General features: G+C 52.2%; 4 protein-coding genes across 7 annotated transcripts in view; 2 read left to right on the forward strand and 2 right to left on the reverse strand.

The window, feature by feature from the left end:
* Positions 1-215: 215 nt before the first annotated feature.
* LOC123028650 (thyroid adenoma-associated protein homolog) lies at positions 216-31,667 on the forward strand. Its single transcript, XM_044440736.1, has 31 exons — positions 216-359; positions 1,388-1,565; positions 2,280-2,369; positions 2,837-2,864; positions 3,139-3,287; positions 4,597-4,719; positions 5,181-5,352; positions 5,996-6,138; positions 6,591-6,675; positions 6,977-7,113; positions 7,730-7,927; positions 8,403-9,108; positions 11,294-11,446; positions 11,759-11,868; positions 12,522-12,682; positions 14,852-15,018; positions 15,686-15,871; positions 16,855-17,003; positions 18,327-18,470; positions 18,848-18,952; positions 19,197-19,397; positions 20,162-20,312; positions 21,373-21,625; positions 22,945-23,181; positions 23,725-23,950; positions 24,642-24,848; positions 25,685-25,926; positions 27,574-27,750; positions 28,675-28,953; positions 29,648-29,853; positions 30,823-31,667. The coding sequence occupies exons 1-31, from the start codon at positions 232-234 to the stop codon at positions 31,080-31,082; spliced, it is 5,751 nt and encodes a 1,916-aa protein (XP_044296671.1). The 5' UTR covers positions 216-231; the 3' UTR covers positions 31,083-31,667.
* Positions 31,668-33,451: 1,784 nt separating this feature from the next.
* LOC123028693 lies at positions 33,452-44,458 on the forward strand. Of its 4 annotated transcripts, none has more exons than XR_006415748.1 (4): positions 33,452-33,820; positions 36,101-37,038; positions 38,806-39,926; positions 44,401-44,458. XR_006415748.1 is itself a non-coding variant. In XM_044440869.1 (3 exons), exons 2-3 carry the CDS (start codon positions 36,108-36,110, stop codon positions 39,024-39,026), a joined length of 1,152 nt encoding a protein of 383 aa, XP_044296804.1. In that variant the 5' UTR covers positions 33,452-33,820; positions 36,101-36,107; the 3' UTR covers positions 39,027-41,673. The 4 variants fall into 4 exon arrangements, 1 of the variants encoding a protein (XP_044296804.1); XR_006415747.1 differs by lacking the exon at positions 44,401-44,458 and adding an exon at positions 41,254-41,673; XR_006415746.1 differs by lacking the exon at positions 44,401-44,458 and adding an exon at positions 41,258-41,673.
* A 108-nt stretch (positions 44,459-44,566) lies between these two features.
* On the reverse strand, positions 44,567-54,717 carry LOC123028721 (somatomedin-B and thrombospondin type-1 domain-containing protein-like). The gene is made up of 5 exons (XM_044440934.1): positions 54,456-54,717; positions 50,356-50,541; positions 48,831-48,921; positions 45,982-46,140; positions 44,567-44,868 (listed from the first exon to the last, which is right to left on the reverse strand). Exons 1-5 carry the CDS (start codon positions 54,715-54,717, stop codon positions 44,763-44,765), a joined length of 804 nt encoding a protein of 267 aa, XP_044296869.1. The 3' UTR covers positions 44,567-44,762.
* Positions 54,718-57,663: 2,946 nt separating this feature from the next.
* The window catches only part of SLC25A1 (solute carrier family 25 member 1), a 34,480-nt gene continuing 23,301 nt past the window's right edge, over positions 57,664-68,842 (reverse strand). The window contains exons 3-9 of the mRNA XM_044440718.1: positions 66,731-66,830; positions 66,345-66,483; positions 65,733-65,817; positions 64,383-64,487; positions 61,995-62,110; positions 61,107-61,180; positions 57,664-60,303 (exon numbers count right to left, since the gene is read on the reverse strand). Of these exons, the coding sequence (XP_044296653.1) occupies positions 60,189-60,303; positions 61,107-61,180; positions 61,995-62,110; positions 64,383-64,487; positions 65,733-65,817; positions 66,345-66,483; positions 66,731-66,830 (734 nt within the window). The 3' untranslated portion in view covers positions 57,664-60,188. The remainder of the gene's footprint in view (positions 60,304-61,106; positions 61,181-61,994; positions 62,111-64,382; positions 64,488-65,732; positions 65,818-66,344; positions 66,484-66,730; positions 66,831-68,842) is intronic.

The raw sequence follows: 68,842 nt of genomic DNA on the forward strand, positions 1-68,842 counted from the left end.
GCGGGCGGCCTTTCAGCACCGGCTCGATCCCCCGCCGGACTTCCCGTATCGACATGCATTCCCGCAAGCCGCAGCAATGCATCCCTCGGGGCGTGCACTAGATGGCGCTGGCGTTCCTCCGCGCCCGAGTCTAGCTGTGGCCGGGACGGTTTGCGCCGATGCTCGCACTCTATGGCGGCGCGCTTGCAGTCCGCCCGGGGCTGCTGCCGGGAGCCCCCGATCTGGCCGGGGATGCGCGGGGCAGAAGCAGAACTCGAGCGATGCCTGTCCTTCTACAAGGCCCTGGGGCAGGCAGCGGGGCTGGGAGAAACCTGCCGGAGTTTACTGCCCTTCCTGGAAAAACTCAAGCAGTTTGCAGGGTAAGCTCTGGCCGAGCCACGTGCCTTTTGCAAGGGGGGGAGGCGGAAAAGTACCGCTGCCCCGGGGCAAGGCTTGGGGGATGCCCCCTACCCTGTGCCCTGCCAGAGCAGGATGTTGCCATTTGGCCTGGGCCTGCCTGTGCTGATTATCTGTAACAGGCAGAAATTCTACGGGTGCAGATTCTCCCGTCACGGCTTTTCAGTGCGGGATGGAAAGTTTCACCAGCCGAACTTCTGCAGTGTGCAGCCTGCTCAATCCTGTTCATTTTAACGTTGTTGCTGTTCTTGGTGGTGGTTGTTGTTGTGCAGCAGGCCTTCTCCAGTGAGAAGAAATAAAGTTTCTTTCTCATTGCAACTCCTTCATGCATCTGTATGCAGGGCTGTCAGTGCTCTCCACAAATTAGTATGATTAACATCCTTATCATTATGAAGGGATGATGATGAGGAGGAGGAGGAGGAGATGAATCAATTCTCCCCAGAAAGAAGTTGGCTGGCTTTACAATGTGAGCAAGGCACAATTCTCAGAAGCAATTTCGCTAGATTCAGTGGGACTCACAGGCAGCCAGCTGTAGAATGATTTTTAAATTTTTTTTTTGTATTTTTTTGTGAGCCACCCCGAGGCTTTGTTGCGATGGGGGCGGCATAGAAATGTATAGATAGATAGAATGATCCTCTGTTGAACTCCATAGGATTTCCGATTTCCTGCTAAGCAGATGTGCCTGGGATCTGGCTAACTGTCAGTTAACTAGGATCTAATTGTTTTGCTGTGCTGCAAAGTATCCAAAGGCAGCAGAGATGTGATCACACTTGTGTTTGTCTCGGACTGTGAAGGGAAGAAAAAGATCCTGCGTTTTGCTCGCTTAGAATAACAAACATGGTTGATTTCAGCATGAATTTCTTCCTCGTTGTGACAGGCAGAGCAGTTGATGTGCTGGACAAATGCTTACTAGCAATAGAACTTTAATACAGTTTGGGGTGAACTCGGGAAACATAATCTGATGACCATGCGGGGCTCCCATCTTTGCCAGAGGTTCCGTGAAGAGATGCAGAGACAAAAACCTGGAGGAGGCTTTTCAGCTCTTGGCAGGAATGAGCAAAGGATTCTGGGAGCTGGAGCCAGAGAACACCCTTCCTCTGGTGCACTGCGTGCTTACCTGCCAAATGGAGACCCTCAGCAGCTCCGGCTCTTTCTCTCGACTCGAAAAGGTGGGCCTCCCTGCGAAGAGAGAATTTGCTGCCAGAGGTGTGGTGATGGCCACTGACTTGGCTTGGGAGGAATTCGTGGAGGAGAAGCTAGGCAAATCAGGGGCATCGTGAGGGCAGTTGGCCATGTGCCTGGCTTGTGGGTTGGCTGCTGAAGGAAAGAAGAGGCCAGGTCAGGTGTGTCTTCAGTCCGATCCAGCAGGGCTCTTCAGATCTGTTTACGAAGTCACTCCTGTCGTTTAGAGAGAGTTTGCATGTCGCTCTCAGACAATGGTCCCAACTCGGCTTCTTTTGACAATCTGGTCCACAAAGTGACCAGAAGTCTGTTTGGGTTGGATCTTGGCAAACCAAACAGGTGACAAGGGAGGGAGAGAGGGAGAGACAGACAGACAGTAGATCTAAGACAAGGATGGGCGGAAAGCACGTCTCTACATCTTCAACTCCCAGCATTTCTGGCCATTAACTGGCTGCCGGGGGGTCCTGAAAGCTGAACACCAGAATAAACTTGTATCTATCCCGGAATTTCCTATCCGTGCTGGTCAGCATAGCCACTGGTGAGGGACGACAGGAATTACAAGCCAGAAGGCCTCCTGCTCACCATCTCCAAATCTAAGGGAAAGAACCAGTGTACAAGAAACTAAAACGCTCGGGAGGGATTGGATGGCAAGCATTGTTTTCAAACCACGTTCCTTATGGTTGATTCTCACCTGTCCTTAGATTGTTGTAAGACTGTCAGAAGGGAACAGAACAATGGTCTCAGAGCAGGTGGACAAGCTAATGGGCCGTCTCACCCCCGAGGACAAAAAGGTGAGAGAGCTTTGGTCGATTGCAGCAGTGGAAATATTTTCCAGTGGAACGGTGTCCTTTCTCAGAGGTACAGGCCTACGGCATTGAAGACTGGATGGTAGTGGAATCTTCTCCAAGCCAGTGGACTATGGTTCTGATCATTGCCAGCCAGCGTGGCCACTGGGAATTGTAATCCGGCCCATCTAGAGGGTACCAAGTTTGTATTTGTGTATGAGAGAGAGAGAGAGTCATAGCACAAGCTGCTTGGGGAGATGCTAAGGTTTGTAGGAGGACAAGAACTATTTCAGAGTGAAAAAGTAGGGAAGTAAGAAGACCCCAAATAGCCCAACAGGGACTAGCATGCCAAGTGTTCCCAGGGCGGGGCAGAAACCTGGAGGGAATGGAGTCTCCCAGGAAAGGGTGTGGCTGGCTTTGGGTATAACTTTTGAGCTTGGTCCTCTCCAACTCGCTTCTCCGTCTCCTTTCAGCCAATGTCTGCCGGCGCTCTCCAGACAGGTCAGTCCCAGAGCGATCCCTCCCTTTCCTACTTCAAGCCCTTCCTGCTTGTGTCCACGGCCCCAGTTTGTACCAATGGAGAGCAGCCGCCCAGGAGCTCTGTCCTCAGAGCTCGGCCTTCTCCACCAGCAGGCAGCAATCCAGCGACGACCCTGAGAGGTGGTACAGCCCACCCAGGAGCGCACTCCACCACGTCGGCCCGCAAACATTCCACGGGGTTCTTCCTGGCTGTCAAATCGCAGCGGCAACAGCCCTTTGTCCTCTTGCTCCCCAGCCTGCATTTTCATTGAGAAGAGCGTGCTGGGACGATGCTACTGGAGATCCCACCTGCCCCACCTGCTGCGGTGCGTCGCCACCACGTTCGACTTCATACTGCAGGATCAGACACCCCGGAACGAGCAGTGGCTTTACATCACGGTTAAGGTAAGAAAGGCGGCTTCCTCCGCAGGCAGCTTCCACTGCAGGGCTTTTGCGGGGGCGGCTGTTACACAAGCACCGTCAGTGGCCCTCCCGGTCTTCCAGGTGGACCTTCTCTCCCACCGTTCCTGCTCCTCCCCTTGTTTGCTGCACCAGCAGAGAGCCAGGGACCGAACAGAACGTGGCACCCCCAGCCTTGCCTGGGCCAAGGGAAAAGCCCGGGTCGCGCTGATTGCAGCAGGGGCATGAAGGGGCGGGCTCAGGGGGCTTTTCTCAATGAGGCCCTGCTGGGGGGTGGCCCCCAGGCAGGGGCCCCATCATGCCTCCCTTCTTCGCCTGCTCTACACTTTCGAAGGCAAATCTATAGATGTTTAACCTGGGAGTAAATCGTACTGAACTCAATGGAACATCTTTCTGCGTAGAAATGCACAGGAGAGGGCCTTCTTGGGGGCCACTCCCGAGCTCTGGAACTCCCTTCCGAGGAAGGCCCGCTTAGCTCCTTCTCTGTCTTTCTACCAACAGGCAGAGCCATTTCTATTCTGTCCATCGTTTGCCCTCTAAGAAAGCACAGTGCTAAACAGGTTTTAAACTGGAAAGTGCTCTTACATCTTTACCAATACGCTTCATCTGACAAGTTTTTAATGAGTTGTTAATCACAGCTTTCTCTAGATTTGCTTCTAATCTTAGCAGCCTTGAGCACCATTCTTACCAGAAAGGGAAAATAGCATTTCATAGGTAAAAACAGCACCATTCTGGCGAACCCAATGGGGCTTGCTGGCAAGTTTAGAGTGCATGAACCTGCAGCCCAAACCTGCAGGTTTGCTAAGAGGCAGGGAAAACTTGAGGCTCCCAAACAAAGCCCAGAGAGGAACGGGATTTTCCAGAGTTCCCGCTCCAATGCTGGAAAACAGCATGGATCTTCGAGTGGGATTCCCTCCCCCACCCCCTGCCGCCGCTTCCGCCACTTTCCCCTATAAGCTGCTGTGGAACAAAATCACACCAGCTGCTTCTGAGATCAGAGCACACCTCTAGAGGCTTTACTTAAATCCAAATTATTTGCAGCAGATTAATTGAGCAAAGGTAGATCAGGGTAGATGCTAATCAGACAAAGGGAATGGAATAACAACCCCATGGATCTCAGCATGGGAATCTTATCATGTTTCTTGCAAGTTTAATACATTCTTAGATGCACGGTTATCTGGGGAAAACAGCCCTTTTTAACAAAGGGACGGGCTGCACAGAGCCAGGGACCACACTATTGAGCAGGAGACACTGGGCCGTGCGATATGCTAACCCCTCTCTGCTGTTTGTCCAGACGTGCCTGCAGCTTTTCAAGGGGATGCCCGAGGGGGTTTCCCCGCTCGTGTGGGATGAAACGGAGCACAAGGAGGTCCTGCAGAAGATCCTGAGATCGCTGGTGCAAGCCATGACTGCAAAGGTGACCTTTTAGCTACTCTGCGACGACCTGTCCGACCTGCTTACCTTAAAAAGAAGAACCGACCCCCTCTTCCACCAAGCACTTTAAATGAGTTGGATAAAGCAGGGGGCATCTCTCCAGGGTTTCCAAAATCTCTCCGGGATTTCTGAGCAGGACCACACTAAGCAGCCAGGTGGTGGGTAGAAGGCACTGAAGCAACTGCAGTTCTGTCCAGTAGCCCTTTATGCTGCAAAGTTTTGTTGCAGCTCCTACTTGTCATGGTTTCCCTGTTTTTGGCAGGCAGTGGCAGGGTCTGGGTACAACGCTGTGCAAGTCCGACTTAGAGGAGACCCACTGAAATGAACGCAAGGAGCTGCAGCTAATTTGGATTGCCTGCATTTCAGTGGGTCTGCGCTAAGGACGGTTTAGGTGTGATGTCACCCGGTGTTCGGAATGCTTACCTTTCCTCTGTCGATCTCAAGGCAGCTGGCAAGGACACCCGTCTGCTGGCTGGGACCGCCGTGAGCATGCTGGTGAACACGGGGCGTGAGCCTCGCGAAGGAGCCATGGCAGCTCTGGGTCTCTTCCGCTCGCTGGGTCTGCGTGGATGTTCCCTTGCAGAGAGGAAAGGCGCTACTCCAGGCAGCCCTAAAGGTTTGTACACAGCTATTTATGTCCCCGATCCCACCAGCTCGTCTTGGCGTGGCTACCAGTGAAGCGTTGCATGCATTAATGCACTGCTTTTCACCCGCTCCCGGCTCCAAAAAGGCACCTGGAGTGGCTTCAGGAAAGCAAGCAATCCGCCCCTGCCCATAAGCACGCCTCGAGCTAAAAGCAGTTCCCCACCCCGTCTGAGACCCTAAAGACATGGTGGCTGTGGCCAGAAGAGAGAGGGCTCGGGAGTGAATTTCATGGCGGGCCGGGTCCTCGCTGATCGAAGGCAGGGCAGAGCCGATAGGAACAGCTCTCATCAGGCCAGCCAGACGATATTCTGGCCTTCGAATCTGGCCCATCCAGCCTGGGATTTTGCTTCTTTTGGAGTCCAGAAGGTGTTGCAGGGCAAGGGGGGGGGCTGCTATTCCGGCGTGGGCCACCTCCCTTTGCAAGGAGCTCCCTTCCACCTCGACGCGGAGACTGGACCGTCTGTCCCTGCAGGGCACTGGCATGAATGCGCCTCACTGCTGCTTAACTGGAAGTCCCCACCCCCCCATTCGATAGACCCCAAACATAAAGCGATGGCGGTCAGGATGCAAGCAAATCTGTGCCGACTGACAGCAGGTTGACTTTTCATGCCCAGGTGAAGGCCGATTTGGGGTGCTCAGCGTGCCCCCCGCTGCCTGGAGCCCAGATGGACTGGGCCGGCTGGTGCTGACCCGCGGCTTATTGGCCTGCTGCAAGAAGCAGATCCTGAGCTGCCAGCTGGCTGGAGCCCCTCCCCAGGTAAGTCGCAGAAAGCCAAAAACCATCCCGTTCCAGGGGGAACTGAGCACAAAGAACCATTTCTCCTGGGAAGAGAAGTTCGCAGCCGTTTCTCACAGGTGAGGCGTCCCAGTGCCAGGGCTTTGTCGCAGAACTTTTCCCCCTTCGGTTTCTTTTTTGCAAAACCGTCAAATGTGCCAGCCCGCTATTTGCACCTGCCCCGATGCAGACGTGTACTGAGTTGCAGGAAGGAGGCTGAAGCAGCACTGGGCCAAAATCTGTCCTCGAATGCATGGACCAATGGGCTGCTTTCCTCAGTTTTCCAGTACCGTTCTGAGGCTGGCCTCGTCTTTGGCTTTCTTTTTTGAGAGGTGTGCTTGGAGAAAAATGTGCCTGTGAAACCTTCAAACTCTGTTGCTTCCCATCCCCACTGCCATTCCCTGCTCCCTGACCTAGTCCTGTTCACTCTGTAGGCTTGTCTGTTGCTTGATGTCCTCCTCCCAGCTGTCTTAGACCTGCTGGAAGAGCCGGTGGAGTGTCATTACTACTGCTTCCAAGGTAGGGGAAGCTGCGCTTTTGTGTGGTGGTGCAGAGTTGGCCTTGAGGGAAGCCGCTGGGCACTCAGGAGAAAATACAAGCATCTTGGAGAGCACTTTCAGGACCTTCTGGGCTGGGCAGTGTGGTCGGAAGGCACATGGGCCTGTTGAAGCTCAGCAAGTCTAGGGATGGCCTGAGCTTGGAGGGGAGACCACCTGGGAACTTAAGGTAGCCCCCTTGAGTTCCACAATAGAAGAGAAATGGGTTAGTGATATAATAAATCAATACGAACTCTTAGATTCACCTGTGCCCGCCTTTGCAGCTTTCTCGCTGTGGCTCCAACGTGTCCGAGATGGTCTGGATGAGATCTGGAAAGCGAAGCAGAGCCGTGTGCTAGCGGACAACTCTAGTCTGCTTCAAAGACTGACCCAGTTCCTCTGGAACAGTGCAGAGAGCCCGGTAAGATTGTATTTAGACAGCTGCAATAGGCTGACGTAACAGAATAAACACGATTACAACATTACAAAAACTTTTGTGCAGTTTTCTGGGGCTGGAAAAGAAAAAGTGGCCAACCCGTGAAGGCCTTTCCAAATGACAGTGGCTTACATAATTGCTTGTGAGTTAATCAGTCCATGCAAACTGGGCCAGAGAGTGGAAGGAGATGGCGCTCCTGTGGCAGGGAGTTCCACTGTTTAAGGGCAGCCACCAGAACACTCTCTTGTGTGCCCTTGTTTCAGCCACAGTTGTGTTCCAGATACAGGCCTCCACTTCTGGTCTTGGGGAGCGAGGGAAGATGAGACAGGTGGCAAAAAGCTTAGGGACAAAACCCTGAATTTTGGACACGTGTCTAGCTGCTGTTTTGGGCTGCAGTGATGTTTTGCTTTGTTGCGGTGGGTGTTTTTGATTTCTGCTCTGCGGGAGGAGCAGCGTCCTAGTTCTGGATTGGAACGCTAGCATGGGGAGAGAGGGGTGAGGTCCGGATTGGGGCCCCATGCCTACTCCTGAGGAAAAGTGGGAATGGTGAGAAATCGGGTAAGCAGACACACACTTGAAGCAAGGTCTGTTTTGCCCTTAGGTGGAGGGGGTCTCAGACTTCATCCACCAGTCCCTCCGGCTCCTCTTGGAGATCTACACTCTAGAATGTGATCACTTTGATGACACAGAGAGATCCCTTTATGGATGGTTCCTGCAGAAAATCATGTTTACGCCTTGGCAACTTCGAGCCCGATATTTTGTGCTCATTGCCGTTCTGCCCTACCTGGATCCTGGAAAAGTAAGTGGGGGAGGGGCTGCAGAGGGATTTAAGCCCACAGTGCTTTGGCAAATGGCTGGGAACAAAATCAGTGCCAACACTGGCCGTCCATGTGGTTTCTAAGCAGGCTGGGCGATCTCGGTTTCCTCCGCAGTGGAACCCTGGGAATTGCAGTTTTGCTAAGGTGCTGGAAGATGGATCCTAGCCCCCTCTCTTGTACAGTGGTTTTTTAATTATTATGTCTTTATTTAGCGTTCCACTGTATTGCAGCCACACACCCGGAGTGACTAAGGACAACAAGAAATCACCTGCACAAAATGAAAATCCAATATAATAAATGAAAGGTGAAAGTTATGGAGAGGGATCCTAGCCCTAAGTGCTTAACACATTCACCCCCATTTTCCCTCCACCCCAAATAAGTTGTGCAAAGACCCTTGCATCCCATTTCTTCCAGTCTCCTTGGCCTCCTGTTCTTTATCTGCTTATGTTTTCTAAGGTTCTGGAGACTTACAGAGATCTTCCACAGCACCTCTTGAACTGTCTCTCAACCAACCACCTGTGTCCAGCAGCCTCGGAGTTGTACAAAACCATCCTGCAGTTACAGCGCAAAGTGTGGACTGGGGACCAAAGAGAAGTTGCAGAGGAGGAGTTGGCTCGGAAGTGGGGCCATTGCTGGCTGCCGACTGTCTCCAGCGCCTTGACCTCTCCGGTCTCTTTCCTTCAGAGCAATGCCTCCAACTACATCCTGGGGTGGACGCTGAGGCTGTTCCCTGGTTCTTACGCTCTGCTGGCTGGAAGCTACAGTGGCAGGGATGCTTCGCAACTCCGGGCTTGGGTCACTTTGCTGAAAGTCCAGAAATCCCTCATGGGATCCTTGCCTGGAGATGGAGAAGCCCTTGAGCGACTTGGGTTTTGCCTCTCCTCCGAAGAAGAGAACGTCCGTCTGGCAGCTCTAGGCCTCCTGTGCTGCAGTCCCAGGACCAACCAGGCCTTGTCCACAATGGAGATCCAACTGCTGAAGGCATTCCTGCCACTGAACTTGAACTGCGACTCCTCTTCTTTCCGGCAGCTCCTCCAAGCTGCAGTCAAAAAGGCTTTGGTCAGGGCACGGGAAAGCTCTCTTGCACTGCTGCGGAGGCAAGCGCTGAATAGGGCCAGCTTGGCTGGGAAGGACCCAGAGGTGCCTCTGGAACAGGCCGTGGGTGAGTTGGCCCTTTTCCAAGGGACACCTGGACACCATCAGGACACCAGCTTGCACAGGAGGTGGATAGGAGAATTTGATGGCCTTCAGCTGTTTGAAGCGCCATCAATCCAACCTGCCTGACCAAATAGTGATTTGAGCTAGCTGTTGGTCTGTATAGCCGTTTTCCATGCAGCCCCGACATCAGAAAATGTGCACCATGGCATCTAACTTGTTGAGATAGTTCTCTAGCAGCTAAGACATCCCAAAATTTAGACAGACATCCATACCTGACAGTCAAAGCCTCCCACTTGAATAAAAATATATTCAGATTCAACAAGCCAGTCATAATAGTAAAGTCAGGCAATTTTAAAGAAAAATCCAAGAGGTGGGGGATGATGGAAGTAGAAGTCCAAACCATCCAAAAGGCTGCAAGTTGTCAACAACTGCCTCATACATTTTGAGGCTCGGTCAGTCGAAAATTCCTGGGTATTCCGAAGGCCATGTTTGCCAGGGGGAAGCTATGGAATGTTGTGTGAAGGCCAAAACAGAACAAAAGTCAATTCAATCCGTTTTCTCTGGAGGAGAGCAGAACTTCAAACTCTGCTGGAGAAGACCAAATATCTGTCTAGTCCTACCCTGTTTCTCACAGTAGCTAGTCAGAAACCTCCAGAAAATCCAGAAGCCTGTAGCGAGAATCCATTCCCTATTCCCTGCCTCTGACCCTTATTCTTTCCCCACAAACCTGAAGCTTTTCTTTAGCCAGCTATTTATTTTAATTATCATTCATTCATTCATTCAAATCATTTCCTGGCCATCTTTCAGGGCAGAAGCCCTCTCAAAACTGCAGACAGCCATCAAAACACACGAAACCAATGCAATATTAAATGCGATAAGGACATAATGTTACAAATCCAGTAAAAAAACATAAAACCAGCAACAAAACTGGCTGTAAAGCCAGCAGCTGACAACTACTGGTAGAAGCATCTCCCAGATAGTTGCCTGGTTCTTTCAAAGCCATCGGAGGTAACTCAACTCCCCCAACAGTCTTCCACTCACTGTGTTGTCCCGCAATGCCCATCAGCCACTGCCAGCATGTCCGCACTGGCTGGGATGGTGGCCATTGAAGGCAACAGGGCTGGAGGACATTGGCTCAGGGTTTCAGGGCCCAGGACCAGCCAGGATGGGGGTGGGGGGGGTGGGCGGCAGAGGCAGGAAAGAGGCACTGGAACCAGGTCAGCAGAACTTACAGCAAGGGTCAAGCACAGGGAGACAACCCGAGGCGCAGGTACCTTGAGGCAGGTGAAGCAAGCAGGATGCACAGCCCAGCAAGGCCCAGGTGAGACACAGGAGATGATCCAACAGCCAGTGAGACGTGTGCAGCAGAAATATCCGCAGCAATGTCAGGCGCTGGACCAAACCACTGCCGACAAGAAGAGCCATCTTGCTGAGGTGGGGCAGGAAACAGGTCAGGTGAGATGCGGGCACAGCAGCAGACAAGGAAACCTGCATTGCTGAGCTCAGTTCTGGAGAGAAGAGCCTGTTTGTGTCTAAGCTTCCCCCCCCCCACCCTGCCCCGCCCCAGGGCTCCCAGCTGGCACTCATCAGCAGGCTGGGGGCTCCACCAGGGCCTGGGACAGATCCTGCAAATACACCGGTGGTGGTGGTGTGGCTCTGGTTTTGGCCACCAGGGCAGTCCAGCTCCAGACAAAGGGAAAGCTGCCTTGGCTTCTGCTGGCTGGGAACGCTTGCTCAATATGTCCACGGCATACCAGAGCAGGGAATGCCATTTCCAGACCTGTCCCGGTTCTTCCACAGAAATAGTCTTGCAGGGTGTGGAGGTCACCGGCCAGCCCTTTCCGTGGTCCTGCCCAGCCCCACTGCCGCCGCCTGGGTGGATTCCAGTGGAAGAGCAGCAACTTGGCTCTGAAAGGGCAGTACAAGAATATAACACGACTTGTGTAATCAGGGTGCCTCATCTTTGACATTTAAGGAGCAGCCAGGGCTTGGGAGAGACGGGGAGTGTGGGGAGGGGGCATTAACGCTTCACCACCCTTTGCCCCCCCACACGCACCCACACACTCATCTCCAGGAGGGACGCTTCCCTTGGTGACGAGTCGCAGTTGCTGTCAAAGGGATTCAGCGCAAGCGCGACACCCGGGGAAGGAGCAGTGCGTGCGACCCGGGATCCTCTTTTCCTCACCTAGACTTCGTCGAGTGGCTCCTGCACGTTTGCATTTCCTCCTTGATGCCGGGGTCCAACTACCAGAGGAGGAAGAGCGGCCTCCTCCTCTTGGAGGCCATCCTGGAGACCTGCACCGAAACGTGGAGGCCGGAGAGAAAGAAAGGGCAGCCCCCTTGTAAGTCGCTTCGCACTCTTCCCCTGGCCCCGGGCCGAGATGGTCCAGCAAGACTGTCCTCTTGCGGTTGCCTAGCAACGGGGAAGGGTAGCTTTCCCTCGGTAGACTCCCTAGCTGTGACTCCAGGCATGGAGCATCCTGGGAAAGGGCAGGTCTGGCTGGAACCCCGAAGAGGAGCCTGACAACGAAGGAAACGACGGAGCACCCCACGCTTCAACGCAGGCTCTCCTCCCTGTCGTGTTCAGATGGGGCTCCCTCCTCGTTCCCTCCACCCCACCCCACCCCTCTCTCCTGTGCCACTTGTCTCTGCAGGCAGCATCACTGCACTACTGAGCTGGGCCCGAAGGAAAGGCTGCTGGGACTTCTTCTCGACAAGCAACACCCTGGCCCTGTTGAGTTGCTTGCAAGACGGCACAAACGAGGTACGCAGCCCAGCCCTGCTCCCCAGCTCCACTCAGGAGCTTCATCCATGCTTCTCTTCAGAATCCCGCAGGCAAGTTCTAGGCCCCCCAGAAGCAGAACCCAGCTTCCCCCAGCCTTCCTATGGGTGTTAGCACGGTCTGTGACATCAAGAACCATTCTAGCCCCAGTCAAAGGTCCATCTCATCTGGCATCTAGCCTTACACGTGTCCAAGTGGTGTTTCTTCTAAGTCAGCCTTCCCCAGCCTGGTAGCCTTCAGAGGCATCAGGATCACAGCTCCCAGGATTCCCATTCAGCAGGTCCATTGCCTGGGAATTCTGGGTGTTGCAGTCCAGACATGTCTGGAAGGCACAAGGTTGGGGCGGGCTGCTTTAAGGGACCGTTCTGATCCACGTTCCCACAAAATAACCAAGTGGCCAAGTGTTGTTTCTTCCGGCCCACAGACACAAAGCTCAGAGAGATCTCTTGCTCCTTTTTTCTCTTTTTGCCCCAAACCCCTATTTCTAAACAGGCTGCAAAGACTCCACTAGACAAAGTGTTTGATAAGGGGATAAGGGAATCCACTGACAGATCGCTTCATCTACTCTAGGTCTTCACCTGTGGAAAAATCTGCAAAAAAATTACATGAAAAAAATCTCTCCCTTTTTCCTGCAGATCCACGAGCTGGCGTCAGAGTTACTCATCCGCTACTTCCCTCCGACTTTCCCAGAATCCATTGCTGTGGCTCTATTTGTGCAGGCACAAGAAGCCATGAGGAGTCCCAGAGTCCAGGATGTCGAAGCAGGAGCAGTGCTAATGAAAACCATCCTCCAAAAGTAGAATCTTGCATCATTCTTCCATGAGCCTTTCTGGAACAAAACATTTGGAGATGTGCACAGCATTAATCTGCATTGGAAGATTCCATTACTTCCCAGTGCACACGCACCTCCAAGCTGCCGCCATACAGATGTGCTGGACTACATAGAAACATAGAAACAGAGCGAGTCAGAAGGGGTCTCCCGGTCCATCTAGTCTGACCCCCGGCTTCAGCCGGCTCTGCTCACAACATGCCCACCATGTGGACGTCCAGCCTATCCTTGAACACCCGCACCGATGGGGCCTCAACGACCTCTCGTGGAAGCCTATTCCACACCCTTGGGGTCCTGACTGTCAGGAAGTGCTTCCTGGCATCCAAATGGAACCTTGGCTTCCTGAGCTTTGCTCCATTGGAGCACATCCTGCCTTGCTCTGCAGGGGAGAACAGGTCTCTCCCCATCTCCATGTGACATCCCCTCACACACCTGTATGTCGCCAACAGATCCCCTGAGTCTCCTCTTCTCCAGGCTGGAGAGACCCAGTTCCCTCAGTCTCGCCTCATACGGCATCCCCTGCAAACCGGCCACCATCCTTGTGGCCCTGCACTGCACTGACTCCAACCTGGCTCTATCCCTCCTGTAATGAGGGGCCCAAAACTGAGCACAATACTCCCAATAATCACAGTCGGTGCTGCCTGGCTGATGGGAACTGCAATCCAACACATTTGGGCTGGGCTGCAAAAGGACGGTATCTGCATGCCCCTTATTGTCATTCGCTTATTTGTTTCTTTCTTTCAAATCCTGAATGTGCAATTTAAGTACAAACTGCAATGAAAGATACAAAGGGCAGACTAAAAATAACACACTAGATATTTCTATGGTTGGAGGCCACAAATGCAACAGGAATCCTTGCTAGCATTACTTGGAAACACAATCGGAGAAAAGAATTTATCATGCATCGTGTTCCAATGTAGCATTTTTCAATGTCGTGTTGCTGGCCATATTCAGCCCTCTTGGGGTACCAACCTGGCCCCATGGAATTCCCCCAATGGCTATGCCCCTTTCCTGCTGATGATAGTTTTGTTTTTGCCTGGCTTTTGTGCCACTTTGCTCTCATTCAAAAAGCTGGGAATGCCTTTCTGAACTCAGTTACTGGCCAGTTTACTTGAAGCAAAAATGAGAAGGTACTTGGGATGTTTTGTCCCATGCCTTTTGTCTATGGCACTGCCCACTGCTAGAGCACAGACCCCAAGAGCTTCTCCAGAACAGAATTTGGCTGTTCTACACCCATTTTGAAATGAAAAGAGAGCAGGTAAAACAAATGGGGGATTATTATTATTACATATATTATAATAATGTAATAATGTTACATTATGTACATTACATTACATATATTATTACATTATTATTACATAATAATTATTATTATTATTTGGTGCAGGGAAGACTTGTTTTATGTATTTATTAAATTTATATCCTGACTTTTTTCATTTTAAAAAACTCAAAGCGGCTTACATCATTCCCCTCCTGCGGCTCTACATCTTCTCCCCACAACAACCACCCTGTGAGGTAGGCTGGGCTGAGAGTCTGTGACTGGCCCAAGTCACCCTGTTGGCTCCACGGCTGAGTGAGGACTAGAACCCCAATCTCCTGAGTCCCGGTCCCGCGCTCTTATCCACTACACCACACTGGCTCATTAAGTGCAGATCCTTCCTAATCATGACAAATTGCTACAGTCCAGCCACACTCTCCCATGCATCACTCTGTTACCTAAAAACATCTGGGGGGCTGCTTCCCAGAGCTCCACCCCCCCTTGCCCAGAATGCCTTGTGCTCACCTGTGTTTCTTCTGCTCTGGGGGAAAGGGGACATCCATGCTTTGCAATGCCCCCACAGTTTGGCAGCCAGCATGGTGGGGTGGTTAACATTTGGACTGGGGAACCGGCAGATCCCGGTTCTGGTCCCCTCTTGGCCGGGAAGCCCACAGGGGGACTGTGGGCCAGTCACAGACTGCCAGCCCAGCCTCCCCTCACAGACGTGCTGTTGTAAGGCTCCAATGGAGGTGGGGAAGCCACCTTGAGCTCCTGCCAAGAAAGGAAAGGGAAAGGGGTCGGATGAAAATGCAGCGCCATTATAGCAGTACCAGTGATGATGAGAATAGGAATACTAAGCATTTGCTTGCCTCTTCTAGGTCAGACCTTTGTACCTTGGAACGGTTATTGCCAGAGGCAAAGGAAGAAACGGACACCCCGTGCCAGTATCTCTGCCTCCTCAGGCATCTCCTCAAGGAGCTGCACGTACAGTTTACCAGGGCGTCCCAGGACTTCCTGCAGGCCGCCCGCACCGCACCGATCCATGGTCAGTATTCAGGGGTCTTGATCTTTCCCCTCTGGAGAAAGAGGGAAGTGCAGGGGGTCCTAGCTGGTTGGTGATGGAAAGGTTAGATCTTTGAGGCTACATCTCTGGCTGGCTCGGACTGAGACCCTTGGACCGTGGCCTTCCAGATATTTGTTGGCTTACATCTCCCATCATCCACCCCCTTGACCATTCTGGCTGGGGCTACTGGGAGCTGAAGTTCATCAGCACCTGATGGGCCTCAGATCCCTCGGCATAAAAGCTCCAGCTGGAAGATAACAAATAGAACCCACTGAAACATTGTGCAAAGAGGAACGGTCATCGATGGCCGGCCAGCCAGCCACCCCCTTTTCCTAGGCACTCCATTCCATTCCCCTCCCCGTGAGGTTTTTGTTCAGGGTGGCAGCCAGCCAGCCAGCCAGGCACACATGCCCTTTTCCAGAGCACTCCATAACCTCCCACCACTTGAGCCACTGCACATGCTTAGTTCTCAGGGTTCCCCCCTCATGAGCATGAATGGTGCTCTCCTGACTCCAGAAGGATCTGCACTCTGAGACCAAGTTCCTTACGAACTGAGAAGATGCCCAGGGGTCCAGCCCATTGCAAGGAGGCATCTAGGAGACAGAGAGAGGCAGTTCCAAAATGGCTAAGGAGCCCACTGTCCCCGCAGGCGTCCTTGCTGCTCTGAGGCGATGCCTGCTCGACATCCCAGAGGTGGCAGCCTCCGCATCGAAGCCTCAGCAGCTGCCCCAGTGGCAGTTCCTCCTCAGCAGCCTGGTGGACACCACGAGAGGCATCAGCAGCTTGCTCCTGGGGAGGCTGCAGTCCAAGCAGTCGCCAGTCTTGGACCCTCAAGGTGAGGCCAGCCTGGGCTAAAAGGATGCGAGCCAACAGCCGTCCTGGTCATGGACCTTCTTGAATGGCCTTGGACAGCCACCATCTCTTCTTGCATGAGCATCTTCCAATTCTTTTTGGCTCTGCAGTGTATTTTTTAAAAGATTTAAACCACCCTCTCTCCAAAACCTGGTTTCTTCAGATCTACTGGGCTACAGCACCTGTCATCCTCAGAAGGCTGGGGATAATGGAAATGGGAGCCCAGCACATCTGGAGGGAACTTGGGTTGGGAAAGTCTGAGTGAAAAGCAGCCAGGAATACCTCCTGTTGTAGGATCCCGGCCAGAAAGGGTGGTTTTAAGCCAGAGTTGGGCAACCCATGGCTCTTCCAGATGTTTTGGCCTACGAGTCTCATCCGCCTTAGACTACCTCTGTCTACTTCTGTTTGAAGCCCTTCTCTAGTTACCTTCCTCTCTCTTTCTGTGACCATTTCAATTCCCTACTGGGTCAGGAAGTTCTCTGGGTGACCTTGGGCCCACCATGGTTATCTAGTCTACCTCGCAGGGTTGTTGAGATATAAAATGGAGGGAGAATGCTGGTACCATGCATTCCACCTTGAATTTTGAGAAGAAAAGGAACCTAAAACAGATAAATGCAATGTTCTGAGCTGCTTTGGGGTTTCATTCTTTGCCTTTTGGGGATGGGGTTTACCTGTTTACATCTAAATTGCATTATGCTCATATATTTTATGGTTTTGATCTGTTTTGTGAAGCACCCAGGAAGGTTTGGCTATTGGGTAGCACAGAAATGCCAGACATAAAATATGGGAGGCCCTCCTCGTGTCTACTCTGGCCACGATCCAATCCAGCCCTTCCACGCACTGGGGCTCCATTGAAAAGCTCTCTGTAAAGCAGCTCCTGCTTCACCCTGTGCCCTTTGGCTGTTCTTTCTCATCAAGCCTTTGTGTCTGCCGGGGCCCTCCACTCCCTCCTTCCTTCCACTGCAGCTGTTGCACCTTCATTTGCCGACATGGGGAAAGCGATAGGCTGCCTCATCCAGCTTGGAAAGGACCTGGCGCCCCCAGAAGACGACGATTCAGTCCTGCTGTCCGAGGAGCACGGCCTCATCCTAACCTGCTGCTGGGTTTCGGTGAAAGTGAGTGGGTTGCAACGGCACTTGCTTTCTAACAGAAAAGGAGATCGGATCGAGCATTTCTTCCCCTCCGAGAAGGGCTGTATTCTCCGCATCTCCATACATCTCTTAGCTGGGTGTCTGCCAGGGTCTCAGGACCCCTGTGGGCTGCTCCACTGTGGCTCATGGGTCCTGCCAATGCCCTGCAACATAGCCTGGGTTGCAGGCATGGATCAGTGCTCGAGCAGGGACTGGGCTAAGTCAGATGCCTTCAGGAAGAGTTCAGCACCACGGAAAGCTCCGCGTGGGGCTGAGGCCGCAGGCCAAGCTGTGGATTATTCCAAGGAGGGCTGGAGCCGGACTGAGACCCGGTGTGGGCTGTCTAACCCTCCACAGTGAATGGTGGTATATGCCATGCACCCTTCCAAATACGCAGCTCCTGTAGGAGTGAGTGGGGTGGGGAGGGGTCTCTGCCATGCAGACTGGGCCAACACAGGTATTTGAGGTTACCTGAGGATGAGGGTTTGGGGTGCTCCTCCGTGACAGAAGCCTCACCACTGTCTCTGCCCTGGACTCCCCCATTTATTACTGTGTTTTCTGGCAACTACTATTCTGGTCCAGGGATTTATCTATCTATCTATCTATCTATTTATTATGTATTTACAGGCTGCCTATAACTGCCAAGGCCTTCCTAGGTGGCTTATAATACATAAAACATATTAGCAATGTAAAACAGATTAAAACACAATGAATTAAAACATCTATGAAAGCAGTATAAAAAGGGCCACAGCAGGACGCGCTCCAACGGAGCAAAGCTCAGGGAGCCCAGGTTCCATTTGGATGCCAGGAAGCACTTCCGGACAGTCAGGACCCCGAGGGTGTGGAACGGGCTTCCCCAGGAGGTCGTTGAGGCCCCATCAGTGCAGGTGTTCAAGGACAGGCTGGACGTCCACATGGTGGGCATGTCGTGAGCGGAGCCGGCTGGAGCCAGGGGTCAGACTAGATGGACCGGGAGACCCCTTCTGACTTGCTCTGTTTCTATGTTTCTATTCAGGTTAAGTGTTTAAAAAATCCTTAAAAGGTATGTCCTTTGCCTGGCACCAAAAGAAATATAAAGACGGAGCCAGGCAAATTTCCCTAGGAGTTCCAAAGATGGGGAACAGCAGCAGGAAAGGCCGCTAGCGAGGAGAATTATAATAGGTTAACAAGGAAAGTGCCCTAAAGATTAATACATTGTGGGGGGTGTGATGGCACCGGTGGGGAATTAGATTAATCAGAAAGCTGTCCATTAACAAGGGCTTTGTTGTTGCTTTGATCTCTCCCATTCTTTTATTCCTACCTGCCAAGGAAATTGGGCTGCTCTTGGGTGGTCTGGTGGAGAAGTTTCTGCCTCTGTCACCACCAGCATCCTGCAGGCCTCTCCTGCCCCTCCAGCTGGTCAACACGGTGGCCAAAGTGTTCCAAGATATCTTGCTGAAATGCCGGCACTGGGTAAGACTGACCTTCTGCTGAAACAGCTCAATAACAATGGGCTTGAATCTCTAGAACAGCAAAAAGGGGGAAGAAAAAGCAGCTTGGAGTAGCCAAAAGGAAAAGGGCTTGTCTAGAGAGGATCTTGTATTGCATTACAGGTCCCGTTTGTATTGTTTTCCAGCAACAATTGCAAATTACAATAGATAAAATTGATTGTATTACTTCAAGAGGTACAGAAGCTGGTCCGTCTGTTGTTGGCCACTTCCTTTGTCCTTGGGTTATCCAGTTAATTCCCACTTGTCCAGACCCTCAACGTACCTGATATGGGAGAACTAGCACCTGGAAAGTTTCTCCTGAACAAAAGGAAGCCGGCTTTGATTTTCTTCCTCTTCTAGGGAGCTGTGGAAGGCTGCAGTGTCGGGTTCACCAGGTTCTGCACTGCTTTGCTGAGCCATCCTGACCCAGAGCTGCAAAACATACCAAGAACAATGTTAGATCAGGTACCAGCTTGCCTGTTCTTTCTTTCTTGTCTTCATATCCTACCTTTTTTCCTGCAAAGAACCCAAGACAGCTCACATAATCCTCCACCTCCTCTCTGTCTTTGTTCTCTTCACTGTGAAGAACCTGGGAGTAAGGGTACCCCAACTTTCACCTTGCTGATGCCGAACGTAACCACTGCATTTCACAAGGGACCCCGTGACTCACGTCTGTTTGGCAACTTTGGGTTCTTTCTCCTTTGCTCAGGGATTGGCTTTGTTAAGGGGCCCCAGGAGCAGCTCCATCACGCGCAGGGCAGCCGGCTTCCCGATGCTCTTCCTGTGCATTGTGGCCGGGGAAGACCCCGGCAAGCCACGGCCTCTTCTGGCAAGCTGCGTTCAGGAACTGCTGGCCTTGGCTGGCCAGCCTTTGCCCCAAGACTGGGACCAGACGGTGGACTTGCCCCAGGTAAGGAAGGAAGGAAGCAGGGCAGCTTGCCCAGATGCCACATAAGGGTCTTTGCATCCCCAAGGGGAAGGAATTCCCTCTCTCTTCTCCCATCCCCAATCCGACCCACAAAGCAGATGCCAGTCTGGGTGTTCATCAGGCATGTTAAAACAGCCATAAAACTCAGAACAGAAGCTCATTGTCCTTACCTCAATTGTTCCTGCTGAGGGAGCATTTCCTTTGGAGAAGCTGGAAAACACAGAAGTGGCAGCACTTCGTGGCAGAGCTGGTGCCGGGGGGGGGGGCAGGGGGGGCATTGTTTGGCATCTGCAAGGCCTTTGCCCTGCCAGGGAGTCGCTCCCACCCTGTCTGGCTCCAGGATCTTCAACACCTACAGCCTCCTGCTCACTCTGGCTTGATGTTCCCTTTGTTTCCAAAGGGCTGCTTGGATTCTCACAACTATTCCCACATATCACCTGCTTCTGTGACCTTGAGGATCTTTCCCCTCTTGACATGCACATGGTAGGCATGCCATGAGCAGAGCTGGTTGGAGCCAGGGGTCAGACTAGATGACCCAGGAGGTCCCTTCTGACTCGCTCGGTTTCTGAGTCAGAATCAAACCCTACCTCTTCTTTAGGTACTAGGCTTAACCCTTATACCCACTCCTCCCCACTATTTGGCCCGATTCGATCTGCTAACCCAGGCTGTTCTGACATCTGAAAGACAAGGTCTTCCAAGGTCTTCTCTGAGGGCCAAGATGTTCTCACTTTGTTTACCATTTGTAGGTGTCGGCCGTCCACGTGCTGCAGACCCTTGTCCGAGGCTCTGGCCTTGGGACAGCCCTGCACCAATACATCACCCCCATGGTTATGCTGTTTCTGGGGACGCTGAGCTCCCCTAGCTGGGCCATGAGAAATGCAGGCATCCAACTCTTCAGTAAGTACTCATCCTGGCCCTTTCCTTCCCGTGGCAACTTCACAGAAAGGAGGGCAGAGGCTAAAACTGTTTTATAACCCTTTTAATTCGCCAAATGTTTTAAGATCAGATTGTTTTAATTGGGGTTTTGCTGCTGGTTGGAAATTTTATTAGGATGCTAGGTTTGTTTTATATTGTCTTATTGTTAAACCGTCCCGAGACCACAGTAAGGGGCGGTCTGGAAAAGTTTTAAATAAAGAGAAGGCCGTACCCTGCTCAGCTGCACTTCCTCTGTATTTGCACAAGGCATCCGTGAAAAGCAGGCAGAACAAGCATGTAGACAATAGACAAGCCCGTGGCTTGGATAATGCTGTAATTCTCAGGCTGGTAGGGACAGATGTACTCCTTGATGGAGAGGACTACCATTCAGATTTTTTTTCGCCAAATTATAATGTGTGGCTTTTGTTGAAGGGAAGAGAGAAAACAAGCACCTCTCTAATAGACAGACTTGTAACCCAGTTAATGCTGTGGTTCTCAATCTGGAATCCGCTCAGCCAGGATAGACTTATCTCGGTCTTAAGGACTAGAAACATGTGTGTTAAGAAAGAGAGATTAAGCTATCCTGGTTTGTGGAGGACTGGTGTTCAGTGTGAGCTTCAGGTTTGTCCCTGTGGTGGATCTTCTCAGACATCATGACCTCCATACCTTGGGGGGGGCGCGGGGGAGGGCTCTCACCTGCCAACAATTGCTGGATCCCTGCGGTTACTGAAAAGAACAAAACTTGACACATAACAAGCTATAACTGAATTAAAAAATAGAAATTCAAACGAGGCTGCATTTGTAAACACATACCCTTGGAAGATCATTCTTGGCAATGACAGGACTCAGCAGTAAAGAAGCTGGTGCATTAATACACCGTTTCTCCTTCCAAAATCTGGTACCTGGGACACGGCTTCCCCGCTCCTCTGAGTGCAGCTCAGCATTCCCCCCAGGCACCCACTGCCATGTAAACAGACTTTTTTCAGTATTTTCTCCCAGTATTTTTTTGGTTTTGTTCCTTTTATTTTACATTCTCTCCCAGGCGCCTTGACAGTTCGTCTGCTCGGTCAGAAGCAGAACTGGGACGGCGGGCAGAGTCAGGACGGGGTGAGCTCCGAGGCCCTTTTTGGTCGCTACCCTCAGCTGAAAAGCATTCTGCTCGCAGAGCTGACCTCGGCGGTGGAGGCGTCCGTGTCTGGAGGGGCCACGAGAGGACAGCTCCGCCTCTGCCCCTCCCTCTATGCCATCCTAACCTTTTTGGCAAAGCTGTTGCCGGGCGCAGACACTCTGAACAGGTAGGGAAGCGCGGCCGAAAAAAACGGCAGCGGCTTTCGATGGCAGAAAGAAGCACCACAAACCAAACCACCCTGATTCTCCACATGGTGCTGTCTTCTTTTTCTCTCCAGCATTAAGATTTCTATTTGTATTCCGACTTTCTACCAAAGCACAAAATGCAACGTGGCTTTTACTTCAATTGGTATCTGTTACACATGCAGGCACACACTTTCCTTCCGATTGTTACCCTTTGTCTTCAGCTAAAGGCGGCTCGCAGAGCAGCTTCCAAAAATCACTAAGAAGCCAGCTCCTGCCTGCAGGTTGAGCATCCAAAAGGCACCACAAAAAAGGAAAATGGAACAAAAGCCGTTCCCAGGCCCCAAGTCTTAACTTCAAACTTATTTCTGGCTGGGAAAGGCAGAACGAGCTTTGCAGCTGTTCCTTCCCCGGCTGGTGTATGTATGAGCCCAGGATGCCTTCTTGGATGGTAGAGGCTGCAGCCACCCCCAGCTCTTGGCATGCTGGGAGATGGATGCAGCCAGGCGGTGTGGTCCTTTAGGGGTGCAGCTTTCCACCGTGCTTTGGTTCTCTGCCCGCCACCTCTAGTTCAGACATAGGAGCATTCTGCAGTAGAAAAGCCACTCTTTGGGGAGAAGGGCCACCTACATACGAGTCTGCCCTGAACATTGAAAACAGGGTCAGAGACCCTCATCTCAGGCCAGCCGCAAGAGCTGCTAGGGACAGGGCCTCCTCAGGGGTGGCCCCCATGCCTTCAGAAGGCTTCAAGGGGAAGTGTACAGCCCGCTGGCTTGGAAAATTAAAAGAGAACACATTGGGTGCTGCTGGATGTGCACGTGTGCATAGCCCTCATGTGAGGAAAGTACACCCCAAAAGGCAGGTTAAAAGAGTAGGAAAAAATAGCAGTAGTAGTTTAGTGCCGGGACACATCCCCTAGCAAAGGATATGGTTACCTGTGTGCTTTATACAGGACCTGTTTTGCACACAGAAGTTTTTTGGTTCAGTCCCTGGAACTTCCACTTTAAAGAAAGAATCAGGAGGGCACCAGATTGCAAAGACTGGGTTAAGGGGGGCAAAGGGTAGAAACGCAGTGGAATCGTGAAATGCAGTGAATTTGTTTCGCTACCCCAAAGCTGGGGTCTCCAGCATGGCTGCCCGGTGACTATGGACACCTCTCTTGGGGACAGCCAAAAGTCGGAGCTCGCAGAAGGCGAATTCCTCAGGTTTGCTGCAGGAGGAGAACAACAACATTGGCACATGCAAGTGTGATGCTACCACACAAACCTGGCCGGCCTCGCTCTCGCCTTTGCTTCTCCTGCAGCGACTCCGTCTGCTTCCTGGAGCCCCTGATCCAGCTCTCAGGAAACCCCATTTATGCTGTGCGGGTGATGGCGGCCAGGGCCCTGGTGCCCCTTGTTCCGGTGACCGAGTACGGGAAGGTCCTCTTGCAGCTGGCCGGGAGCTTACCACAGCCGGGGGATGCGCCGTCCCACAATGCTCTGCACGGCTGCCTGTTGCAAACCCAGTCTGTGCTGGCCCGGGCACTGGAGGCCAACTGGTAAGGGGCTTTCCAGGGCAGTGGGGTTCACACCCAGGTCAAGGTGAGAAGCAGGCACGGGGGACCCTTTCCTCCAAGTGCCACACAGCATCCTGGAGACATTGGGACAAAAATCCCACCGGTGACCATGCCTTTGGCTCCACCCCTCATGTAGCTTCATCCCAGGGATGGGCGGGGCCAAAGGCAAGGAGGGCGGGGCCAGAACGCCAGCAGATCAAAGCCTGAAGCTCTTGCTGCCAGTAACTAAGCCTTAAGGAAGGCATTTCAGCTCTTGGAAGGAGAGGGGGGAATGCTGGGAAGCCACCAAAGGATCGACCCCTGGGTGGGGGTGCAGCAAGCCAAGTGGGACCCCAGACGGGTGAGGCATGGTCTGCCTGTGCCCCGCTGGTCTGTTGGCACCTTCAAGACGGATGGCCTTTGACCTACGCTTTCCAGGCTGCAGCCCACCTCATCGGAGGCGTGCAATGCCGCCCAGAGTTCACTGGCCGATATACACAAGGTGTCGAGCGAGCGAAGCCATCCCTGTTCTCGTTTTCCTTTCAGCCTGCCTCCCGATGCGCTGCTCTCCATCACCCGCCACATAGAAGACCGTCTCTGGCTGATCTCCCCCGTACAGCAATGCCCCTTGGTCCGCACGGTCTACCTCCAAATTGTCTCCCTTCTGGTGGAACAGTGTTCACAAAGTTTCGTGCAGAGGGTTTGGGAGATTGTGATCAGCGAACTGACCGACGCTCAGCCCGTTGAGACACCTGGCTTCTCCCCCACCCAGGTATCCATAGCTAGCAAGGTTGTGGTCACTGAAGACCAGAAGAACAGGCAACAAACAGGCAGAAAAAGCCATTGGTCCAGCTGGACGTGCTCAGTAAAACATGGAGCTAGGTCAGCCTTCAACATGGAGCCTTCTAGATGCCTTGGGCTATAACACCCATGAGCCTCTACTAGCTTGGGCAATGGGGGAGGTGATGGGAGCTGTAGTTCCACACATCTGAAGGGCAATGACTTGGGAAGGCTGAGCTGGGGGTGGAAGGAATAGGAAAGAAGTGGAATGTTGAAGTATTCCTGCTATGTGGCCCCAGAGGTGGGGCTTCCAACATGGCGCCCATGAAAGCAACCCTGTGGCCACAGACCCCTCTCTTGGTCCTCACCAGGCTCTCTGGCCCTCCTGATTTTCATCTCATTCATTTCCCTTCTGGGAAATCAGTGTTCTGTGACTGGCCACGCCTGCTCGGCAGCCATTTTATGACCAAGGCAGCCATTTTGTGGAAGCACCATGACAGTCTCAAAATTCCGGACGTGCCCACTGACGTCAAATGGCTGGGAATGCCCTTCCTCAGAGGGAAACAGCTGCGAAGGAAGCAAACCCATGAAAAAATTGGAATGCCTCCTTTGCAGCAAACCTCTGCTTATCTCTCAATATCCCTCAACCTCGCTGTTGTCCGTTTCTCCTTGTCCTGCTGCAGGTTGGTTCTGCCACCTTCTGCCAACAAGCTGTTGGCTTCCTCTGTCATGAGGCCACAGGGCCAGGACACCCGGGGGGAGCCGGTGAACTTTGCTTGCTCCTGCTAAGGGGGAACACGGACACGCAAAGAGCCACCCTGGCCTGGATGGTGGAACAGGAGGACACAAAAAGCCTGACTTCAAGCAAGGAGCTGCAGTTAATCCTGCTGGTGAGGTTTGGCTTCATTGAAGAGGAGACAGTCCGATATGCATGAAATCATAGAGTTGATGGGACCCAGACGGTTATCTAGTCTATAACCTGCTGCCCTGGCAGCCCTCGCACGATTTTAAGTCACAAGGAGAGAGAAAAGGGGCACTAGTTGTTCCCTCTGTGAGCAGGATGTTGGATCAGAGCAAATCCATCTAATGCGCCATGGCTGCTCTAATGCTTTTATGACAAGAACTGGCCCTCCCCCATGGGAGAGTGAGTAACAGCCCCAGGCAGCAGAACCCGGCCGTGGTCCTTTGCCTGGAGAGAGGCAGCCGCAAAGGGGCTGTTTGCAAAAGCTGTCTTGCAAAGTTCTCCAAACTTCGTGCCCGAATTTGGCCACCAGGACAGCGGTGCAGGACCAAAGCTGCCCAGCAAGTTTGGGGGGGGGGGGAGTGACATTTAAATTAAACACAATCCTGCAGTAAACTAAACTCCACCCTCAGTGGTGCTTTTTCACAGCAGAAGCTTCTTTGCTGCTGGAATTTCTTTTCCCTACGATCAAATATAGACGGCTTGAATTTAGATTCAAGCTGCACCGACTGTGGGCTTTCCCAGCCCCCTTTTCCCATGACAGCCCCTCAGGCCCCCTGAAAGTGCTAGTCAGGGGCCCCTTCCGAGAGCCAGGGAAGGGGGATCCCCCAGAACCACGCAACAGGACCCTCCCTTAGCAAAGCTGTTCCGCTCGCTGAAGCCGATCCAGGATACAATCCATTGATACATCTACCCTTATATCTATACTGTACCTTTAACGTGGTCTGGATATGTTTTCTCTTATGCTTCCTTTGTATTAATTAGGAGAAAATAAATGAATTGCTGACATGCAGGACGGACCAGACACTTCTGAAGTTACACCTGGAAGCTCTTGTGCACCTCTGTGCCACCCCCAACTCACCAGAGCTGCTTTTCCCCACAAACCGACTGGATTCTGCATGCGCCGAATGCAAGGCGACCCTCTTATCGCTCGTGGAAAGCGGCCATTCCAGCCCAGACCTCTTGGGCCAGGCGTTGTGCGTTGTAGCTTTGCTCCTCACTCCAAAGTAAGTACCCCTATGTACGTGTTCTAGGGAGGGAAGTAACCCACACGCAGCAAGGTGTGCACAAACCTGAAATAAATAAAATAATAATAAATAAATATTTCAGTTAATAAATAAAAATGTCCCTGGGGCAGGACAGAGCCCTGGACAACACTTGCGGGGAAGTCAAGGGCCAGCCTGGGAGTAGCCGGAAGTCAGGACCAAAGCACAAGACACAGGTAATGGTTAAACCAGAATCACAAAGCCAGCACAAGACGCCCGCTTAGGAGTAGCCGAAAGAGGGGACACTGGCGTTGCATAGAATTTTCATCCGCTAACGCATACCCATAGATGCCAATCCAGAAAAAAAGATAGCTCAGATAGTTCAATTGCAACGACCGATAATAAATTCTAATAATGTGCATCATGGAATCGTTATGATTTCCATACAGTACATTTCACCATCGTGTAGAAAAAGGTGGCTGGTTTGCCCACCTGCCCTTCCAAGCCAATGTTCAGGGGCAACGGTGGATGGGAAGCAGTTCTTGATCTTCCAGCTGGAATGGGACACGCAAGACAGCTTTTCCAGCTGAGGAAGCACCGCCCAGGCAACGCAGGGCAGCTCTCCGAATGAACGAACTAGAGGATCTCCCTCCGTAAAACAGGAGATACGTCCTCCCTGCACCAGGAGCAGTGAGAGAAAGAGCCCGCCACCCTTCAGAAGTACCTGCTTGCTCCAAAGCCTCTTCGACTTCTTGTCGGCAGGTGTTAAGGTAGAGGCACTGGGCCCAGAGCACCAGAACTTGCAGCAAGACAGAGTCCAAAGCCCCATCGCAAGGTTCGGTAGCAAGTCCAAGTTGCAGTCACAGGACAAAGCAGGGTCGGGAACCCAAAGGACATACTGGGAGCATAGCATAGGACCAGACGCAGCTCTGGACAAGCCAAGTCTTGAGAACCAGCAAGACAAGCAGAATTGTGGGTCCCTTAAGGTAGGATCCCTGGGCAGGGAAAGCAGTCAGGCCAAGGTGCAGACTTGAAGCTCACCATGGCTGGCAGAAAAGCTGCATCGCGGGGGGCGCAGCAAGAGAGGATCTGGGTCAGGCAAGAGGCGAGCGTTCCAGGGAGCCTGCACTGTTGGTTTTGGAAGAAGAGCCGGCTCTTATGTAGCCCTTCCCCAGGGTCCCCAGCTGGCTCCCATCAAGATGCTGAGCGCTCCAGCAGAGCCTGGGACTGATCCTGCCAGTACTGAGGTGGTTCTGGCCATCGGGTGCTGGCCCAGAGTAGCTCAGATCCTGTTATTTGCCCAGGGGAACTGCTGGCTAGCCTGGGTGGGCCGAGTCAGCCCGAGGCCTGGGGACCCCCGTGAGAAGGGCTGCCAGCTGCAGCTCAGAGCATCACGGATGAAAAATGGCTCCATCACACCGTGAGGCCCAAACTCTGCTGCAGCACAGCAAGGGATGAGAACGGAGGGTTGGCACTAAGGCTAGGCCTCCAAATAGTGCGGCCTGCACCTGTGTGGCAGTTCTGGCTCCTGCATCGCTCCCGAGCCTTGGCGGGCTGTTTAGGTTTCTTCGCGCATCGCACGCCATGTCGCACACTTGCACAGAGCACGGGAGTGGATTGGCCGTGGCGCTGGTCTCTTCTGATCCATGTTTCCCCCTCTTGGGACAGCTCAGAGGATTTTCCTTTGTGGGAACGATGGAGCGCGGCGATCGGACGGTGCAGCAGCCCCCTTTCCTCCGAGGTGCTCAGAATGGCTGCCGCCAAATCGCTGAAACTGGCAGGGGCAGAGCTGATTGGGAGAGCCCAGGAGTCCTCCAGCCCGGCTCTCCATGTGGGGTCACGAGGGTACGTAGCAGCAGGGGGAGCGCCGTTACCTGGCATGCGTGGGCAGCTGCCAGGGCCCAGCAGATGCTTCGGTTTATCCACCTATTTAATTTCCTGGTCTACATTTCAAGCAGCGCCAGGCAGAGGGGCCAAGGGACCCTGTTCACTGGCCACAGTGCTCCTGACCTAGCATAACTCTGGCCAGACCCACTCATCCGGTGGAGGCGAGTGCCAAAAGCAGGTGGGTATGACTACCCTAGCCTGCTGAGAGGGCACTCCCTGCGCCCTTCCTTTTGGACCACCTACGCTACTCATTCCCTACAAAAGGGCTCCCAGGTGGGACGCCTGTCAGTCCATGCTCCGTACCTTGTTCCCCAGTGCAATTTGGTGAGGTAGTACACCTTTATTCCCATTTTACAGAATGGAACACTGATGCTTGATTTACTTAAGAGCTTTTGATCCAGTTGGGATTTGAGCTCTCAGGTTTAGCATTCTGCTCAGAAAACTACTCAAGGTGAACTTTGGTTTTGCTTCGTTTCTGTTATTATTACCACCACCACCACTACCATCTGGCCGGAGCGTGCTAGAAGTTGTTGAAATCCACCTAAACGAACATAGGATGCACCCTTAAATACTTCCAAATATTTTAGTGTTTTATGCTTTTAGCACTTCCAGTGTGGTTTGACCTCCAATACCTGAAATAGTAATTCATGCTGTACTGACATGTGTTCTTGTTTTATACTTTTGATTGCATTGCAACTGGTGATCTCCCTGTTTTATATTTGAAACTCCTAGACAAATGTCATTTGAGACATCTTAATAATCAGTGACCAATTGCAGCTTCAAAGGTGAACTGAGCAGCATTTCCCCCCAGCTGTTTAAAAACTCATTTTCCGGAAGCCCCCCCAATAATTTCGCTCTCCTTTGCATTGGGCGTTTCTTCAGCCTGATCCACGCAGCAGTCCGTTTGCTCCAAGACGAAGACCAGGCGGTGAGGAAGGAAGCTGCCGCCTTTGCCAGTCGTCTGGTGCAGCAGCCGCCCCTCAGCTCGGAGGTCCCCCCTCGGGACACGTGCGCCCCGCTTCAGAGCAGCAAGGCCCTGCTGAGGCTGCTGCAGCTCCAGGTGGACACATCTGGGAATGACCCGGAAGCCTTGGCATCCTTGCTGCAGCACCTCCCTGCGACAAACCTCGCTGATGCTCTGGCAGAGCTGGAGATGAAGGGGTAAGCCGGAAAAGGCGAGGGGCTGGGAAAGGAATGTGTGTGCCCAAAGGGGGCAGGCAGGAGTTTCTGCCAGCCCTAGCTGGAGGCGGAGGGCTCTGAACCAGCAGCCTTCTGCCCCGGAAGCGGGTGTCCTACCACTGAGCCTTGGCGTTGAGCTGGGAAACCTCTCACAAGGAAACTCCTTGGCACAGAGCAGCAGCGGGCAATTTGGCCTGCAACTCCCATGATCCTCACCACTGATGGGAGTTGTAAACCCACGCAGCTGTTGGGCCACAAGTTGCCGTCCCTGGGCTACAAGATCGGTTTTCCCAGGGGCAGCTCATCAAATCAACCCACCAGAGCAAGGGAAAGGGGGATAACCACAGCCAGAGCCGAGCCTGATGGCAGCAGAACCAGCCGCAAAACGAGGCATCAGGCCAAACAAAAAATAGCTCTGCTTCCTTCTAGTGTAATCACATCATGAATTCATTTCCTCCAGAGACTATGAGATGGTGCCTATGCACCACCAGTGTTGTTTTTATCTTACAGGGATGGTGAGAAGATAACGGGAGGGATTCCTTTTGCTGCAAGCCTCCAGGGCAAAGAACCTGGGGAGGAGTCTGTAGGAATCCCCTGCAGCCTAGTATAACAGCAGGAGTTTCCTCCTCCATGCTTTAAATCCTAATAAACTCTGGTGGCTTCTCTCTCTCTCCAGGACTGTCAGCCTGTATAAAGAGGATGAACCAAACGTTTATGCAGAGCCAGCATTCCTCTCCCAAATGTTGCTGCCTTTCCTCCTCCAGCTGCTCCACAAAGCGACCACCTCGCCAACGCTTTGGGAGTCAATGCAATGCTGGCTGACAGCCACTGGGCCAGGGATCTCCGCAGGCCTGCAGCACTGCCGGCAGTGGTGGAGCCGAGGTGAGTGTAAAGCCAGCTGCCATGTTGAACAAAGGCACAGACAAACTGGAGCGTGTCCAAAGGAGGACGCCCAGGGCATTGTCAGATCTGGAAAACAAGTCCTGTGAGGAATCGCTTAGCGGGGAGAGGAGAAAATTCAACAGACTTTGAATGTATGACTGGAAGTCACATGAAAGACCAGGCCGACTTGTTTTCAGTTGTTCAGGACTGAAGCCATTAGTTTGTTTCTCACAGCAAAAGCAGCTCTTGTCTAAGGAGTATAATTGGTAGAGGCAATTGTCTCAGATGCTGTTTGTAACTTGTATACACTGAGACCATGTATAAGGCCCTGGCATATCTCTAAGATTAGCTTCTGGGTACTGTGTAAGATCACTCCACTACCTGTTGATCTTTAATAACCTCGCAGTTCTTGGATAGAACCCATCCAATATACCGTTCTTATAGTCTAACTAGCAAGCAGCCCTGATTTCACAGATGCAGGAATAGCCCATACATGGATACAGGAAGGACCGCAAGCCATCAGTTATGCCTTCCCTGTATGCACAAAGCAATGCCTGATGGCACCCTTAGGTACAGTCCTGGCCATGGTGTACCCCAATAGTGCCTTTGAGGGAAAGATTCCCCTTAAGGAGGTTGCCCCAGAGTTGAGAAAATATAATTCTGTCATTCCTGGCTTCAGACTGTGCTGGACAACCGCTGGTGACTCCGGTCTGCCACCTTAGTGCCTGAAGATGTAGCTGTAACCTTCAAACACATTTTTAAAAATAACCCCAAAGTGCCTACCCTTAGGACTTCTGTGCTAAACATGCCAACTTTCAAGTGTCTAGGGATCATGGCCTTAAATGGGGACAGACAGACAGACAGACAGACAGACAGACAGACACGCATCTTCTTACAGATTATGCTCTGCATGCTTGCCTCTGGCTAACCGAATGCTCTGGATGCTCAACCACATCTCCTGTCTTCCAGACCACAGCACAGCTCTGCACCTAAAGGCTCTGGGCTGCGCAAAGGTACATGCCGCCGTCACCACCCTGCTGGTCAAGGCCGTCCTCGCCATCCGCATCCTGGAGACCCTAGAAGGAGGGAAGAAGCCCAGCTCGGAAGGAATCGCCTTCTCTTCCCAGGAGCTGAGACGAACTGCATGCTCTGTCCAGAAGCTGCTCGCTCAGCGTGGAATGGCTCCCATGGTCAGCACAGAGATGGAGCAGTCGCTGCATGGACACTAAGAGCCGTCCCCCAAGAACACGTCGCAGTGCATCTTGAGGACTTTTTGACTTCAGCAGAGAAAGCGTGGAGATGGTGCTTCATTTGGCTGCCGTGGGAATCCACCATACCTTTTCCAGCCTAGGGTTCTAGTGAGCTGCTGCCCTGAGTGTCGGCAAGTGCAGGCCCCAGATACTGTGGCTGATTTTCCCCATCAGTCCTTGCCAGCAAAGCAAGGGGGAGGAACGCCGGGCCAAACTATCTCGTGGGCCGCAAGCGGCCAGCCTCTGCATCACTCCATGATGCGGCTTGACCAATGTGTGGCAGTCCCAAATGGCCATAAACAAACGGGAGGGCCGTCTTGCTAAGCTACGACGACGTCTTTGTGCATCAGAGCTGAGCGATGGGTGCCCACTCGATGGGAGCAAAGAATGAAGCCGGAGAAGGCCAAGGGAGGGACAGGATGTCTTTGACAGCCTTCCTCTTAGTCAGCCACTAGCCCGGGTGGGAGAAGTAATTACAGTTACAACTTATTGTTGTAAGCCGCCCCGAGGCTTCGGCGAATGGGGCAGCATAAAAATGTTTTAATAAATAAATAAATAAACTCGGCAGAGGGTACCGTATTTTTCGCTCTATAAGACGCACCTGACCATAAGACGCACCTAGTTTTTAGAGGAGGGATCCATGGAAAGCTTCCTGATAATCACAGGCACATTCCCCATCACTTCCCCATGGGCTTCATTAAAAGACGGGTTGCCATTTGAAAATACACACCAACCTATGATTAACAGCTCTCACCTGCACCAGAGGAGGGGGGCGAAGGAGGGCGCACCAAGCGCGTGCCGGACAGGTGTGGTGCAGCCGGGCCAGCAACGTGCTGGAGGTGGTCTTCCGGGCGGCGCGGTGGCAGGTCTTCCCGGGCGGTGGGGGTGAGCAGTCCGTTTCTCCGTGCGGCCGGCGGGTTAAAGCCCGCGGCTCCTCCGCACCGCTCCCCCTGAGCGGCACAGCTGTCACCTGCACCGGAGGTGAGGGCGGAGCAGCGCACGCCGAGCGCATGCCGGCCAGGTGGTGCCACGTGGTGCAGGTGGGCTAGCAGCGTCCCTGGCATCGGGCACACACACATTCGCTCTATAAGACGCACAGACATTTCCCCTTTTGAGGGGGGGAAAAGTGTGTCTTATAGAGCGAAAAATATGGTAATTCTCTACTGCAGAAAGCACACGTGGGCAACCTGCATTCCTGCTGCTGTGTGGACCCAGGCCATCAGCCCCCACTGCCAGAAACCTGATGCTCAGGTGTTCAGCAGGCTGGAAGGAACTACCTGGGCAGGAGGTAGCTCAAAATGAGCTGCCCAGGTGCCCTCCTTCACGTCAAAATCATGAACCCTGGGGCTAAGCACACAGGCACGCATGTCCAGAACCAAGGGTTCTGGATGGGCAGAAAAGAGCCAAAGAGATAATTCCTAACTTGGGAGAGAAAAAAAGATGTTCCAGATGTTTGTCTCTGTGGTAGTTCTGTTTGTTTGTTTATTAGATTTATAGCCTGCTTTTTTCTTATAACAAACTCAAAGCAGCTTCCATCATTCTCCAGCTCTCAATCTTCTCTCCACAACAACCCTGTGAGGTAGGTTGGGCTGAAAATCTGTGACAGACCCAAAGTCACCCAGCTGGCTGCATGGCTGAGCGGGGACTAGAAGCCCGGTCACCTGAGTCCCGGACCCGCACTCTGTGCCGCTACACCACACTGGCTCTTTGATATTGGGAAGATAGGGGTTAAACGTTTTAAATTAAAAGCAGTGGAGGAAGAAAGGGAGGGGGAGCAGAGAAAAATAAGGGAAGGAGAGGAGAGAAGAGGAGCTGAAGGGAAATATTAGGAACGTACAGATTAGAAACTGGAAAAGAATGAGTCAGAAGGAGCCTCCCCAGCCATCTAAACATGCTTAAAAGGGGGGGAAGGGGAAGGGGAGGGAGGGAAGCAGAATATTGGAAAGATAGGCGTAAAATACTCCTGAATTCAAGGGAAAACGGAAAAGCTGTGGAGGAAGGAGGGAAAGGGAAGGAGAAAGGGAAAATGAATGGGCAAGGAGAGGGAGGGAGGACGGAGGGCAGGCGGAGAGGAAAGCCGGGGCGGGAGGGCGAGGGCGAGGGCCGGTGGCAAGCGAGGGAGGAAAGCGGAGCGGCGGCCCCACTCGCGGTTGCGCCCCGCTCGCCGGGCCGGGCCGGGCCGAGCCTCGTCCCGCCTGCGAGCCGGAGGGCCGCCCCCGGGACGGGGACCCCTGCGAGGCCGGATCCGGCAGCGCCCCCCCCCCCCGCCCCGCCGCGGGCTCCGCCGGCCAGCGCCGCCACCCCTCCTCTTCCTCCTGGACCCCGAAGCCGAGAGGAAAAACCATAGAGCCAGAAAGGCTAGATGCGGAATACCGCGTGGCTGCGCCCCTGCCATTTCCTCTTCCTCCTCCTCCTCCTCCTCCTCCTCCTGCTCCCCGCCTTCCCAATGCTCTTTCTATCCATATGGGCGCGCGCGAGACGGAAACGCTCTTGCCCCTTGCCTTCGCTCGCCTCTCAACTTTGCACATGCCCAGAGGGCGCTCTCTTGAGCTGTGCCGCTGCAGACGCTGCGGCGGCGGAAAGCGGGCACAGGGGGTGCGGGGTGACTTCGCCGTCTTTTCCCTCGCTTTGTGGGGTGCGAAGAGGAGAGGAGAGGAGAGGAGGAAGACCGAAGGGATCCTGCAAAAATTCTGAGGACGGCGGCAGAAGAGAAGCGGGTAAGCGCGCGGCCTTCGCTCGCTTTTTCCTTCTTTTTTTAAGGCCATCTTTAGCCAACGACATCTCCGCGCACAGATAGATCTGCGTAGCAAACCGCGGCTATTTCCAGCAGCAATGCAACTATCAGCACACGCAGATCCAAGCCAAGCTATCCGGGCGCGGCGTGTAACACCAACATTTTGAAAAACAGCTCTAAAGACAACTACAGCATAGGCGGCGGTGCTAAAAATTCAGTGTAATACTCGTAAAATTTGCAATCTTAGGCAAGGCTGCAAAAAAGAAAGGAAGATGCGCTCACGCATTTAATGTACGCTATAGCTCCGACCGTTTTGTCAAATGGGGCGTAGTTTCTTGCTATATAGCCAGAAAAACGGCGTGTAAGGTTTTTCTGGCTGGATCAAAGCTAAGCTGTGATCTTGGGCACGTTCACTTAATAGGAACGATGCTGAATCTCCAGCTGCGAACTTAAGAACATAAGAAACCCAACTCGTTTCCTTCTATTTTAAGTGATGCCCTCATTCTAAATTAAGAGGTATTTCCACCGAGCATGCACAAAATTAGGTTTAATCGGTTGAGAAATACCTTCAGACACCTGTATTCCAAGCTAGGTTCTGCTTCTGAACATTAGCGGAATTGCTACTTAGTAACTCCATGTGGTAACTTAATCCAGCCCACTGGCATGAATTCAGATTTTGGCCAATGGATAGAGGATCCAAAAATAAGCCATAGGTAATCAATTCCACAGCTCAGTGTTGCTACATAAGACTAAGCTGTTGATAAACAAATTAATAACCACACACAGGCTTGTGGAAATGCAAACAAACCTTCGAGAAGAAAGTCCAATCAAACTCAATAGACATGGAATATTGACTGATTTTGGGGAAGCAGAGTAGAAAATTGGGGTGCAAAGGGATGGATTGGAGTGCTGTACGGGTGGGTATGGCTGGCAGGAGCAGTAAATGCTCCAGCAATGATGGCAGGGGGAACATACAGAGTACATTTTAGCCTAAGAGGAGGGTCCTTTGCAACATTACAAAAGTCCTACCTGTGCGGGATTTTTGTGTGTCTCAACCTGCATAGGATTGGGCCCTAAAGTGCTTCTTACCAGAAGCAATGACTGGAAGAGACATTACAGCTCATTAGAAAGGAGGGAACCTGTGCAAAATATGGAAACCACCGAGCTGGGGGGAAGGGGGTGAGGTCCGGGAAGAGGGGTGGCTCCCCAGGGAGCCCCAGATGGGGACCAGGAGGGGCAGATTTTGCCCCAGGCCTGAGGTTCTGCATGCCTGGAGCAAAAGACTTGATCCGGCAGAGGGGAAGCATCACAGGTGTTTAACAAAAAGGCAGGGGGATGCTAAGAGGTTTAGAGTGCAAATTGTTGCAGATGTAACCCTCTGAACATGGAGAGCTACAAGCATCCAATGCGAGGCACACGGACGGTCGCACTTGGTGCTGTGCTCCATGGCCCGCGTGCAGAGAGCCATTTTCAGCCATCCAGATTTAGCACCTGGGTGGAACTGGCACAATTTTGTGGCCCCATTTTCTCCCCCCTCCCCCACCTTCGAGGCCCAGTTCTTGCTCCACTGGCTGTGAAGGGGCAGGGGCTTGGCCTTCATAGTTGCAGCACTGAGCCAGAACAATTTGGGGCTCAGACCCTGCAACTCTTTGGTCTCTCAGATAATATTTCAATAACAGAAAGCCATTGTGGCATTAAGAGCATGGGACTGGGGTTCAGGTGATCAAGGTTCTAGTCCCTGCTGAGCCATGGAGCCCACTGGGTGATTTTGGGCCAGTCACGGCCTCTCAGCACATCCTACCTCATAGGGTTGTTACGGAGGGGATAAGATGGAGAGCAGCAGGAACACGGTAGAGTTTGTTCTGCTTTGCTCTGATTGAGCTATCAGATCTGATGTCATGAGCAAAAGTTCATACTCCCTTTGAGAAGAGGGAGTATCCAGTGAACTTATCTGGGTAAGATTGTCTTCTGGAAAATAACAGTGATGCTCAAAAGACACGGGGGCAAGGTGTGTGCCTCCTCATTCTCATTTGCTTCCCCCCACCTCCCTGTCCGGCCTAAGACTCTAGTCCTCGTGACTTTGAGAACAATGGCTCCTGGTTGTAGAGAAATTGTTGGGGAACCATTGGGGAACCAGAACCACTGCTGTGATCAGATTGGTAGCCTTCCCACCACCGCTGCCAGCCCCCCCGCCCCCACTGTCCTCGTCTCCAGCCAGACCAGTTCCAAGCTCCCCCATTTCCCTTTCTGTTTTCAATTGCAGCGCAGAGATGTCAACCCCCAAGGCAAAGAGGATCAAGTTTTCCGATGAAGAGAAGTTTCTCATCCTTGAGGAATTTTCTCTCCGCAAGGACATCCTGATGCCCAAGAACGGCCGCTACAAGAACACCGCAGACCGCCAGCAGGCCTGGGAAGAGATCGCCACGGCCGTGAATTCCCTGAACCCACTGGTGCAGCGCACGCCGGAGGAGATCCGCAGGAAGTGGAAGAACATGGTGGTGGATGCCCGCAAGGAGCAGACCATCGAGAAGCACCCGTTGCTGCGGGGGCAGCCTCGCGACCGGCTCTTCCGCAACATCTTTGCTCTCCTCAACACGTCGGATGGCGCATTTTCCCAACCGCTGCTTTATGGCCCCCCGCGGAGGGCAGCGCCTTCCAGTGGAAGTCCTCCACCGACGGGCAAGCCCCTCCCAGAGACACCCTGCATTTTCTACCTCTGCAGCGACAGCCGCAACCCCCAGCCCCCCAAAACCAAGACGCCTCAAGACTCCAAAGCGAGCGCTGCAGCAGCCGCGGAGCTCGTCTTGCCGGGGCAGGCCCTCGCTGACCAGCCGGCGGCGATGCCACGATCTGACAGGGATGCCGGGCGTGCTGAGGGAGGCACCCACGACAGAGAGGAAAAGCCACCCATCCAGCCTTGCAAAAGTGGGACGTTGGACAGCCCGCGGGCCGGTGAAGAGCGCTGCACGCAGAGCCCCGGGAGAGCTTCGCCCCAAATCCAGGAACCTGTGGGGACTGGAGACTGTAAGGTTTCCCAGCCTAGGAACTGCTCCTCAGACCTCACCCTGACCTGTAAGATCGAATGCCCCCTCAGCCCTCTGCAGTGGCCTTACTTAGGAGCAGCTGGCAGCCCCATGACCCAAAGCAGCAGTGCTGGCAGTCCCAGTTCTGATGGCCTCCACTCCACGATGGATGATAATGGTGAGGGTTGCGACCAAATCCCATCCAATGCAAGTTTCGCCATGCCAGACGGTATTCTAGAAATGCAAGCTCTTCCTCCTCCTCCTCCTCTTCCTCCCCTATTATCATAACTACCATTTTCCTATTATTAATTTAAGTTGTATACCACATCCATTGCTCTCTGGGCCATTCACAGCAATTCACAGAACAATAATAAAAGGCAGATGCAAGAAAAATGCTGCAGAAAATAGTTACAGTACAGCAACAAATGTTGATGCACAAAATTTAAAGCTGAAGCAGTTGAAATAATTTTGGTGTGGGGGGGGGGAAGAGCGTTCACAAGGAAGCAAAGGGCAAAGATCACCTGGCACTGAAAAGATGAACATGTTGGTGCCAGGTGGGCTTCCGTAGGGAGATCTTTCCCAGATCAGGGGCCTGTTTCCCTTGTTGGCACCCTCCAGGCAGACAGAGGAAAGGCTCAGGGTCGATCGAAGTGCCTGGTAGATTCAGGACCGGAGACACTTGACAGCAGGTCCCGTCTGCAGCTGACCTGGATGGAGCTGCCCAGCAGTCCGTGGTTTGCATAGACTTCAGTAGACATGGAACCGTGGGCTCTACAGTCTTGAGGTTCTGTATGCAGGAGCAGCCCCGAGACTGACAACCTGGTGCTGTGTAGTTGTGTGTAACAGGACACTGCATGAATGCTTTCCAAAGCCTATAACTAAAGCAAGCAGCTTAGCAGCACCAATGGGCTGGCTTGGGTTACATGCGCCATTGTAAACGCAATGGACTTTGAGGCACTTGAGTCCCATTCATTTGATTGAAACAAGCAAAGGCCCAGAAAGGGCAAAGGGTTTAAAAAACACGGGTTTCCATGATTTTTCCTGCCTTTCTTGCTTGGCTTTGGCTTTGGTGTTTCCTTCACATCGCTAGCTCAGTTGAAATCTTGCAAGGGTGGAATTGATTCTCCTTTAGAAACTCAAGGTTTAGCCCCTGGCAAAAGTAACTTAAATAAAAGAATGGAGAATAGGAACCTTAAACTCTGCCTGACTATTCTGCCAGATGTATTTTGAATCTGCTGTAGCTTCCAATCTTCTCGTGCATGTCGGGTTACTGCCATCTTACCTGGATCTCCACACAGCAGGGATAACCGGAACAAGAAGGCTAGTCCGCAAGGTCTTAAAATTGTACACCCTGCTTTATAACAGAGCTGTTGGCTTTGCCTTGAAATCAAATTGGTTGAGGAGGCCAAAGTCCTCAAAGAAAGAAAGCAAGAGGTTGACCTGTTCCCTAAAACTCTTTGAGAAAACTCTTTTCACCAAAGGAAAACAACCTGGAAAAGCAAATATAAATCAGTACTTCATACCAGCCTGTCCCCTGCCTGATGTACTGCAATTCCCATAATCCCCCATCAACATGGGAGGAATGATGACCATTACAGCTTGACACACAAAAGCAGGGCGCAGGAAAGCTCTTTACTTTACTTGCTCTTTGGAAAAGAGATTTCCTGAATAAAATGATAATTTCCTTGATAATTCGCCCTAACCTCACTGAGAATTACTCCAACTTGTATAGCTTTGCACTTGGTGGAGCGCAGAACTGAGCTCCCGCCTCTGCTTTTACAATTTTATTTCCCATTTTAAATGCCCCAGGAGGCTGGTTAGAGGCTTGGAGCAGAGCCCACGTCGGGGTGGCCTTGACTCGAGCAAGTCATCTCCCTGGGGTTCAGCCTTGTTGGCATTTTGGTCAAACTGCTCCTTAGCTTTACTCTTCCTTTGCTTTCTCTAGTGAGCATGCCTGCAGATGAAGACTTGCCGTCTGGACAGAGGGATGCCTCAGTACCCCCCCGAGAGTCGCTGGGAGAGTTTTTGGATAAGCAGAAGCAGCTGCAAACAGAGGTGCTGGAGCTGCAGAAGGAGACGCTGCAGCTGCAGAAGGAGAAGATCCTTCTGGAGAAAGAGAAGCTGCTGCTGGAAATCCTCAAGCTTCGGCGTGAGCTGGACACCTGAACAGGTGGACACAAACGTTTGCCTCCAGTCTCCTTTCCCTCCAGTGACTTGCTAAATCCTCGTTATCATCATTGCCTTGAACATGTGCAGAGTGCCTTTCTCATCACACGTTACCGCAAATCACCTCTTGGCTTCTGGGATCAAGATTAAGGCTTGCAAATGAGGCTTCAATCCTGGCACCTCCAGTTCCCGTACAGAAGAGTGACCAGACTGAGGTAGCCTTACTACCCCTTCCGTCCTAGCGAGGCCCACTCTGACCGGCAGCAGCTTTCCAGAGCTGAGCTCCCTCTGAGCTCTGCTATCGGGAGAAAGAACCATTGCTCTGTGCAGTATTTTCCCCCTGTTCTCACTTACGGGCTGAAGGATCTTTAAGATAAAACTTGCTGGCATTTTCAGCCTCGCCGGTTTTGTCTTCGCCCCACTCACCACTGAAACTCGCCGTCCGAGAGCTTTTCCCAAACAGAACCTGGCCCGTGAGCCCAAAATGGTCCAACATCCCCAGTGGAGATGCTATCAGGTGAGACCTGCATCTGCCTTGAGTTGGTGTGCAGCAAAGGCCCATGTTCTGGACAGCCTTCCAACTGGAGATACTGGGATCCGAACCTCTGCACCCTCCTGCCCGTGCCCAGGTGCTTTTCCCGCTGCTGTGCGCCCGTGCGCGGCCCCATGGAACACGCTTCTGACTTCTCCCCTGGCAGGGAAAAACAGTGACTGCAGCTTTAAAACGCCCTACTTAAAAACACCAAAGACAATCCTTGCCAGGAGTGCACCAGCTCCTCTGTTCCGAAGCCCCGCAGGAAAGGCACCTGAGTGGGGAGGGGGGCTCTTTTCCAGCGCACCCCTCCATTACCTGGGCTTTGTATAGCTCCCACGTGCGCCTTTGAAGTGGCAAATTGTTACGTGAGTAGATGTTGATGTGATCTTTTACTGTGACTTCCCACAGCCCAGGTCCTTCCAAGAGCTTTGGACTACAGCACCCATCATCCACGAGCACTGCTAAGGTGCTGGATGTGGATGGTGGGAGTTGTAATCCACCGTATCTGGAGTGACCTGCCAGCCAAAGATTTGCCAGGATCATTCCAATGCAGTGTTCCCCAACATCGCCAATTAGTGACTGCTTTCCCAGCCCGGTGGCTGATTGTTTTGTGATGTCATGACTTTGGTGAGCTTTTCCCTCTGTTTAAAAGGCTGAAATGCCTCTCCTGAGGCTTAGAGGCCAGCAAATTTTAAGATGCATTGTGATTGGCTCCGCCCCTTTGCCTTTGCCCCGCCTCCTTCCATCTTCAGCCCCTCCCAGTACTGCAGTGCCACCACTGAGACCTTCCCGGAAACCAAATTTGGCCTTCCAGCTGAAAGAACTCCAACACCCCGTCCTTCAGCCTAGCACCCCATCTCTGAGGTCCTGCCCCATCTTGACTTAGGAGTGTTTTTCTCCCAGACCTGTTTTCTCCACAACATACCCATTCTGGCTCTCAGGCACAATATCATCAGGTTTCAGTTTTGCTCTGCTTCCTTTCGCCATCTGGACCAACCTCTCCTTCCTCCCCGTTCAGGAGCCAATACACATCTCCCGGCATGGGATTTTGCAATCTCTCCAGAACCTTGTCCACTCCTCCCCATTTCTTTCCTTTTTCAGCATGTCCCAATTGCCCTGTCTTCCCCTGCCCTGCACCTTCAGCCTCTGGAGCCCCTTTCCTTCAGGCCCGCTGCAGTACCCTCTTCACATTCATCTTCTCAGCCTGCTCCTGCAGAGGGCTTGCAGCCCACCCAAGCCAACACCTTTCCCACCGCCTGCAGAATGTGGCAGTTCCCTGCTCAGCTCAGCCTGTGAATTCCAGAGGTGTCGCTGCGACAAGGCAAAATGGCGTCCCCGGAGGAACCCCTGCAGGGCTCTTAGTTCCTCCCTTTTCATCCATCCACCGACTTTTTTGGAGGAGGGAAATGGAGCCCTCCCTCACTCCAGGTATGCCCACAAGGATGGAGAAACGGGATGCCCCATGATGCTGAGTATCGCTCTGGACCCTTCATACTAGCATTCATTTCTTCAGAATGTGTTTCTGCCCCTCTCTTTAGCTGGAAAGGCTCCCAAAGTGGCTACTAGGAATCTGTCATTAGACCTTCTCAGCCTGTAGGCTGACAGTGTAAAAAGTCCGTGAGACACAAGGAAAGGGGTTGGGGAGGCAGAAGGATCACAGAACACAAAGGTGACGCTCCGTCTTTTGCCCAGGCAGGTGGGAATACACCGGTGCTGCGCCAAACTTGACTCAGGTGCGCACCACATCTTTTGATCTCCTGGGCTGGCCTGTTCCTTTCTTCTCTTCTGTGGCGTTGCTTCTTTGGAGTTCAAGCTCATCTGTGTTTCGTCTGCCTCTTCTTCAGGGAAGGATGCTTCTCAGATGACTTTCTGATGACCGTTGAGGGGCGGGGAGGGCCTCCGGTGGAGACCGGATGGTGACCACTCACCAGGTTCACATTAACCAGATGAAGGCTGTGTGGGGTGCAGAGTACGGTCCCACACATTCCCTGGGCTTTTACCAAATGCGAGAGAGGAATGAAGGAGCAGTCCTCTGTGTCCTCATTTTAAAAGTTTGGGACAATGCCTACAAATGGTTGATGGACGGCCATATTAAATGAGAGAGGCTAAAGAGCGGCACTTTTCATGTTGTTTTGCTTGGCTCGTGGTTTCTTCCAGACTCTCTAACTGGCGAATGCAGAACCCCTTTCCGCTGCAGAGCCGGAGTCCATCCCAGCACTTCAGCCTAAAGCACCTTCGGTTCCTGGGTGACCCCAAGCCAGTCACTGACTCAGCCTAAGTTCTTGCGTGAATAAATTGGGAGGAGGGGTACAAAAGGAATGTGCAAAGAGGGGGGGATTCAGAAAATATAAAAGAAAATTATGCTGCGTGTGAAACACGCAAAGACACTCTGTCCCCAAGGAGAAGTGTTCTCCGTGCTGTCGATACATCCTGTCCAGACCAGGTGGTCACCCAAGGTAGTTTCCTTCCAGGTTGCTTCTGGTTTGCACCACCCTGGATAGCTCTTTCCTGTGAGTAAGGAACCAGTCACCCTGCAGATCAAGGGTGCACAGGAAGTGGAGCTTCCGGCATTGCTGACTTCAGTTCCAAGCATTCTGGGCCAGGCTGGCAGGGGCTGCTGGGAGTTGAAGTCCAGCTTTCTGCCCCACTCCTGCTCCGGATCACACTCAAATTCGGATCCCCCGGGGCTCAGCCAGCGTGTCCAGTGGCTCGGAGACCATGGGAGGGGAGGTCCAATATCGGCTGAGGGCAGCACTGCCCACCTTTCAAGGTATTTAAACTTTTAGACCTTCATCCAAATGACATTGAATTTGGGGGCCCCTTTTACACCAGTGCCTTATTCAGCAAAGCATGCTTTTCCATGACACAGGGTGTGGAGGGAGGGACACACACACACACACACACACGCACACACAAGCACAGATGCATTGTTTTCTGTTGCTGGTACAGCTGCAGCAGCCCTTCAAAGGAAACCAAACCGACCTTGGAGCCCTGGGAGGCTGAGCAAGAGGAGGGAGGCTTAAGAAGCAAGATTTCAAATCTGTAGTATCATCACAGCGTTTTGGGTTCACAGCAAAGCAATGCCTTGGACTCCAAAGGAAGGGAAATTATTCCAATAATGTTTTGGATTTTTTTTCCTTTAGCAAACTATTTGTTCTCTCCTTATTTTATGCCTGGGGGAAGGGGGTGCATGCAGTTATTTTTATGACTCCTGCCCCACTACCTGTGCAGCCTGGTCAAACAACCCAGAAATCTGGATTCACATGCAACAACTACCCATGGCTGAGAAACTGAGAGTTCACACCACCACAACAAACCATCTTGGTTGTTCAGGCTAATAAACCATGGTTTCTGAGCACAGCTGGGTTCACACATCACAACAATCCAGAATTCCACAACTCATACATGGGTTAGCTTTATATGTGAATCCCGTGTATGAACTGAACTGTTCACATGCAAAACATCCCAGAGTAGAGTTGAGAACGCATATGTGTTGTCATTACATATGAAGCTCACTCTGTAGCTTGGTAACCACGAATAATCTTAAGTGCAAAACACAACAAGAAACCATGGTTTTCCTCCTGGGTATTAATAGTTAGCAAACCATAATTAAACCATAGTGTCAGGTTTGCATATAATGACAACCCATGATTGACAACAACCAATTCTTCAGGTTGTCATCATGTGAGAATCCATCCAATGTGGTTTTTTCTGACCCCTTTGCTCATGTGTCTTGCTATATCACAGCTCTGGAAGAAGAAACCAAAGAAACAAACCCGGTTGTCCCTGTGTAATGAAACTGATCTGCATTACAGGTTGCCTGCAAATCTTTATTTGAGATAGATGCACCTGATACCATGTAGAACCGCAGCCCCTCACAGTGGAAGATGACTGCCTGGGATATGCCAAGTATTAAAAGATCAAAACAGTCATGCATAGTTAAAAATTCCATAGAGTCATTCATACTGCCACCTGCTTGTGGGTACACATGTGCCTGAACTTGGAAAACCTAGGTACGGCTTCAGCACAAAGTATTTATTTGATTGGTCAGTTCAGATGGCCAAAACAACCAATGCAGTTCTCATGCAAAGATGAAGGTGCATCAAATTAAAGGCAGGCCATGGCTGCCACAGGTGAGAAAAAGCAGGTATTGCTAGTACCCTTTCTGAACGGACTTAAACGGGCTTTGCAAAAGAAATCAAGGAACCAATGGAGCAAGCAGTACATCAGGACAATCCTCATAAACCATCGCTCCAGGAAGAGTCCAAAAAGGCAGGGAAGTGGATTGATCTGTATCAACCAACCACTCATAGCTTTTGCAAAGCTAATTGGTCTTTTTGCCCATCCAGGACCAAACTGTCCTCCAAATACTTCACATTATGACAAGGAGCAATGAATTGTTCAGCTCCCTGAGAACATCACTAGACATAACATGCGCCCCAAAGCTGACTTCAAAGATCAAATCCTGTCCTAAACTTGCACAACAGGTTCTGGTTTCTTGAATTTTAACGCATTCATGCTACCCTTGACCCTAGCCCAAAGACCAAGAAACAATATTTTTCTACTTTGGCATAACTTCCTGTACTCGATTCTTTTTCCAGTTTAACCCCAAGAAAGAGTTCTCCAGGTGCTGGTTTACCAGTAAGCCTCGCAGCAAATCAATTTCCTTGTTTTGCTTTTAAAAGACACAGAAAACACAAGCCAGAGGAAGTTAGACATGCTTAAGTCCTGTTGGTTCAGGAATACACTAAAATGTACACACCAAAATTCTCACCTTGTGTTTTCCGTCAAAGGAAATGAAGAATGGGGCACCTACTGACTTTTGCTTATTGTCTTCAGTAAAAACAGGTGCGGTATCAGAAAGCATGAAAAGAAACCATCTCCCATCTGAGCTGCAACAATGGAAGTGGGTCACCTTCCCCCCACATCCCCAACCCCGAGGTATATTGTTAAAAAAAAACGCATGAGATAATTCTTGTGCTTTCAACCAATGCATGGACAGGCAGCTGCTAAAAAGGTCAGGATGTAGGGAGAAGGGAACTGGAACGTGGAGGAATCGTAACACTGAGGTAAAAAGTGGTGTGAGATTCGTATTTGGTACTTCCTTCCTTTCTTCAGCCGGTGGTTTAGTGACCGACTGCTGTGGCTGTCGCTTGCATCCTTTTCTCTGTGTCTCTTGACTTGTCACCTGGTTTGACAGGTCATACAAAGATAAAGGATTGCTGGGGACACTGGCAGTTCTCTTTCATGGCCTCCTGCATCCAGGATCCCTGACAGCCAGCGACGGAGGCGGCAGTCCAGAATGTTCTGAAAGGGGGAAGACAGTAAAGGGGCCGGGCTGGTTATCCCACCACAGTTCTTGTCTCCATCACCGTTTAGTTGGGCCACTCAAAGCCGCTGCCGCTTTGCAGCACGCAGCTCTGCCCTGGTTCACTACCGGGATTTGAGGATTCGGAAGCAACGTGCGAGCCACTTGGAGCCAGGATCCCAAAGAGAGGACCCTTCCCTTTACAAGCCTGCCCAGTTGTGGGGATCCTCTTAGGGCATGCCCCCAGGGCTTCCACAGGGGCCTATGGCCCACCTGGAGTCCATCCGGAGAAGGGCCTTCCGTGTGTTGGCCCCGTTTCAGTGGAACGCCCTGCCTCTGCAAGTCACTGTTATTTCAGGAAGCTCTCCCGGACAAACCAGCCGTGGTTTTGTTGATGGTTGCTCTTAACGCAGTCTGTGTGTGTTTCTATTTTAATCCATTGGATCTTTTATTTTGCACCACTTTGGAATTTCCATGCAGAAATACGGAGTGGTACATGCAAGGAATGTACCACGTCTTGATGAGGAAGAAATATATGTGAGGTGGCGTGAAATGAATACATAAATGAAGCTGAAGAGTTATTGCTGCTTAGCAGAGGTGCAGAAACTCAGGCTCGGGGCCACATCTGGCCCTCCGAGGTGCCCAGGAGGCCACGCCCCCTTCCCATGGCCCCACCCCTCCCCACCCTGATCATGAGAGAGAAAATCGGACGAATTCATGGCTGGACTCAGCCAAAGGCAGCTTCCAAATTCCTAAGGAGTGGTTGTATCTGAGAGGCTCCTCCATCTGGCATGGCTGACACAATGTCACACTACCAGCTTGTGTGGCACAGTGGTTACGAGCGCAGGACTGGCACCCATGCGACCTGGGGTCAAGTCCCCACTCAGCCACGGAGCCCACTGGGGCGGTTTGGGCCAGTCACAGACTCTCCACCCAAGCTCACAAGGTCGTTGTTGTGAGGGTAAGACAGGGAGCAGCAGGAGGAGGAGGAGGATGCCAGCCGCTTTGAGTTCTTGGTAAGAAAAGGGGTGTGATATAAATCTGATAAACAGACAACATTTGCAACCCAGGCCACTGGAGGGTGCCGAGCGACGCCGCCCTGAGCGACTGACCTGGTTCCCTGCAGACCGTCCCCTTGGCACCGGTTTCTGCTCCCCGCGGCGTCCCCTTGGCACTCGACACAGACGTGCCTTTCTCTCGCCAGCTGTCGGCTCCAGAGATGCAGCCAGCAGGTGGCAGTCACCTGCTTCAGGTGGAAGTAGACGCAGTAACTGAAAAGCACAGAGAGGGAGGGGGAGCAGGAGAGCCCCACACTTAATGCAAATGGCCTCACCCTGCTTCACATGAAAAGGGGGCACATGCCTCCCCTGTTATTCTCTGCATCCTCGTCATGAAACAGAAGCACCGGGGAGCCAAGGGGGAGCGTGCATGGATCTGCACATGAAGCAAATGCGCGTCTTTTCAAAGCAGGGTGGAAGTCCTCAGGCCCTAACTTTTAGGGAGGAGAGGATGAAACTTCCCTAAAAGGATGGCCAACATTCCCCGGCCACTAAATGGGGAGTGTCTTGGAGGAGCATTCCTCTGACCCCCAAAAGAATTAAGTCGCATCAATATCGGTGGAAGATGGGACCAAGATACATCAGTGTGGGACCGGGCACCACACAGGGTATTCTGTGGGCTTGCAGAGGCGGGCGGAGGGGCGTTTGGGGGCAGGGGGGAAGGAAGAGAAGCAAGGAGGCCTGTGTCAGTGGGGTTCCTTATCCATTGCAGCTTTTATCCTGAACTGTGCCCGCAAAATAGGTTTATAAAGTGCTTGATGTCTGCTCTTTATAACAGGGGCACCACATCAAGCAGGGATGCCTTCCAGGGATGACCCAGAAATATTAAGTGGGGCTTTTTCCCAGGAACACAGCCTGCAATTTAGCGTGCCCCCGTGCCACTGCAGCGGTTTCCTGTTTATTCCTGCTCCCAAACCACATCTATGGATGGGAAATGACATGTACGATTCCTCCATGGTGGTCCATGCCAGATTAAAGACCCCCAGGGTGTGAGAAAAATACTCAACAGACTGGGAAGGCTAGGGTTTCTACAAATCTGGGCTGCAGCAGGTTGTCTTTTCCCAAGCCGAGCGAATGGTGCAGACTTGTGAAGGGTTTCTCACTCTTAGGCAGGCAATTGCATTAATTTGCATGGATGCAAATGCTTGCAAACACGAATAGAACGAATCCCTGGCAAAACGAGACCCCTCCAGCTCCATCAGTAAGCAGACGATGAAGCCAAAGGCACTGACGATCTGCAAAATACGGATGGCGCAGAGCTAACGAATTCTGGAGGTCCCCAGCCAGGTGAGAAGCGGCGGTGTGAGTCGTAGTTGTGCGCAGCCACTGTTGCAACACCAACATTCATGAGGACGACCTGCACTTACACACACACGCCACTGAACTAGCGGGCAGCACCAGCAGAGGAGGAAGGAAGCAGTGCCGCGACGTGGATTCAAGAGTGCCTGCAGCGCTCCACGATCCGAGGCTGAGGCCTTTCCTATTCCTGCACCTCGGACTGACACCACCCGGATTTGAGCTGGAGACCTCCAGGAAACCCAGCTCTGTCTCCTTCCCTTCCACAAAGCACTGGGAGATTAGGTTCCCCAGCGCTTGCCCCAGGCGTCCCGACTGTATCAATGCACAAATGCAAAAAACTTCTCTCTCGGACATCTCGGGATGGGAGGAGAAGCTCAGGCAGAGCTCCCAGGCAGCACGAGCCGAGCCGAGCCGACCCGACGGTGGAATGCAGCAGGGCTTTGCTGCTCCATCTCGGCAACACCAAAGCCTCAGCGGCTCAAAGCCGGGGCTTTGATTGCATTTGCCTAATTAGTCCAACATCTCTTGCTGGCACGGCCTGCTGGGAGAACACAGCAGCCAGGGACAACTGTTGGAAAGACACATCACTGCTCATTGTCCTGCCTTCACCACCCGCTTTCCGCGTTCCTGGCTCTGGTCCCCCTCGAAACAGGAATGCTGAGAACAACATCCGGGGGAGGGAAAGTATACGTGTGCTTTTGAGAGAACTGGAGCGAGGGGGCATCCTATCCAGCGCAAATGGTGTGGCTGGACTGCACAGCAGACTGGCTTCAGGGATATCTGGTTTCTCACTCCGCTTCTCCTTCCCACCCTCCTTTTCAGATTGACTCGGAGATGCCCTTCCAAAAGGATCTTCCACTAAGAACTCCGCTTTAAATCTCATTCCCCCATTTCCTAGAGCCCCTGGTCAAGGGCCGAGTCAGGGGAGAAGCTGGGCCATGGGGAGACCGTTCAGCCTCTCATGGTGAGAAGAAGGGGGCTTTCAGGCACCTCCTCCCCGCTCGCCCTTGAGTCTCCTCCTCTCCTTGCTGAGAAACCCAAAGCACCTGCTGAGAATCCAGGGCAACGGCTGGGCAGAAGGGAGACCAGTGCCAGGTCCGGTACTGGGAGGCATTGGGCAAGGAACCCGCCATGGGTCCCTCTCTCAGGGAGTCCCCTTCTCCCAGCCGTGGTCCCCAACTGCTCCTGCTCTTCGTCCTCGTCCTCACAGTGGCTACCGCTTGCTTGCTGGGCAGGCTGGGGGCAAGCAGGCCAGCGCCTCTCCTCCCCCAGCTCACCACACCACTGTCCAGACCAGAACAGCAAGCAAGCAAGCAAGCAAGCAAGCAAGCAAGCAAGCAGGCTGCAAGAAGGGAAAGCAGGCGCAACTCCAGGGGGCGCCTGTCAGCCTTTCCCAGATGATGGGAATCCCAGCCCAGCAGGTGTGGAAGGCACCAACTCAGCAGACTGGTCTGGAGGGCAGCCCTTTGGCGAAGGTGCCCAGAGCTGGATGGTTATGAATGATCGTTCCCCCATGTGTCCACCATAAGGGAAGCTCATTCGTGTCAAGCACTGTGTGTCCCCAGGAGGGTTCTGTGGCTTATTCCTCTTTGAGCCATGCCTACCTTGGCAGCTTCTCCCTCATGAGCATATGAGGTCTTCTCCAGGGGTCCTTAAAGTCCCTTTTAAAGGAATCGGGCAGAATCTTAGCCACCTCTGTCGAAAGAGCCAGGTGGAGGGAGACACATTAACAGACCAAAAACAGGCTGAGACACAGAAGAACAAACTGAAAATTGATTAACATTCATTCATTGCAGCTGTGTGGTTATTTATTTTTAGGAAAACTACCTCTTCCCATCTGCAAAGGTAAATGAAATTTACCACCTTTTATGAAATCAAGTTCTGAATGCTATTAATCTGCATTTATATTTCAAATTGATGTATTCCCACATGGAGAAGTCAAATGCTACCTACCCAATAATTAGTATTCCTCTTCTAACCTTGTATCATTATTCGTTCATAACACAATAATGTTGGCTTTATGTCGCGAAATGTAAGGATTAGTAAATCCCACCAAATTATTATTAGTGACAGCACATAGATTTGTGATGGGAACACGGGCTGGGTACACTGGACCCAAGTATGAGGTATGATGAGTGCCCTTCCAGCTAATAAAGTTAGTTAACAAACCAGGATATGCTCCTCTAGTTTGGCTTGTTTTTAAGAAACATTGGTGAGAACAAACCAAAGTTTGCTCTAAATTTGCTCAACAGACTGTGTGGTTTGTTCTCAAAGAGGGATGGACAACTCTGGACAAATCGTCCTTCACCATTGGCTATGCCAGTGAGGGCTGATGGGATTTAAAGGCCACAACATCTGGCAGACCACAAATGGACCACCCTTGCTTAAAAGTGAAAGTGGAGGCTGTATCTCTTCCTGCCGAGGCGGAAGTGGAAGGAGGACTGGACCAACCTGAAGCTTCTTTTAATTTCTGCCCATCTGGACTGAGATCTTAACATGGGAAGATCAGTGGGGGGGGGGGGGGGCTTTTAAGGTCTGCATCAAGAAAGCCTGTCCTTACATTAGAATGGAACTGAAAAGAAGGCATGGCTGTTCAACACACCTCTAAAGTAATGTTTGTTTTGGTCTTCACTCAGCTTAACAATGCTGTTGACCCCAGAAACCCAAGATGCTCTGTCCAGATACCTTGCGTGGCAAGCTTCATCACCCCAACAGAGCATGGGATGATGCAGATGAGAGTTCAACCCATTTGGAGGTAGGGTGGCCTTGTGTCCTCTTTTAGAGAGGGCAGTCCTCCACTGAAGGGCGGCCAGAGGAGAGTCCGCTGCTTCGGAGGTGTCCATCCATTGGTAGAGCTGCCCAGTCCTCTTCTGCCATGAAGAACCATTAGAAGAACTTGTCCACACAGAACTCCAAGACGGCTCACCAGGTCACGTTCTTCTGCTCTTCAGTAAATTGCACTCTATTTCTAGTTGCAGTATAACCATTTACACCCACACATTATTTTGTGTAAATCATAGGCAAATTTGTGTGTGCCCTGAGTGCGTCAAGCGCTTCTCTGAGTTCAACCCGTGGGCCTGCTATTCAGATTCAGCCCTGAGTCTTGGCCACACGCCTTCTTCACATTACCTTTTGCCGTCTTGCAGACTGGGTGATTCCCCAGGCACCCCCTCCTCTGCTTGAGGTCTGGGCAGGGGGTCCCACCGTTTCGAGGGGGCACCGTGACCTGCCGCGTCCGGTCTTTGCTGCCTGTGCCGCACAGAGAACCGCAGTCGCTCCAGGGTCCCCAGGGGCCGACCACACAATTGACAGCTGCTAGAAAGGAGGCAGGAATGAGGAGGGAGGGAGGATATGATGTGAAAGCAGATCAGGGAGGGGCAAGAGCCCACAGGAAAACCAAAGAAGATGAAATCCAGCAGAAGATTAGAAAGATGGATGGACGGACCAACATCAGCAGACAGAGAACAAGAGAAGGCATGTGAAGAATAAATGGAATGAGAAAGAGGGAGAGGAAGAGGGAAAGAAGATCAGTTAAGAAGCAGAAGGCAGCATGAACACTTTTTGAGGTCTTCTCCACAACCAAGGGAAGAAGCGTGTTTGCAATCCTGAGCACTGAGGAGGGGCCAGACAGACTCATGGAAGCCCCGTCGACGAATCAGCCGTCTGTCTCCATTGGCAAAACATGTTAACTCGCCCATCCTTCTGACTCACTGCATTCAGCTTTCTTCTCAGGGGCTCCCTCCTGCCTGTCTCGCCTGCCCGTTCCAAAATCTCACGGCCCACAGGGGTGGCGGTGCCGGCGGTGGGAGGACACAGCTGCCGACCAAACCCTCATCTCTCCTCCCTCGGAGGCACACTTCCCCACCTCCTGTCAAGACACGCTGCAGACCTGTCTCTGTCAGCACAGATCACAACCCAGGGCCGCCCAGCTCTTTCTTCTCGCTTGCTTAAAACATTTCTATGCCCTCCTGAGGCAACACGCATACAAAAAGATCACAGAAAATAACAAGATTGAACTCCACAAATAAGGCCCCGCTGCAAAAATTGCATGGAGTGGAGCTGCAAATGCCAAACGGTCTCCTTTCCTTACACGGGGCTTATCCCCCTTAAGAACAAGGCATCGCCAAACTGCAAATCTGCAAACTGGTTACCTGGCTTTGTTGCTTCCAGGGGAGGAAACAATGCCCACCGCACTGCACTGGCAAAGAAACTCAAGCTTGGAAACTTGCCCAAATATTTCCCTTGGAGAGGGAAAGGAGGGCACAGTTCCATGATCCAGAGTTGGCATCTCGCAGAATGGAATCAGGGCAGGTTCGCAGCATCCCTCTTCCGATGCAGCCCCAGCCGCTACACCATGCCATGCTGATGAAGGGTCCCCCCCCGACCGCCCCCGTGCCTAGAACTACATGATACATCACCAGAAAAAATACAAATGCATCTCCAAAGAAGGGGGAGACTTGTATACAATTTGCATGCACTAACTGATACCCACAGATGCCAATTTAGAAATAATTATTACAGGTTAAATGGAAATATAGTCCATCAGCCTGCAGTCTAGAAAACTGGGTCAAGGTTACCTTTTTGCTGTCCAGGGCAGCTAACTATGGAGAGGCAAAAATTTGGCCTCTTTATCATTCAATGAACTGGACAGAACAGTTGTTCAAAGAGTGTACATCAAAACAGAGGACTGTCCCCCAAGAGGCCACCCTAGCAGCCACAGTAGGACCTCACTGCTGACCTTGGCTTTCCTGCACAAGAGGACTGGGTTTGTGAGTTCACTCCCATTCTAATGACCCACAACACTCCTGAAGTTGCTTTGGTGGGGAATTTGAGACCCAGTTAAGAGCACAGGTATGGGACTCGGGCGATCTGGGTTCTAGTCCCTGTCACCACTGGGTGACTCTGGGCCAGTCACAGACTCTCAGCCCAACCTACCTCACAGGGTTGTTGTTGTGGGGATAAGATGGAGAGCAGCGGGAGGAGAATGATGGAAGCCGCTTTGAGTGCATTGCAAGGACAAAGTGGGATATAAATTTAATGAATTCTTCAAATGGCGGCACTTGCTGCTTTCCGTAATCACTGAATAGACTCACAGGGACGGGTGGATGGGATCAACATAACAGAGCCCTCTTCCATCTCTCTCTCATTCTCTCTCTCTCACACACACCCAAACAGAGAGCAGGCCTTCAGGGAACGAACGCAGGCGACCCTCCGTTCGGGGGCTCCTGGTTGAAGTCGCCCGTGCTTGTGACGGCGAGCCTGTTCTACGCCGACAAGGTGTGGCCGGGGGGTTTCCACTTCCTGGCTCTTCTGTTCACGGGCGGATGCTGCTGCTCAGTAATCGAGCTGACTGGCCTAATCTCCGTGGAGATTAGGGAGGGCTTATGGGCACTGTTCCCCCACCTGCCCCCACCCATCCCGCCCCACCAGTGCTGGGTGACTGACATGAGCGGACATGGCTCTTTATGACAGCCATTCATGGGACAGAAAGGACGGAGTGCAGAGGGATTCTCCCAGGAACCTGCCCTCTGCCGAGCCGAGGGGGCCTCCGGTTTCTGGGCACCCCCGGGGAGTCGCCCTTCCCAGCCCCCCGTCCCTGTGAGTATCCCTGCACCCACCTGCCTCTCTCAGGTCATGGCCTCCTCCTGCCTGCCTGATGGGCAGGGAGCTTGGTGAGCATAGGCATGGCTTCTCAGCAGGTGCTTGCCCCGGACACCAGCCCTGGAAAAGACCCCTGGCCGCGATTCCACGGGCCGCCGTGCTGCCGGATGGCCTTGTGAGGCTGGTCTCCAGCACCCGCTTCCGGAGGTGGGTTGCTTCTGTTGACGAGCAGATGCACTTCCTGGAGAAGGGCCCTCGGTTCCGGGTCTGCCATGGCTTCGCTCAGTGCCACTGCTCAGAACACTGGGCTAGGCAGGCCCTGGGCTTTTGAGGGCCCCAAGTGAGACCTCCTCAACAGGCCCCTTTGCCTGTGAGCGTCCCGAGGCACCACCGCCGCTACTAAATTTTCCTCACTGTGGCATCTCTTCCTCACTCAAACAGGCAAGGGACCAGAAGACAGGTAAGCAGAAGCAGTTGTACCAGAAGTTGCAATGGTGAAGGGTTTTTTTTTTTTTTTTTAATATACCTCTCCCCACAATATTTTGGGTCCTCAGACCTCTAAATATGGGTTAGGTTCTGGGGTTGCTTTCTGGATTGCTCCAGGGCCAAAGCGTGACGCTTCTGTATGGGGTGCCACACTGCTGTGATATCCATCACCTTAGGCCCAAGCTTGGAGTAGGCACCAGCACAGGTGGGCTCTTCCGTCAGTGACATCTCACCTGCATGCATGGCTTCCCACTAGCAAGGGCAGCTTTCCTGTTTGCTGAGTGCAAATTTGCGCCTGTAAGTCCAGGCAGAATGGCACCCCAGTGCTACCAGGCGGAAAAGCACACACATCATGGGAGTACAGGGTCAAATGCCTATTGCCCGAAGACCATGGCATTCTGGGAAGGGGTTCCCCTTAAGAGCCATTGCGGCGTGTGGCAAGACCGCTGCACCGGGACTCAGGGGTTCTGGATTCTAGTCTAGTCTTTCCTGCATAGCATCCCAACCTTGGAATTCAGTCCTGCTGGAGGGACCAACTCTAGGTGCTAACTAAAAACTTAACATTAATTTTAACAGGTGAATTTTTATGTAATGCTCTTTTTATGCTGTTGCCAATGATTTTAAAGGAGAAATATTGATTAATTTTAATGGTTTATGCTTTATTCTTGGGATATGAGAAGATGTATGTATGCATGTATTTTATTTTTCCTGTTTGGTTTTCTCGAACTTTAATTTATTCCCAGATTTTATTGTTATTGATCTTTGCAGTGAATGTCATATTGTGCTTGTATCATTTTACATTGCTGGATTTTAACCTTTTGTAAGCCACCCAAGAGAGCCTATGGCTAGTGGGGGGGGGGCATATAAATTGAATCCATCCATCCATCCATAGTCCTTGCTCAGCCATGGAACTCACTGGGGGACTCAGGCCAGGCACAGACTCTCAGTCCAACACACCTCACAGGGCTGTTGTGAGAACAAAAGAGAGGAGGAGAACCTTGAAAGCCCCCATGAGCTCCGTATGAGAGAAAGAAAAGCCCCAGGGGTTAAGCCTGGAGTCTAAGGCCACATGCCTGCACTGCCTCCAGACGTCTCCACCTGTCCCTGCGGCCACCCCTTCAGCACCTGGCAGCGCCGCTCACCTGAGACCTGGCAGACACCATGGTAGTCCTCACAGCAGTCGCCCGTTTTCTCACAGTAGGTGTCGCAGTAGCACGGAGTCCTCCTCCGAGAGAAGTCGGCGCACTCGTTATTCCGGCCGGGGCAGCACCGGGGGCTCTTGCGGTCGCCGCACCCTCCCTCGGCCTGATGCAAGGGGCCGGTGGCCAACAGCCACGCGCAGCAGGCCAGCCAGGATCCCACCGCGATGCGCAGGTCCCCGATGGCCTTTCCTCTGGCTCGCATCCTTGCAAAGCAGCTCTTGGGGGACGGCCGGGCGCGAAGGAGCTGGACCCTCAAAGCCAGGAGTCCAGGAAGGAATGCTTCATGCTTTCCCGCTTCAGCAGGGATGCTCAGCCCTCCGGGGAGGAAGCTGGTCCTCCGGAGAAGTTCTAGAGAAGCCTGTCATCTCGGGGTGGAGAGGAACGCCTGGGCCGCCCCATCGGTGCAGCTGACAGCGCAGAAGAGGGGAGAAAGGCGCCTCTTGGAGAGGCCAGAGTTGGCGAGGAGCCCTGGTGACTGACCCAGGGTGGCAGAACGTGCTGCTGCCTGGCCACAAGCCCTGCCTTCCCCCTCAGAGTCTGACAGTGGTGGAAACAGGCATCGTTCCCTGCGCGCCCAACTGGACTTTTTATGCAAGGGAAAACATCCACCAGCATAAAATGCCCAACCGGCCCAAGGGGATTGGCTGGATGTTTTAAAGAGTTGTCCCCCACCCCACCCCACCCCACCCCTGCCGGCCACCCTCCTTTCAGATCTGGTATCAAGGCTCCTCCTGGGTCTTAAAGGCCTCTGGTTTCATTTATCTCCAATGCTGGGGAAAGTTTAAACATGCCGAGGGAGAGAGAAAGAGGGCCTGCCTGGCATCCGATGGAGAGCGCTCCAAAAGTCCACACATGTTGGGACCACGATTGGCGAGTTTATCCTACTACGACAACTCGTACAATTAAGCGGTAGCAGATTCCTACCACTATTTCACTGGAACAAATCTCTCCCCCAAATCCCTGCCCTTGAGGCTGTGGCTGTCACTGTCTGTTTTCCTAAGTCCATGCTGAAAACATGAGAGCAAAGAAACAAACCCACCAACCAACCGATGCATCAAAACAGCCTTTTCTGCAAGAAACCTTCTGGGGGAAATACTCTTTTCCTTGAGCATCTCCCTTCCTTCCGCTGCTCTCCACAGACACATGTATGTGTGCTCTCTCAGGGCTAAAACACAGCTGATATTTTCTGCCAAGTCTTCCTAATGCAAAAGACATTTGCTCCAGGGAACTGGTACCAATCATTAATGGGATCAAAGCAGGAACGGGGCGATTTTAACCCTTTTCTCCTGCAGTACTGAGAAAAACCCCTCCTCTTAAGGTCCTGTATACATTGGAAGGATATTGCCCACTCCTTGTGCCTTACCTTATCCCCCCTCACCACAAAGGGAAATATTAAAATATTTCACATAGCAAATCTCCCCCCACCCTGCTCCCCTAAAGCAAACTGGTTTCAGAGGGATTTTTCTCTGGACCAAGGCAGTGGAGCAAGCGATGGTAATTCTCTTCTCCACCCATCCATGCATCCAGCTGGCAGAGAGAGGCAGAGAGAGAGAGGCAGAGAGAGAGAGGCAGAGAGAGGCAGAGAGGCAGAGAGAGAGAGAGAGAGAGAGAGAGAGAGAGAGAGAGAGAGAGAGAGAGAGAGAGAGAGAGACCCAAATGCCAGATGAAAAGGGTGCAATTTATTTGCAGTTTGGCTGCTCGCCATCATGCTGTGCCAACTCCCTTGAGGTCACACCAGACAGAGATGTGCTGGTAGCCAAGGCAGTGTACGCAAAACATGCAACGTGGTACCAGTAGCAAGTTGCAACAGGATCGCCTCCGGCATCTGCACCTCTCCCCTTGTTTTTACATCCTGCGAACGGAAAATGGCCTCCAGCTCTCCCGCCACCGAGCCTCATCTGGCAGGCCGACTCACTGCTTCATCAGCAGGTTCTCATCTTTGTCACGGTGGCTGATGAGGAGAATCCCATTGTATGTGCAGCGCTGGAGTCCGAGTATAGTCCTTGTTTGCACTGCATGGCAGCTGGCAATGTAGTGGCACCGTGTGGGGTTTGGTACGGGCAGAGCGGCCACAGGGCTTGCTTTGCAGTGGCCGGCTTGAAGGGAAGGTTTCTATTCCAGTGGTGCAGCGAGGACTAAACCACGTGGCCAAAGTCTTGGGCACACGAACAGCAAAATGCACCAGCACACACCATTTATCCCTGCATTCATGATAGGACTATGATTTAAATGAGTTTAAATGCAACACCACACACATTCTGAGAATTGGGGCAGGAGTTAGAGGGCGCATGAATACCTGGAAAATGGCCACTGTGGAAACAAATTCCATTTTCTCCCGTTAGGATATGCTTCCAAATGAGTTTAAAATGCAAAACAGCACCACCTCAGAGCTTCTCCCGAAGTGAGAATTTGCAGTTTTGTGGTGGTTCTAACGTATCAGGGATATAGAAACAGTCTCATCTAAAACCACCTAGCTGCACCACTGCACCCTCCACCGAAGTCTTCTACAACCCGACTCCCTCCAGATGTATTGGATGGCAATGCCCAGAAGTCTCATGCTGACTGGGAATGATGGGCATGGCAGTCCAACAATGCCAGGGAGCTGACTCAAGAGCCAACCCGGTCCAGCGCTTGGTCTCTCAAGGATAGCAAGCTGATCTGTCCTTCTGTTTAAGCAACAGTCCTTCTAAACATGCACCTCTGCGCCGAGATGATTGCGTAGGATTGTGCAGATCAGCTCTCCCAATCTGGAGAGACACATTTCCACTCTTTCGACTGTGCGTAAGTGGTCACTCAATGCAGCAGTCCATGCTAAGGACCTCAGTGCCAGGTCAGAGCACAACAGCATCTGCTCCCCCAATTTCTTCAACAAAATCTGCACGCAGGCATTCCAGCCTGCCTTTCCTCTTCGCCAGCAACAGTTATTCACAGCCACGTTGCTCCTGAACTTAAAGGTTCGACCTAAAGGCAGCGATTAAATCATGGCTAAGAAACATTCTATTAATAAGACCTTTGTATCACTTTTAAAGATCTTTAAAGTCAGATCTCCCCTCCTGGGTTTCCACGCACATGGGGACTGGGAATAACGTCCATGGGGCTGCAGGGGGTCCTTCAAAGGTTCCGGAATGAAACAAAATGGCCACGTGACTTTATTAAACAGGCAACTTTGGTTTTTATTCTTGGCGTTCTGGCTGGAGAGTTTGCAAATCCCAGAATCATTCTAGCGTAGGGCTGCCAGTGCATACAGTATGACAGTAAAAAACAAAAACATTTGACTCGAGCAAGGGCGAGATAAGAAATCCTTGAACGGCCAAGCGCGAGCCCCAAACCCCCTGGCATCTGCCTCGGCTTGCTGCACCATCAGCACAAGAAAGGATGCTGGGCTTTGTTCAGTTGCCCACTGGAGCCCACCCTTCTTGCAACAGAAGGTACAGACCACCACACATGGCTGGGGCACGGAAGAGGAAGGGAAGAAATGCCGGAGGGACACGGCCTGGGATCTCAATTTTGGTGCAGTAATTTAAAAAGCAAGATCTGGTGCTTGTGGCCAAGATGCTCATAGGCCAGGGGTTGGGGCAGGCAGGGAATGAGTGGCTTACCAGCACAAAGTCCTAGAAAAGTCACAACTGAGCTCCTTTGGGCCTTCTGGGGGCCCTGCAGTGGTTTGCCCGCTTATACGGTTGCTGTGGCGCCGATGGTGCCTGCAAGAGCTCGGCCCACCCACACGGGCCAGAAGCAGCAGCAAGGGGGCGGAAATTAGCCCGAAGACCACCCAAAGTTGCCCACCTCTGTTGTCTAAGTTTGGGTGGATATACCAAGCTGAAGACTTGGCACAGTCCAACTTCCTAACATTAAGCTTATCATTTTATTTCATTTGTGACTCAAAGATACTTTAAAATATGGGAGCGGGCAAAGCAGATCTGCCTTGATTCCCCCCATGGGCCATTCCCTCAATCAACAAGAGGGCTGTACTTGTTCCTACACAAGTAACATGTGGGAGAGAGACCCACACATGAAGCAAGAGAGACAAGAAGGTACAAAATTTGGCACAAATCTGTCATGGAATCGCCATGCGAGTTCTCTTGGCACCTGGGCCCAAAAGTCAAGGTTGTTGTACCTTTGCGACAGGGCACAAGCACGAAGAGTCAGTGTCGAAGTCTCAGTCTTATGGATGGGTTCGTTATGGCCCTCAAACCAAAAGAAAAGAGCAGGAAGTGTCCAAGGAGAGGGAGACGAAACACGATTAGAGAAGGAGGGACTCTTTACGGGGATCCTTCGTTTGTCTGGCGGATATCAAGAAGCGGAAATGGGGAGGGGGTGCTCGGCCGCTTTCTCCATTTTTAAGGCCTAATTTTGCTTCCCTCCATTAAAAAAATGTAAACACGAGAATTGCATGGAATGCATTTGTGCTGTGGGGAAAGCAGCTGTGTGGACAGACACAGAAAGGCCTTCAGTGAGGACCCGGCAGGGGGAGCAATTCTCAAAATGCTCAGTGCGCATGAACCAAAATGCCACAGGGAGAAGCGTAGCAAAAGTGAGCATTGGCCGTGGGAGTGGGAGGGGGGAGGGCTCTGCAGAGTGGCCAGGGCCAACCAGAGGACACAGGGGTCCTTCAGGTGGCCTGACTCTGCACGGGGGTTGCCTAAGCTGCCCTCTCAGCCAGCCAAGCCACCACAAGCGGTGAGATCCTGCCCCACAGGCAAGGGCTCCCCCAGCATTCATGGTCGAGGCCGGGAAAGCCTCACCCGGTCACACTCCCACTGTGGGAAACGCTTCTGCTCCCCTCACAAGAGTCTGATCCCCTAAAAAAATAAAAAAAAAGGCGCACCTGCTTCTGATTCATGCTAATCAGAGGAACCTGCTGGGGAATGACTCACGGAATGTATTCTGCGTTACGTTTTTGGTCACTGTCTTTCAACCCATCTTTCTGCCTGCAGCAGCCACTCCGCAACTGCGCTGTTATCAGAAGGGGATGGCCAGCCACCGAAGAGCCATCATTCTGACACTGCCACGCTCCGTCAGGTGTTTCGGAATGGGAGGCTGACTCTTGGAGCAAGTCAACAGCTCCCTGGACCTCCCTGGCCGGTTCGCTGACCACAACGCCTGGCCAGATGCACACTTTCGGTAGTCACTGGGGAGCTTTCCGACCTAACGACCGAAATGTGGCTTCCCTTTGGCGGAAGAGGCAGAAATCGTGCTACCGAAACATTAAAAGCAACACTAAAACATCGCCATCCTAAATTCATTTCTTTTCTAAACGGGGAAAAGGAGCTTGCATTGGCCTAGCCGTGTGTGTGTCCATGCGTGTTTTCTTTCTCCCCACAACCCAGCCCCCAAAGTTGGCAGAAAACGGCGTACTCAGAAATGGCACATGAAAACTTTCCCTCACCTTTCTGTCCCCTCCCTGCCCAAATCCCCCCTGCTCCTATTATCGTACAATCAATAATTTAAAAAGAAATTCTCCACAGTTCGTTCCGATAAATAAGTGTTACGAAGCTTGATATGGAAACAGCAGGCCGGGGGGGGGGGGGGGGGGGCTTGATCCGTGTCCTGTTCACCCGTGGCGCTGTAAAGAGAGGAGGGGGAACCGCCCCCTAGAATGCCTTCTGTGGTCACGCCTTTTCCCAGCTGTTGCCTGGCAGGTGAGACGCCGACACCGCCCACCACCGGTGCTCAGTCCGTTTTCCACACCTTGTTGAGTACCTTGACCACCTCGTCGTAGATGATGAACACGATGGCCACGTCCAGGCAGACCCGACCCAGGCGGGGGATGGTGCCCTTGTAAAACCTACGCAAGACAATGGGGGAGGACAGAGCTGAGACCAGCAACAAGCCCTCGAGAGGTTTCCTCCCCCAGAAAGCGGACCTTCTCGCCACCAGTGGCCTCGGCTGTTCATCCTCCTCCTTAGCTCGGCCGCCTCTTGCTGACTTGACCGCCGGACAACCAACAGCAAGTTGGCCCGGCACGTCCCCTCCGCCGCCTGGCCAGAGCAAGGTGAGCTAGTGGGTGCCATGGCGAAGAGGAGGAGAAGACACAGCCCCGGCTCTGCTGCGGGCATCAACCACCACGCACAGATTACAGGACGAGCCGCACACCATGGAATGCTCACCATGTTTTCCTGCTGTTTGCGAACATCACCGCTCACTCCAAAAGCGAACGGCACGTTTTTACGTGGCTCGGTTTGCACCTGCGGGCTTGCCATCTGGCCCAACAGGGTCTTGGAAGTAATGGCCCCATTCCCCCCAGGAGCCCACGGGCGGAGCAAAACTGGCTCCTTGGCAGAGGCGGTGGCTGGAGGAAAGCTCCTCCGACTGGCGACCTGGTCAGGAAGCCAACAGGGAATGCCCAGGTGGGGGATTCTGGCACCAGCCCCTCTAGCCAGCAATCTGACAAGGGACTTGTGACATCGTGGCAAGGAGGCAGGGGGACATCACAGGACGGGGCCTGAGTCCTGACGTCATCCAGACCCCAGGGAAGAGGAGGGGTGCAGCAATCTGGTCTCAGGACTGAAAAGGTTCCTGAGCCCTGCCTTAGCCTGCCCCGATCCTCAAAGCCCCTCTCCAAGAAACAGAAGCGTGTGCCCGACTTACGCAAGGGGTCCTTCGTATTTCATGATCTGATAGGCACAGTTCCAGGTGCTCTTGTACTTGTGTGCCTCCAGACCCTGCGAAGAAAGAGAGAAAAGGGGCGCATCAGCCACGCGGAGTGAATAAAATCCCTGGAAAGAGGCGAAAGACCAAGCGCTGGACCAGTTTCTTCGCAGCTCCACACTTCGCTTCCACAAGCCCGGCTCATCGCACCACTGAGTTCAGCCTCAGGACCAAGTGAGAAGGATGACAGAGACCCGAGATGGGGCTTCCCAGCTCTGATCTGCTTGTTTCAAACAGTCTGTGGATCTGGCTGCAAAGCAGGGGCTGCAGGGCAGAACCTTGCCCCTTCCCAAATTGTCCAAGCCAGTTTGCCAGCCCCGGGGAAAGACACCCAGTTAAGGGGAAGCTGGCCTAGTGCATCCTTAAAAAGCCGCTGCTGCAGCAGCAAATCTTATTTTATTTATTTATTTATTTATCGATTTATATCCTGCCTTTTCCCTACAAAGGGCTCAAGGCAGCTTACATCTCCTCCTCCATCTTATCCCCACAACAACACCCCTGTGAGGTAGGTTGGGCTGAGAGCTTGTGACTGGCCCAAAGTCACCCAGTTGGCTCCATGGCTGAGCGGGGACTAGGACCCAGATTGCCTGAGTCTAAATCTTGCTGGCTTACGAGCCATTTCGGCTGGGTCCCTCCAGAGTGGAGAACCAGCACGTGCCTCTTAAAGAGGCGGCCGGCGTCATCCTGACCCTGGCCTTCTAGACTCTCCCTTGAACTCGACCGAGTGCACACTCGCACCTTGCTGCAGAGTGCCCTCAACCGCAGCCAACCCCGTGCGGCAGAACGCGGTCTGAACAAAAGTGGCGCCCGCCCCTGTAAAGCACATACCTGCATCCTGGTCTTCACCACATCCAGTGGGGTGTTCCCAAAGACGCTGGCTGCTCCGGCAACAGCCCCGAATAGCCCGGTGATGAAGGGGTTGATGACCTTGTTCTGATTGTCCCCTTGATGGATCAGAGGCAGGCGGGTGGATCAGATGGGGGAAAACAGAGAGACAGAGTCAGGAGCCCTGGGGCCGCTGGCAGAAGAACCTCTGAGGGCCAGATCAGGTCTATGTGCTGGAGGTTCCCCACCCCAATATAAGATTAATCAACAAGTAACAAAAGCAATTGACATCTTTGCTATTCGATTTGCCTAGTTCTGTGTTCAAGGGAGGCTGGTGACTTGTGTGTCGTTGGGGCTCTTTACCCATTGCAATGTTTGTTTACAGAGCTTGATATAAATGTATACATCGCTTGATAGGAGCTACCCATGGTGCTGAACGTCACCCACAACAGGGATCCTCACCATGAAGCATCCTGGATGACTCCTGTAATTCTCAGAATAACAGCATGAATGGATAAAGAGTGCCACTGTGTCTATTCCAGCCACCCGGTTTGGCTTGTGCTTAAGGATTCTGTTACCAAATGAAATTAAGGGCACAATGCAGTTTATTGATGTAGAAAGATGTAACACAACTGCAGAACATCTCCCGGCTTACATCATTTTATTTAATTATTATATTTGAATCCCACCCGCTCAAGATGGTGACAGGCAGCTCCTTGGGGGTCTCCCCTCCAAGCTCAGGACAGCCTCGGACCTGCTGAGCTTCAACATGGTGGAAACCGCACGTGCCTTTGGACCCTACTCAGAAAGATTTTACCCATCTTTCTAGCCCACACCTTGGTTCCTCTCCAACAGGTCTTCCAGGTCTTGGCTTTCAACTTAAATCTGGCAGATTGTGAGTTGGACTCCACTTTCAACTGCCCTTCCAGCATCAGCTTTCTGTACTTCATTTTTATTACATTTTGATCCTGGTGTTCCTTTGAACAGCTCAGGTGTTTAACCCTCTCAACAACCTCGGAAGAGTAGGTGGCGTTGCAAACGATAACTGGGTAATATCTGGCTCGGCATGGATATGAACCAGAGTCAGTCCAAGGCCATCCCTAACCACTACACCACACTGCCATTCTCAAGACTTAACTATTAGTACAAAGTGTATCTCACACAACTTTGATTCTGTCTCAATTACTTGCAGCTCAGTTGCTGATGCAGTGGGAACGATACAAAAACATGGAAAAAAAAACAGGCAAAAGTATTATCAGAAGGAACAGAGAGCTGCCACTGAACTCAAGAGCCAGGAAGAAAGAGTCGAGTTCTTCCCATATCTGATCTGCTCCAGTTAACAGTGGGACTTTGTTCTGTTATTTGAGCTTAGATCTTATTTTGCTAGATATCAGGACAGCACAGCTGCCTCAAGAGAAGTTAAAAATTAAAAATGGAGGAATAAGACAGCCTGGGTTATTGGGAGAGAGGATCCAAGCACACAAACTGTTCACTGTGGACAAAGGACAGAGTTGGGTGAGCAGCACCCCCTTGTGGCTTGGCTACAAAGCATAATTTACAGCTTGTGCACACGTAACAACAAGCCGAGTCTGAGCTGTAGCCCTGCCCAGAGTTTAGCCATGAATTGTGCAAAACCTGGGTTGCTTTCTTGATTTGTGGGTTGTCTGACTCTTCTTCTTCACCTGCTCCTACCTTATTTCCCAATGCCTACACAGCACTGGGATGTGAAGCAGCTGGATTGCTGCGCACCACTCTTGCCTGCTGTCTTGTGGCCTGGCAAAACAACCCATGAACAATCCAAGGCTTTGGGTTCACACATAACCCATGAATAAACCAGCCAGGGTTTCCAACCCAACAACAAACCATGGGTTCTCTTCCAGGGTTGTTCACAGATAACAAACCAAAGTTCCCCATGGTTCGCATGTAACAATAACCCAGGATTCAACAATGCATACTCAACCCCTACTCTGGGTTATTTCGATCTGTAAACCAGATCAGCTATGTGGCGTTTAAAATGTGTAATTGCATTTTTCAGGACTCTGTTTTGGATAACAGGAGGTACCTGTCTATATCAAGTGGAAGGAAGACTAGGACATGAGACACAGGAGGTGTGGTTAACCCTTTGCTAACCCAGAGCTGCGGGGAGGGTTGAAATCTTCCCACTCAGCCTCTTAGCTGCACCAGGGAAACTGGCACCAGTGCGGAAAGGAAAATCCAAACAGGTTCCTGTGGTGGTAACTTGCATATTTGTTGTCTTGCCATAATAAAATCTCCCAGTTAGTGGATTTTGGACTCTGACATTGCTCAGCACTTACTCAGTAGGAGCAAAGGCATAATACAAAAGGGTGCTCTAACTGGTAAGACCACGCATCAAATTTGGGCTCCAAATACCTTTGTACCAGTTCCTGAGAGCCGTCATGACGAAAAAGCGAATGGCTTGATTCGAACCCTGTTTCAGGACAGTTGCCGTTAAACCTTGGTAAGTTCCCCTGAGGCCTACAACAACAACAACAACAACAAAATTAAGATGAACGGAGCAGGGGGGAAAGAGAAACTTCCAGCACACACATGTCCACACACAGCTCTTATGTGGTTCGCAACGGACATTGTTATTTCTCCTCTCTCCCTCCCACATGCCTGTCCACTCTCTGCAGTCTTTCAAAATGTCCCTAAATGGCCCCAAACCACCTAGCATGAATATTTTGTTGGCATTTTTGTTTGTATAAAAGCACGGGGCAGGGGAGAAAACGCAGATCTACTCATGAGAAAGATGGCTTCCCCATCAACATCCGTTTGGATGTTATGTCTGAGCATTGGTGGCACCAGAAGAATCTAAAGCAAGATCCTTTTTGTGCTATAAACATGCAGAGGGGTTTATTTTGAATTCCATCTGCAGGGGAGCAGTTTGGGGAAAGACTGAGGCATGAACCTTCAAAACCTGTGGATGTTAAGGAGCTGCGATGATCCTTGAAACTTCACCTTGTTTGCGGGTTAACAAGAGGCAACTTCTGCTAGAATCGTAAAATGTTGTCGTTCAGTTGCAAAGTCGTGCCTGACTCTTTGCAACCCCATGGACAACATTCCTCCAGGCTCTCCTGTCCTCCACCAGCCCCCGGAGTCCACCCAACCCCACACCCACCTCTCCAGTGGCCCCATCCAGCCACCTCAACCCTCTGCCACCCCCTTCTCCTTTTGCCTTCAATTGTTCCCAGCATTGGGGTCTTTTCCAATGAGTCCTTCCTTCTCATTAGTTGGCCAAAGTATTTGAGCTTCAGCTTTAGTACCTGACCTTCTAAAGAGCAGTCGGGGTTGATTTCCTTCAGGATTGATTGATTTGCTCTCTTGTAAAATGCTAGAGCTATGCAAGAGCTTGGTGGTCACGCGATCCGCCTAACTCACATGGTAGGATCCTGCAGTTGTAGCATCCTGACAGATGGCCTCTCCTGAAATACCCTGAGCAGCAGAGAGCTAATCACCCCCCCCGCCCCCCGCTGCTTGTTCCCCTGCCCAACAGCTCTGACTGCTGGGAGGGTCATTCTAATGACTGGCCAAAGTCGGCTTCACCGCCACTTCCACTCATGCAGTCCTGCCCCGCTTCCCGGAGCAAGAGAGGATCCACTGGCTCCATTCTGGTCCATGGATCGTTAGCCGTAGCCATTTCCAAGGATCCCAGTGCTGAAAGATATCCACGCAATGGAAGAGGGACGTGATGTCTCGCCACTGGTGATCTCAGCGCCTCACCTTGTTCCCGGATGATCTCCCGTACTCCGTGGAAAAATCCCCGATACTTTGGCTGTGGGGAACACTGGTCATGGATGAACTTAACCTGTGCAGGAAGAAAACCAGAGAAGCAAGAGAGGTTACGGTCCTTTCCGCACTGTACTATCACTCTCAGTGTTTTGTCTCCAGCCTCCCTCTCTTCTGTTAAACTGGACTGTCCAAAAAATAATAATCAGATTATACCTGTAATGGGGCTGAGGTACAGACAGACAGACAGACAGTGGTGTAATGGTGAGATTGTTGGATTGGGACCTGAGAGACCTGGGTTCTAGTCCACACTCAGCCATGAAGTTCAGGGGGTGTCTTTGACCTAGTCACTGGTTCTCAGCCTAGCCTACCTCACAGGGCTGTTGTGAAGAGCAAATGGAGGATGACAACAGCATAAGCAGGTTGGGTTCTTTGGATAGGGAAAACTGCAGGATGTAAATATATTAAACACAAGCAGCCAGGCCTTAGTGGTCAAGCACAGGCAAAACCCCCCACTTCTTGTTCAAAGCAGAGTAGAGAAAAACAAGGCCAGGGCTTCTTCCCTGCAGCAACGGAGCCCACCGCAAGGGCTTCTGGGGGGCCTACCTTTATTGTTTCCATAGGGCACACCACAACCACAGCTTCAGCCACGCCAGCCCCGAGGCCGGCCAGGAGGCCTCGCTTGCTGTCCAGCTTCCCCTCCGCATCTCTCATGTGGTTGCTGAGGAATTCAAACATGCCGAACCTGGCGGGGGAAGGAAGGCAGTCTGTGACCAGAGAGGAAAAGGCGCAGGGGGCTCCTGCCCAAGGGTAGGCGGAAGCCCAGCCACATTCATTATTCCCAACTAAGAAGCGCCACCTCTGATCTTCTGCCCTCCCCAGAAAAGTATACCAAGGGGAAAGTGTGTGTGTGTGTGTGTGGGGGGGGGTAGTATAAGGCCCCCTCGGCTCCAACTTCAGCACCCCCAAAGCGAAACCCCAAAAGAGCGTACCTCACGGCAGCCTTTGGAATGGAGCCATAAACCAACGAACTGAGACCGCGGTAAAGGCCTTTGATTCCATGGTCCCGGACGGTCACCTTCACGCAGTCCGCTGAGGGGGGAAAGAACGGCAGCAGAGGCAAGAGAGAGCGCTCGTTACTGCTGTGCCCTTCGCTGCTTGGCACTTTTGCAAGATTCCTGCATGACGTGGAAGGACACCTGCATCCGGAAGGACCTCCGACGTGCAGACCTCTCAGCCTTTAACTACAATGCTGTCCTGCTTCCTTCTGAATCGCACACCTCACATATCCTCGGCCACCCTCCACCTCCCATCCTTTGGCACGGGGAATTGCTCAACACCTCGGAGAGCCCAGGGCCGGGCTGGGCAGAAAGACAGGCGAGCCTACCAGCAGGAGGGGGGTGCCAGGATGGCTCCACCGTGCTGCCGGCAAGGGGGCAGCCCGGCCAGGTGAGTTCCGGAGCCCAAAGCCACGCCATGCTGCAGTAGGGCGTGTGCAAAGACGGAACGAAAAGTCAGCCGGGCGGTTATCGTGCAGCCTCGCTCCAGCAAGTTTGGAATGCAGCCATCTTTGTTACTGATTCGGCTGGGCCTCTGTCTAGGAGACGAATCGGCCGCTGCACTCAGTTCCCCCCACACCCTCCCCCTTCCGGTCACCACATGGTTGATGCAGCTGCCCTGGTGCACGATGGGTCAGCAATTAAGGTGACTGGAAAATCACGTTTATCAGGCTTAAAGGACCAACCATACACACAAGAATATGGCAACCTGGAAAGCAGCAGAGTGGTAGATAATGACCTCCAACAGGGAACCTGCCCATCTCCATTTTCTTTGGCCAAGGTTTGGGGGAGGAGTTAAGTGTCTGAACAAGGAGAGCGCACGGGAGAGAAACAGCACACATGCCCCACATTCCAGAGGCCCCATCTTTGGTCTGGGAGCAGGGCTGGGCACCCTAGAACAGCCTCCTCCAGTGCGGGACCCTCCAGGTGTGCTGGCGTATTAATCCCAGGAGCCTGGGCCAGCCAAGCCACCTTGCTTCCAGATTCAGGGATACGCAGGCGAAAGAAAACCACGTATGTTAACATTGATTCAGTGAGGAACTATAAGCATAAACAAGCAAAAGAAAGCTTACGCTCCCTGCATCTGCGGCTGTACAGATTCCTGGGATAGGCTAGGAGACACTCCATGGATCTCCAAAAACATGGGCAAGCAAGGCACCCTTCCCCCAAGAGCCAATGCCTTTTGCCTTGGATTTAGTCAAATTCCTCTCTCCCCAGAGGCTGTCAATATGTACACAAGCTCTGACCTTCCCACCCCAGGGGACCGGGGGTAGCTGTGGCGCTGCTTCAGCAAGGCCAACAGTTTTGCTTCCACAGCAAAAGCAGCTCTTCTCTGCAGAATCGTTGGGATAGGCAGCTCTGACACTCTTTCTAACAAGCTGAAAGCTTTTCAGAAGCAATCCTGGCTTCTGGATGCTGGGAAAGTTCACCACACCACCTGTGGAACCTTACTGGGATCCTTGTTATTTTCCCAGTAAATACATCCACTATAGTTCAGCGACCTCGATCTGCCCTCCAGATGGGGGACTGTGGGGCAGTCACCCAATACATCTGGAGCATGCCAGCTTGGGGAAGGCTGTTCTTCCAGAAAAACCACACCTGTCCAGCGTTGACACTGCAGCGCCAGGCAGACCTATGGTCCAACCGTTTGGGGTACGGTAGCAGCAAGATACCCTCAGTGGGCATCCTCCTGAAGGGGGGAACAGCTGCTTAGAGGAGTTGGGGGAACAGACAACATCAATGACGGACACCAGTGAGGCCAGGAGAATGCAGGGATCAGCAGTGGGCCCCTTGCCAAAGTTCAGGCCCAGGTACGTGCAAACAATGCCAACTCGTGGTCCTGGCTCAGTCAATGGTAAAGTATGGCACTGTTCTCTTCTATACAACCCCCCCCCCTCCACCAGACCAGCTTGGGGATGCACCTGGCATCCTCCGTACTTTCTTTTTGGCACCAGGCAAAGACCTTCCTTTAAAAAAATTAATAACTAATTCCCATAAGACCTTGGCTTTGTATTTTTGCTGTATGTTATTGTTTTTACTGTGTTT

Source organism: Varanus komodoensis, unplaced genomic scaffold (assembly GCF_004798865.1).
Source record: "Varanus komodoensis strain SLA01 unplaced genomic scaffold, ASM479886v1 scaffold38, whole genome shotgun sequence".
Classification (NCBI taxonomy): Eukaryota; Metazoa; Chordata; class Lepidosauria; order Squamata; family Varanidae; genus Varanus; species Varanus komodoensis.

Coding starts and splice junctions, on each gene's coding strand:
- LOC123028650 (XM_044440736.1), top strand. CDS start 232: ATGCGCGGGGCAGAAGCAGAACTCGAGCGATGCCTGTCCTTCTACAAG. Junction 1,566..2,279: donor CTTTCTCTCGACTCGAAAAG/GTGGGCCTCCCT, acceptor ACCTGTCCTTAG/ATTGTTGTAAGACTGTCAGA. Junction 25,927..27,573: donor GCTTTGCTCCTCACTCCAAA/GTAAGTACCCCT, acceptor CTCTTGGGACAG/CTCAGAGGATTTTCCTTTGT.
- LOC123028693 (XM_044440869.1), top strand. CDS start 36,108: ATGTCAACCCCCAAGGCAAAGAGGATCAAGTTTTCCGATGAAGAGAAG. Junction 37,039..38,805: donor CTCCACGATGGATGATAATG/GTGAGGGTTGCG, acceptor TGCTTTCTCTAG/TGAGCATGCCTGCAGATGAA.
- LOC123028721 (XM_044440934.1), bottom strand. CDS start 54,717: ATGCGAGCCAGAGGAAAGGCCATCGGGGACCTGCGCATCGCGGTGGGA. Junction 50,542..54,455: donor TGGTGTCTGCCAGGTCTCAG/GTGAGCGGCGCT, acceptor CCTCCTTTCTAG/CAGCTGTCAATTGTGTGGTC. Junction 48,922..50,355: donor AGTCTGCAAGACGGCAAAAG/GTAATGTGAAGA, acceptor CTCTTTCGACAG/AGGTGGCTAAGATTCTGCCC.